Genomic DNA, 71,661 nt, shown 5'->3' with positions numbered 1-71,661 from the left:
AATGATTTTGTCACTATACATTAAAAGGAAACATAGTAACCCACAACTGTAGTTTTGTATCATTGATAAATAAAGAATTACTGAGGGGAAAAAATATTTTCTGAAAGAACGAACAAATTTTATTATATAAATAGATTGTAATTAACTCAATTAATCACAATTTAATTCTTTAGCATTTCATTCAAATTAGGGATGAGAGATGGAGAGAAGAAGTTGTATATATACCCAACGCGAATACAAGAAGAAAAAAAAATTATAGAATATTTTTGAAGTAAACTTAAATTTGAATTGTGCAACAGTATTCTATGTCGTTTACAATAAAAAATTTTGAAAAAATTACATTAAGAGTACTAAAGCCTATTGTACTCAGAGAGACGACGATGATTAATATATCTATGGTACAAATAATACGCAATCCCTCCGAAAATACATAGGAAAAAAATACCAATAAACCATGCGTAAATGTGGGATCTAGATTGAGGACCATATGGATACTTAATTAAAGAATTTGTTTCTTTTGGACAATTTCCATACACTCCTCCAGCAATTCGGTCACAATTAATCAATTGAAAGGTCTTATCCATACAGATACCCAATTGATAGAGATAATGGCCCTCTTTATTCTTTTCACACTCCAAAGCCGGAGTGAATCCTCCAAGACTACTCTTCACAGCATTTATAAACGCTTCAGCATCGTATGAGCTTCCCTGATAGACTCCCCCCTTACGTAGCAAATTTGAAATATCATATTTTGCATGAAGTTCCAAGCCTTTTAGAAAGTACAGATACTCTGTACTCATGGAAAAAATATCTGCCGCACAGGTTCCATGCTTCATGTATTCATGTTTCCAAAAACCGTATTTATCGTGAGAACCCCCATGGACGTCTATCCAGTGAGCCTCTAACTCACTTAAAATATCCTTGAGAGCTTTTGGGTCAAACTTTGTTGTGTTATTACAGTAGAGGGGTCCAATTGTCATATTTTTTGTGGGCCATACTCCGTGTATGGACCAATCTGCTCCATCTATTAATTAATAAATAATATGAATGGCCAATAATAAAATGATCTCAATTATTAATAATATGCATACTGTTCATGTTGCACGTGTGGTTTTTAGAGGAATCCTTCCACTTAACACATGCAGATTGAGGCCAAACTTGCGTAAAATAAAGGAAATCGAATTCTTTATGCTCATATGCGCCAACATAAGAGATTGAGAGCCAAAGAACCCACAATGAGATAAAAATCCTGCGTACATTGAAATTTCTATTAATCAAAGAGTTATTTATAACTTTTACAAAAATATAATTACCTTGGGATCATTTTGGTTAAGATAAGGACTGTGACTGACGTACCGCGTAGGAGAAAGAGTACAAAAGCTGACTACTAAAAACACCTCCTAGGAAATTAATTATTATATTTTTTTGATTAAGATTTGGCTGCTGCACTATGGTTATATAAGCCTAATTTATTCAGAAAATCACACAACCTTTTATTATGACGTCATTATACTGCGAATAATACTCATTTTGTCATTAGTAATCACAAAATCATTTTTATTTAAAAAATTCACCGTCTTTGCGGTTTTGAGAACAAGAAAAATCCGATTTTATGGATAATTTTTGGTCACTGAAACCAGTGAAATGGGAGAAATTATTTTTCAAAGTCCACTTTTTAATATTTTTCTTTTATTTCTTTAGTATTATAGTTAGCAGAGCCAATGAGTCCTTATACTACCTGGAGGAGCACAAGCTCCAATCACGCAACCTGTTGTGGTGATAAACATCTGTTTTTATGACAAATTCCTATTGTTTAAACTCATTTGATCTTTGTCCAATTATCAAAGAGTCATAGTTTGTCATTGTTGTAGTTTTTTAGCAACATCACGTGGTGTTTTATTTAACTCTTTCATTTTGGGTTAGCCTTTTATTTCTCCAAAAATTGTTTTTGACGCGAAAATGATGGATTCACTTTACGTTCACGGCTCAAAATCAAAGTAGATATTTTTTAAAAGGTTTTCTAAAGTAAATCTTCAAAAAATAATAGAACTAATTATTTAAACAGATAAATTTGCCATTCAAAAATAAAGTATCAACTTCAGTTTGTGTTTGTACAAGATTATGTAGTTTCAGTTTCATTCATATGATATATTTATTTAATAGATATTAATATTGTAATAATAAAATAATCAATTCATTATGGTAAACTAGTGTGTTTATGTTGGGTGTCGAACTGGAGCCGATAGGAAACTGTCTTCAGGTTTCGTAATACATCGATTTCCCAAATCTTAAATTGATAAAATAAAATAATTTTAAATAATTTATGATATAACTCTTATGAAGGAATAACCCAGCTTGGGAAGTTACCTTTGAGTGAGTAGAGTATATACACACAATTTTTAAAATTATGTTCCATATCGGAAAAATGATATATTGTTTTTGCTAGAGTTTATTGGATTCGATATTGAAGTCGAAAGACACCCATTACACATATAATCAAAAAACATTTTTGTGTTAATTGGATGATTATCAAATGACATGCTAATCACATAGAAGCTTAAATCATCCAACATTTTTAAAGTTTTAATAATGATGTCATATTGATAAGATGCTGACAACTTATCAATTTCGATGAGGACAACTACATCCTTGTATCGAGATGTTAACGAAGAAATCATCAATGTTAAAATTGTTTTACATACGCTCCCATCAACTTCCCCATAGCATTTCCTCTTGCAAACTCGAATCTTTAACTATAATTAGAAAAAAAAAAATACTAATCTTGACAAATTTACAAAATTACATCTCCTTCATATATCATCAAATGAACATATCGTTGGAAGCTGGATAATTCTTTTATTCTTGTTTTAAGTATATTTTAGTAGAATAATTTATTCCACATTCTATACTTAAAAAGCTAGTTATTCTCGTCCGATAATTACTACGACGTAGCGATAAGAATTTTCTAACACGATTATACAAGTTTGGTGATGTTCTAAACCATATGGCAGCCAAATGAAATGAGCTTATTTGTATATTTTTCTTTATTTTGAAATTAAAAAATGAACTGTTCTTTTATAAAATTCATTTTAACTATAAAATAATCAGACATTTGTTCTTCTAATTCACTCATCAATTTATCAATTCTATTAATGGCTTTGGATGGAGATGACACGCCCAAATTGTAAGCGCCAAGGAAATACATTATTTTTAGAACTGTAGATTTTTTTTTTTTTTTTTGATATCATATGATATTTCTGGTAAACCTTCATCTTTGTGACAAAATATCATTGTAAATTCTGTTTCGTTAATGAAACTGATATCTTTCGGAAGTTGCTTATTCATTGCCTTAAAAATAAGATCATCAAATGTGTTGTCTATTGTTGGTTTTAAAGTTATTTTCTGAACTACAGGAATATTTTTTTTCACATGTCATATAATTTTTTGTAGTTCTCTTCTTTTAATGGATTTTTTTTGGGAGAAATTGAAGGGTAGGGGTCAGGCTTAAGTATTTGTGTTTTCTGTCATTTAGGAGTATAAAAATAATATCTTTCGTTAAAATGTAATGAGCAAACTACAGAATTAGACGTAAGTATATATGAGGATTCGTGACGGATCATGTTGATCCATTTATGCTTACAAATTAAAGATTTTGGTAATCGATGTAGTCCGACGCCAGAAGGTAGTGCCCTATCGGCTCCAGTTCGACACCCAACATAAACACACTTTTTTACCATAATGAATTGATTATTTTATTATTACAATATTAATATCTATAGATTAATATAATATCATTTGACTGAAACTGATACTACATAATCAGATATACAACAGGTTGCGTGATTGGAGCTTGTGCTCCTCCAGATAGTATAAGAACTCATTGGAACAGACCCATCAACAACTACAAAAATACTTGTTTACCACAATTTATAGTTTTTTTGTAATATAACACATCATAATTATTGTTATAGGTCAGTCCTTATTTATTAGGTCCAGTCCAGTCTTAGAAAAGGTCCTATCAGTCCGTAAGACCGTCGGTCATTCAAACTATCAGTACTAGAACTGATTATCAAAAGAAAGCTCAAGTACCGTCATCTAGGACGAATTGGATATGATAAATCTAAATTGTATCTACCCCCATACCCCCCACAACTATAAGTTTTAGGACTGAACTGGACCGGGTGGAGACTAAACTGGACAGACTGCAGTCCTAAATAAAAATCGACACATGAAATAAAAAAAAACGCAATATGAGGGAAATATTATATACTATATGGTCAGAATAATTCCAAACACTGCGCTATGCAAAATCCACGGTGTATGAAACCGTAATATGCAGGGATATCCAGTATTTACCAAGTCTCTATGTAGGGATAGTAATGAGTAATCCTCATTACTTACCCGACTATAGATATTTTTATATATTTCCCTACGTACTCGAGCCATCCTGAGTTTTTGTAGTGTCTACGCACTCAACCCGCTTGACCCCTTAATATAAATGTACTCTTGTATTTACTTGATTATGTGTATTAACTTACTTTCATCTTATTTTACATATGCACTTTCAGTGTGTGAATCTCCAAGAGGATGTTGCCAGTCCTTGTGTCTATTATGTAGAATATATTAACTCTTTTGTTAAATCTCAATCAAGCCTTATTCTTTCTTCCCGACGTTCTTATCTTCCTGGCCCCTGGCCTGGCGACGAGTTTTTAAAGTACACCACAGTTTTAATACAATCTGGAGGAGCACCAGTTTTAATCATGCAACCTGTAATTGATGAAAAACTCATGTCGGTAAACTCGTAGGAACTTTATACAGCTATAATATTTGTGGTTGTTGTATATTTTAATCAACTTTTTCATTTTGAGCTAATATTTGAAATCCTTCAAAAATAGTTATTCAGTAAAAAATGATGGAATGTTTACAGATAAAAATTAAAGTAGATATTTTATGTTTTAGTGTTTTCTAAAGTAAATGTTCAAAAAATTATTGAATTAATTCATTATTTGAATGAAAACTAAATACATAATAATATTGTATAAACACAAATTCAAATTTTATACTATATTTCTAAATGGTCCATTCATCAGTTTTAATAATTAATTTAATAGTTCAGGAACTTTACTTTAGATAACCCTAAAACAATATTTACCTTGATTTATATATTTTATGATCATATTTAGTATTATTAAGGTAGGTATTGAATGTATTTTTATAATATTCAGGGATTTTTTTATTCAAAAAAAGAACCGTAAAAAGTTATATTTAGTTATATTATAGTTAAACTCAATAATAAATTAAAAATGTTCTCATAATCAGAGATGTATAAAATAATATGTCCTAGACAGTGGAAGCAGCCTTTTCTAATTGGCAAACTGTACAGAGTTTTTTATTTTCGAAAGAAGTATGTATATAGTAATAACTATATCTGGTTCTCATGAAAGACTGAAAGTAACTAAATAAGTTTACTAGGGAGTGATATCTTATAAGTCAAAGTCCTTATTGGACTGAGATTTTAATCGAGGATCAACATCGGAGTAATTATTGCCAATGTCCTTGTTTAGATCCTCCTCCCCTCCTCCCATGTCACAGTTGAAATTAATTTATAGGTTATCTAACGGACTTTAAGAGTCATTTAAGCTAATTTAATGAAATGTCATGACAGCTTAGCTCCTCTTCTTCTAAACATCCTTCGAATTTCTTAGGGTTACCATGTTGATTTTCGGTTCCTTTTTTTTAGATGCAAAAATATAGATAATTTCCATCACTACCTATAATCAAATTGTGCTAAGTAATTGCATCATTAGTGTAGCTGAAAATAAGATCTCCCAGTATCCTAAAAAAAGAAACCAAAAATTAAGGTGGTCACTCTGATAATTTGAAGAATGTTTAGGAAAAGAGCAGCATAGCTGTCATGACGTTCCATTAAATTAGCTACGAGAAGGAAGGAAATAAACACTAATCCTCACCCCGTATCTAGGAAGGATATAGGTAGGAGTTACTCTACCTATCGATCCTCAATTCTACTCCGAGTCATACAAGGACTTACACTTTTGGCTCTGCAACAAATCCTTAGTCTTTCACGCACTAATGATTAACTTATATTTATTGCTTTCTCTTCAAGAATAATGATAACAGCTTTGAAAAATAAAAAGTTTTTCAGATAGCAACTATCAACATAAAAAAACTGATCCCTCTTTCATTATCAGATTTTTTTCATCTCTGATCATTTCATATTTATTTTTCTTTAGCTGTTGTGTAAAAATTGTACATTGAATAAGCAAATTATGCAAGTTGCAATGCAAAAATAAGAGTAATGTTTTTAGATGAAAGATTTGCAGTACTTGGGATGAGGTTAATGAAATAATGGAATATTTTTTAGATGATCGATATATTAATGGTGTTTTTAATAAAAATTAATAAAATATAAGTACTCTGTGGCACATTATAAAGTTCAAATGCCCACAGTTATATTAGTCATAAATACATAATAATTAATCCCCATGTAATTTTAATAAATCTAAAAGAAAAGTTGGTATCGATTTATAATTGGTAATGAAAATGACTAATATTGTTATTAAATAATGTATATATTAGACCAACAAATTTCAACTTATACAAAATAAATATGAAACTATGACAGAGTTGATTATTTAATTAATTGTTATGATATAATTAGCCTTTAGTCTTCAAACGGAGTTACCTAACTACCACAAAAATACTCTATGTATTTTGTTGTCATCCGTCGATTCCCTCCTTCGACATGGATATTTCCTATGTTACGTTGGATATCTCCAGAGATGTTCAAAAAGCTATTATAAAAAGAACCTGCATTTTTGCAGTTGGCACCTTACTCCAAGAGAGAGCCTTATTTACCAAAGCTGTCATCATTATTTTTTATTCTTATTTTTATACTATCATAAACTCAATGGAGTCCCAAAGTAAATTAGTGTTGTCAAAGATTAAGGAATAGCTTTTGGAAAAGGATATCGTACCTTAGTCGAGACTACAGGTAGATCCATACATTACTTAGTTTTCCATGGACTCGGAGCATGAGGAATTGTACTCGGAACCAGAAACCCCAGGGCTCTGATTTGATTTGAACACTAAATAGGTGGATTCAAATACAGGTCTGAGAATGGGTTCTTTACTCTTTTCTTGAGGTATATTTAGAATGAGTAGTTAAATTTTTCTATGGAATATGAAGAGGATCTAGATGAAGATGCAAAATAATTAATGGGAATTATAATTTATATATAAAAGTTATGTAATAAAATTGAATGTTATTTAATGTTAGAAAATTAAATATAGGTCATTGTTATATCTATTTGTTCTTGTTAGATTCATAATATTTTGTTTAAAACGTGTTATAATTCATCATAACAAAAGTAAGTAATATTGGAATTGTAGGTACAAAAGTTTTAAAATGAACACATCGAGAAAAAAATTATACTATCCATATAATATACGCATTATATTTTATACAAATAGAAATATTTTTTATTATCTTATCTTACATAAAGAAACACTACAACCTATAAAATTAATTTTATTTTTAAATTCCGCATCACTTCTATTTAACTTTTAGTCAAACTTCGGAAATTGTCATCACAATTATACATTTGAGCAGTTTGTGTTGTCTGTTTTTTGTTTTTTTTTCCGTCTTGATGATGACGAAGAAATTTTTCTTTGACGTTCTACATAAGATTGAATGCAATTCACAGAAATTTGTTATTAAGAGGCTAATATGATTTCAATGTTTAGAGGACATGGTAATTATATAAAGTAATATAAAATATTCATATTGTCAACTCTTCTCATACCTTTATTAAAAGCAATGCCATTTTACGATACAAATGATCCAGGACTGGATCATTTTCTTCAAATTTGAACATTTGGTAAGTCATTCAATATTGACAAAAACTGAGTAAGATAATTGATTAATATTGTAACCATTCTTTGCTATACAACATTGTTTGGGAAGTTGTGATAATGGTAGGAAAGATGGTTCTAGGCAAGGTATATCTATTGTATATTGTATATGTAATTTTTCCTCGAGGAGATTTTGTCGCATGACATCTTCGTCGCTTTTTATGTTTTTCTATTATCGGTTCAAACTTTACTGTTGTATCTCGATCAGATTGATTATATAGCTAGGAGATGAAGAAAAGAGGAATAATGATAAAGAAGTTATCTGTAATCTTGTACTGTTTACATATTTAATATTATTATACGAAGATAGAATAAGGAACCACGGATCTGGGATGCTGAGTCGATTTCGAAAGGACTCATTAACTGGTGGCGCGTTAATTAATCATAGTCGTGGCCTTAGTTGAGGCTAGAAGAAATGGAAAAAATTCCATCGATAGAAACATAGGAATATTTATTGATGAATCATAGCTCTTGTTCGAAGATGATGGGTGGCCTCTTATTTCTATTTACTTTTACTATCAACGAGATTTAATATCTCACAAAGGTGCATCTCTTTTCTTGGATTCATCTCACTTGGCCTTATTCTGTAATATATTTTATTAATATTAGTTATTACGATATGATTACTGATTCTTTCATTCATTGTAGACTGCGGCTCGATTTCCCTCTCAAGCTGGAAATCACCAAATAATCTTATTAGGACAAACTATTAAGACTATTCCTATCCCAGATGGTCTGTAAAATCATCATGTTGGACTATGTCTTAATCCGTGATCTCCTGTTTATATTTCCTAAATTTACTCTATCACTCTCAAGAAGCTTTTTTCCCATATTGGAACTATGTCTCTCTCGATCATACTCAATCAAAAGGGTTATCTTGTCAACTTTGTTTGGATAATTCTTTATTAGAAAAGACACCACCCCTGAAGGATGTTTTCTTTACTCTAACATTGTGGAGTACGACTTTTAATCTCTTAATACTTACTTTATTACTTTTTATTTGACGTGATTTTGCATTTGTTAGTTATGTGTCACTTATTTATACATGGTTTATAGATCAGCTCTGGAGGAGCCGATAGTTTGTCTTATATATTTTTTAATTCTCAAGTCATTAGTTATAACTCATATAAAATAAATATTTTAATAAGATGGTTTTATAGCCTTCATTTTCTGAAATAACTATTAATATCTATATTTGTTTAATGATTAAAATAATAAGCCACATATCGTGCATTGACTCTTGTAGAAGAATACTTTATTCCCCACTGTTTAGGGATAGCATAAATAATATATAAGAGCAGATAATGTGTATTTCTACAAAAGTTACTTTTTTCAAAAAGTCTATTTGACTTTATTGTATTTAAAAAAAATAAAAAAATATTTGAGTTACTAATTTCACCTAGAAAGTACATACAAAGACCATAATGAAATTTATATTTCTTAATACTTTTTGTTTAAACTTTCAGTTCATTTAGTAAACTCTACTTAATCTAAAAAAAAAAAAAAATTAAGGAACATTTGTAAAATTAAATAATTTTACCAATGTTCCATATTTTTTTTCCATATACATTAAGCATCTTACATCTTTCTCTAGGAGCCTCCGGGCCGCGAACGCACACACTTAAAGTTTAAGAGAATAACTCCCGAGCGTGATGTCCATAAGCTATGATGATTCTATTCCATTTTGAGTTATGTCGACTTTTTGTAGTTCAAAATCATATGTTACAAGTGTTACCTATGTGTGACATAAGTAGAAGTCTAAGCCTAAAGTTTATGAGGCTAAAGTAGAACTGATGTCTTGAGCCTCCAATTCCTCAATAGATGGATTTTTGGTGGATGTTTTCTGCTATAATGGGTACAATTATCAAAGAGCAAGGTAATGTAACGTGGATAATGAAATCAAAATATAAAAACGGTCACTATTTCAGTAACTTCTTAGATATAATTCCTACAAATGTTTAATTTGTTCGCCAAAAATAAAACCTTGGAAATTAATAACCAAGTAAATTTGTCAAAGAAAAGAGCCTTTTAAAAAATATATACCCCAAAATTAATAGCTTTAATCAAATTAAAAGTGAATATTTAATTAGGTCCATAGTTACATATACGAAATAAATATATTAAAATAATATGGTAAAATAAAAAATATAATAATTTAAGTATTTTTTTTAAAGGGGTCAGTAATCTGAGATACACATGATAACTACAATTTTTTGTATGTAACGTGATTATTATTCTTTAATTGAATAGGTCTGTAAAATTATAAAATGTGATGTTTTTTTAATAATATTAAACAACACATAATCCTTAAATGGAAGAAACAATTATTATTTAGTTAATAATTTATCTTACATTCCTTTAGTTAATCATCCATCAATATCACTCTTAGGTCAAGAAGTAATTCATGGATTGATTACGTGACTTCTCAGTTTTATGGTAGTAGGCTGTTTTGGTTCTTTGTTGTATAGAACTCGATTATTTTTAATAATGAATAAAAAAAGGGGGGAATAGTAAGCTTACTAAATTGAGGGAGGAGGGTAAATCTTTATGTGTTGAAGATGTTTGTTTTGTACTTTTTTTGGAGATAATTAATATTATATTGAATATTTTGTTAAATTATAATTAAACTTGAAATTGGCCGATTTTCTTTTTACCTCTTATTTTTTCACTCCCCCCAGTATTAAATTTTAATTGTGCATTGAGGTATCTTATTCGTATCATTATCCTTGTCTTGGTGAAGAGATTCAAAACAGCCTCGTCATACTTGCCTCCAAAGGAGTCTTCCAAAAACTTGACAAAAACGTTCGATTACTTTTGGATGACGATCTAATAAGAGGTAAATGGAATTCCTTGAACTTCTGGTCGAAAACTTCACAGTTTTAAAAAAAATAATCAAATGGCACCATCTGTCCTCCTCTAGACAAATGATATATCCATGGTGTCAGTTCATGATCATTCAAATATATGTCAATTGTCTTCTTCCCCAAATCCGGATATAAAAGTTTCATCTTGTGTACAATAAAACCCGATACATAACTGAGCCCCTGAAAGTTGAGATCCCATTTTTTGAACTGATCTAGTCGATGGTTTATTGCAAAATCCACATTAACTTTATGAGGGATATCAAACGTAAATTCAAATTCTGAACAGCTTTCTTCACCAATTGTGATATCTAAGATGTCTCCAGTGATTTAGTTTGTTACGGATTCTTTTTCCTCTTCATCCTCAACTCTATAAATGTCATATTCTTTTTCAATCTGAGCAGCCAGATTGCTCACCAAAGTTTCACAATTTTTTCCAATTTCCAGAATTATCATCCTTTTCATTGCTCCAACGGCTCCAGGGTAATCATCATCACCACAAGCACTTCTCAAACGGGTCAAAAAAAAAAATCAAGGCAATCTTGATTAGTTCTGGATATCAAAATGAAAGAAAGAGGACCATTAGAAATCAAATCATGGTACAAGACTTGAGTTAATTTGATTGAAACTCGCATAGCGCTGTCATGGCCATTCAATCTTATTTCCCCTTCCAATTACCTTAAATGTATCCAAAAACAATTCCATTTTCTCCAAGGCAATCAATTAATCTTCAAAATTGATACCCAGTGCACATCTGAGCTTGACCTTGTCATAAACTTGCCTGCTATTAACTACATCAAACCAATTGTTGATTATTTCTACTGCGTTTTCCTTGGCTCTTGCTTCTTTACTTTGGCTATGAATGGTGAAAGCTTTGGCTACTGTATTACTCAAAACTTGTGCAGCCAATCTTACTTGTTGTCTCGCTCCTCCTTCGCAGTAAAAGTGAAGTGGTTTAAGCTTAAAAACAATTTTAAATTATCCGGAATCTTTCATCAATAATCCCTCAAAATCAGTCTTAACAAGAGGGACTAATGTTCCATCCTCTGTAGGAACCATAAACCTTTTGTCTAGTAAATGAATCCTACAGAGTTTGAGAAGATGAGGAGAATCAGGAAAAATGTAGACAACTCTGCGGGAATCAAATGGATTGGTGAAGAAAAAGTTTCCTTTGTCAATCCCAAGTTCAGAACGAAGCGTGTGGTTCCCAAGATCACAAACAATTGGTCTTATTTCAAAACTATTGCTCTCCATTTTGATTATGATATCATTAAGCAGCTTCTTGGTCATAGTGGTATCAAAATGGAACCAGATCGGCTGTTTCCATTTCTCAACTAATCCTCTCATCATAACAACTTGAACTTAAGAGTGAGGCCCATAAATCTTTTGCATCTTCATGTCAATATCATATTTTTTCTTGCTTTGACATTCATCAAAGCATAGTACAGAGAACTTGTATTTGAAATATGTTGGTCTTGATCATTTCTTGAAAGACTTTGAAGCTATCATCTTGAAATCCTGGATTCATTTTAAAATGTTGAAGCTATCTCTCTTGAGTTCGAATGCTTGGCATTTGTATGATTTAGATATATATTTAAATATTCAAAAGCCCGTCTACTCATTGATCTTATTATTAAGGCAGGGGCAATATCTTCTTTTGAGTAATGAACCCATTTTTGATTAGGGAATAAAACTCTCTTAGCCTGAGCTGGAGTATATTTATCATGAAGAGTCCTTACAATTTTGGAGTGTTTCTTTTCCTTCGCTTTAAGCAGCTCGAGTTTTTTTGTGAGAATGTTTACCTTGACTTTTTGTTTACATAAATCTTCTTTCGTTTTCTTTAATTCTGCTTTGAGATTATCAGTATTTTCCAGAAAAAGGGAATGTTCTGTCTGTATCCCAATATCCTTATTCTTTTGCTCCGGTTCCTTTATCAATAAATTGGTTACTATTTGTTTGTTCTGCCTCCTCATTTCCCTCCTGGAACGAGGGGAAACAAAATCTACTTGTTCTTCACCTTGATTACCGACACTGCTGGGAGTTTGAGAGGATGTTGATTCATGCAAATTTTTCGGGAACTTTTTATCACATTGATCCTCAGGGTTAGGAACAGTGGAAGTAGCAGACTTGGTACTGCATCTGTTTTTAGCCTCTTTCTGGGAGTCAAAATAAGAAGCTCATGTTCCAGGTCCTCTTGCAGCTTCCATCATTAAAGTACATACTACACACTTGTGTATTTTCTGCTTTAAATGTATCTTTCCTCTTGCAAAGATTCCTTCAAATCCTCTGTCGAACCATGTTCTTTGTAAAATTGTGGTATATGACACAATCAGGACTTTTGCAACCAAAGATTGCACATATTTTATGACGATTATTTTTTTATGGGGTGGGACTCTCCGTTGGTTACCTTCTCTCCATGTAGATTCAAGTCCATTATTATTTAGATCCAAAGGATGTTTTATATTTATATTGGAAAGTAATTTATTTAATTCTCAGTCAAGTAAAGTAGGAAGTATCCCTGAGTTTATTTTGATTTTTATCCCGTTCGTGACGTCATCTGGCTGGTTAGCTTGTTTTTTCTCTTAGCTAAAAAGACTAAAAAGGAAAGAGGAGACAAAAAACTAAGTATTTGTGAATTAATACTAAGTGAATTATGTTCAGGATTCACGTAACCTCAATAAAAAAAAATATAGAATATAAATACCCTTCCTAGATGATAAGTGTTATTTTTTTGTTTTGCAATAACTTTTATAATTTTTTAGAGTATAATTATGATTGAGATGCTATGAAGTAGGGTTTTAAGTAATATTTTAGGTTTCTAGTGAAATATAAAGAAAAATAAATAACCTTGTCCGAAACGTTGACTTCTATTAAACTACACTATATGAATCTTAGTCAAAACACGTGACAAGAATGAACTGTGCGAAAGAAGTTCAAAGCGCATATACGCAATTTTAGACGAATTAGAACTAGAAATAAGAAAATGAGCTCTTTCCCTTCTAGTCTAGATCTTTACTCTGATGTCTTAGCTATTTATGCTGTCAGCTACAGATTTGGGATCAATGAAATTGAAATTATTATCATTTGCAGTTGTACGTTTTGATTGAAAGCTGTGAAATAAAAGTTTTAGAAATGACAGACGGAGCCTCCGAAGCGGACATCGAAGTTATAGAAGAGGTTGAAGCTTTAGAGGCTACCCTCTTGGAGGGAATTCGAATCCGAAGGGGTATTGAAGGTTCTGAGCGGCCAACGGATTTGGAGCTGGTCATGACTCCTCTCACTGCCAGTGATGAAGAGAGAGCTTTTGTGTCCCTCACTTTGAAACTCAGCATTCCCTTAGGTAAAGCCTCATTCTTCTGGAATTCATATCTAAAATAATGTACTTGATTTTGCTTGAATTTGGTTCAGGTTACCCAAGGGAGCGCCCCAGTATAGTCATAGCCCATCCTCGTGGTCTCGGCGAATCTGGAATCTCTTCTCTTGAAAAAGGCTTGGCTAAAAAATGTAGGGACAATCTGGGGGATCCCATTTTGTATCAACTAGTGGAATATACGCAAGAATTCCTCACCGAGTCCAATGTCCCTGCATGTTCCTGCGCCGTCTGTCTTTGTGACTTAAAAAAAGAGGACTCCTTTATCAAAACCCCCTGCTATCACTATTTCCATTCCCTTTGCTATGGCTCCTACATTCAAAATGAAATATCCAATAGAAAAGCTGAGGAGGAGGAAAAGCAGGAACAAACGACACGGGATCTACGTTGTCCAGTTTGTCGTGAAATCCTTGTTCAAGATGTGTTAAACTACGATTTCTCTCATTTCCTTAAAAGTCCTCCCCCCGTGGTTCAAGTACCCGAGTCATTTACTTTAACAGAAGATCTTAAGGAACTACAAAATTCTATGAAAAATTTGTTTGAAAAACAAAAGTTGAATGGAGCCATTATTGATATTGAAGCGGAAAATAGTATGACTGTGCTATCCATTGGGGAAAACACGGAGCGTAATGAACTACCTCTACCCTCGCCGTCTACTCATTCCTTGCCTCAAGTATCGAATGGAAATAACAATAACATCAATAAAGTCAAATTCAAATCAAAAAGGACTCCTAATGTTGTTCCTAGTACTTCCTCTTCTTCGGATGTATCTCGAAGTGAGAACCCCCGACGACTTGCTAGGTATAAAAAGTATCATAGTCATAATATAAGTAGACATCAAATGCATAAAAACATGAAGGCTTCCAAGTCTGGGAATGATACTCCTGAACCTGGTAATTTATGACAGGAGATGAATCATACTCTATTGGTTTTTATTTTCAGTTCTAGTTTATTATTTTAAACAAATATATACTTATCTGAGTTTCCTTCTGTTCTTATTAATTGAATTAATTATTTATAAATGTGATTTCTTTCTCCCTCCCCCATAATTAAATGTATTAAATATCGTTTCTCAAACTATGATGTCATTTTATTTTGTTTTATTTATCATAATAATATCCAGTAATTTTGCACAAATAATGTTCAACATTGGATTTCATTTTCAAGAAGAAAATCAATACTCTTCAATTTATTTAATTTTTTTTTTTTTCTTCCTCCTGTATCAGTTTTAACACATTGTATTCCATATCTACCAGTATTTAATAGTATAATTAATTCTTTATATATGTAGACAAATTTAGAACTCATTAGAATGATTTTCCCTATTAATAAAAAAAGTTCTTACATCACATCTTTGCCTTTATTGTACCTTGGAACCTCTTGAAAAAGGAACTTTGGGAAAAGGCCCAAAATCAGTTGGTAGCAGTTTGACACTTCCTCCCAAATATGAACTGTTTGATGTACAATGCCCCTCTATTCAATCAATTTGTAAAAACACAAAGAGAAAGTCGGGATTTCCGTCGAAAAATTTAGATTACTCCGTCGATGTACTTTTAAATCTATAAAAAATATTGGCGTCACTGACATTAAGAGAAAAAGCTGCACGAAATAAAGTTAATTATTGCCTTCAACCTTTTTTTTTAAATTGTTTAACATACCTAGACGTAAGTAGTGTGAAATATAAATGAAAACCCCAATGCTTTTCAGTGGATTCTCTGCCATAACTTGGCGAGGGTATGCTACGAAATCTTCATCAAGAAAAAAAAATTGTGTTTTTTATGGCAGCTAGACGTCTTTTCAATGATATGTTTGCCTGGCACTAGAAATGGTCAACTTTAAAAGAGCCATTCTTATTCCAAATACATCTATGTTAGTTTGTGCTGTAAAAACTCCGCATTTTTATGTCTACTACTCAAGGGTTTCACAACAAAGTATGGTTTAATTAGATGAAAAATATGCTTAATCTGTATTCAAGTCATTGGAAGTAATTTACTTAACTCTAATAGGGCTGTTAAACTCTTAATTTTTGTGAATATATAATAATTCCTACATGGATTTCTCTGAATACATGTTATCATCAACTAACCTGAAATATTTCAAAACGAATATAGCTAAAAGCTTTTAAAATAACAGATACATTTTGACTAAATCCTTTTACTGAATTGTTATTGTTCTTTCCATGCTTTATTTGAAAATTCTAGAATATATTCATAAATATTTTAATAAAAGCATTAGCGAAATGAGCTTAATGTTTAGGCAATCCAAGGTTTATTTTTCTTTGTTAATATTATAGATTAAGGCATTTCAATTAAATACTAGGATGTCTTCCCAGAAGTTTTTTCTCGTCAATGACATATCACAAGCCCAATTCTTCTATAATTATGATTAATTTGTTAAAGATATTTCTCTTGGACCAGTTAATGTTGGCTGAAAAGAAATTAATAATGTATTTAATATCTTAAAATCATCATAAAAAGGGATGAAATTTTTTTGCAAGTCCTCGTACACATACTATATCTTCACCAATATTGAATTTAGAGGATTCAAATTTTATTATCATCATTTATCTAGTCATTAAATTGTAATTTTTTAAATTATTTATGCCTGTTATAAATACAAAACTTTTAAAATGCATTTACCAGAATATCTTAAAATTACTGCTAAACTGTGCTATCTCGTTCGGATTTTATAATAAAAGCTACATTACTAGAATATATAACTATTTTATTAAACTTCTCTCTTCAAGAATAAAATAATAATAAGAGCAAAACTCGTAAATTGGTACTTGGAGTAAAGTCGAATAACGAGTATTCAAGCAAGTAACGATTATAGCTCGTATTTCTTCGCGTGCATTCTTTAGAAACTAAAAAATACTCATGCAGCAAAATTCAACTCGCGGCACACCACTAAAATAAACGATATAATATATGATTTAATCGGCAAAGGAGTTCCTTAGATCGCTGTCTAACCTCAGCCAAAGTCAAATTCATTTTTTTAAAGTTTCATATAAAGGATTCCCCTTTTTTCTTTTTCTTGTTTAACATGAGTTAAACTAAAGGCCTGAGAGATTTAATCCATTTTGTGCTGTGCTCCCTGTCTATTATACTTCCTTCTTCCCCTTTCTTCCTGGATTAGTAGTGGTCGTGTGTGGAAAACTGCCCTTGGGAAAATTGCACATGGAAGATTGTTCTGGAGGGAAATTGTACGTATTTATTCTAACTTCATGATGAATAATAACACATTATTAATTACAAAATTAAAGAAAAAACAATTATTGATATGGCTATTGAAATACAAATAATATTATTTGTATGTACCGTAGCATCTATAAGAAAAAAATAGTTAAATGGCGTAAAAACATAAAAAATGTAGTTTTCAATTTGCAAACCGAGTGATTAAACTATTTTTTAGTATTAGAGGGGTTCCTTGGATGTATTGGATGAATTGGCGGTAGTTTTTAAGGATCCAGGGGTACTCCCAAGTAACCCGTAAAACCTGAAAAGCTTGGAATTATTTTTTTTGGTATTAGAGGGGTTCCTTGGATGTATTGCCTGTAGTTTTTATCGATCCCACACTACATTCGGACCAATGCGATGGTGGAGGGTATTAAACCATATTTTAAGAGGCCGTAAGCTATTTATTCCCCCGCCCTCCTTACCAATCCTCTCGATCCATTTCTTCGAATATTGGATTGAATTTTATAAATTGCACGGAAATTGTATTGCAATAATATTACTCATACTCGACGGTACTCCCCTGGGGGATGGAAGAAACAAATATAGTTCTATATTTGTCATTAATAATATTAAGCGAATTTATAATGTGTTATCATGAAGTTTGAACAAAATACTGGCAATTTTCTACCGGGCAATTTTCGTAAATGGCAATTTTCTCCAGGATAGTTTTCCTAGTACCAGTATTGGTATATGATTATGAATTATGATATACAGTTATGGAAATCCGGATTACTTTATAGCTGGCACGTTTTTGGAATTGGTAATCTAAAGAATGAATTTTCTTTTCCTTAGTAGTTGTCATTATCATTTAATTCCTGACTAGTGAACATCCTTTCCTAAATCAACTCAATTATATTAAAAACCTGATTGAACATTTGTGTAGGCTTGTTGATCGGAGTTGATCATCGATCAATTGCGGTATAGCGATATTATATCGCTGATCGTAGTATCACAATCTGTCCTGATCTTTATATCGCAACCAAAATATCAAAAAAATTGCGATCCGATCAATTTGTACAAAATCACATATTACGTAATAGTGCTGTGGTTCTCGAGATCGGTCTTTGTCTTGAAAATGCTTTCGAGACTGTTTTTTGTTTTTTTTAATATATAGTTTTGGTTTCGTTTCGATCTCGACACATCAAAGTCTTCGTCTTGATATTGTGTCTAATACACTCGGTCTTGGTCTCGAACTAAAAATAGGAAGCGTTAAAAGTGTACAGAGATTTCGCACTATCAGACCCCGAAAGATTCAATTAGGAGGTGGCCAAAGGAAAGTTCGAGGGGCATTACAGTCCAAAGAAGAAGGTAATATTTTATTCCTATATGTTCTGTTCTGTAGAAAATGGAGATGCAAAAACTTGGGAGAAATTTTATTCGTAGATTAGGTGAATGTCTGCAAATTGCAATTTTGTCTCTCAGCGGGAAAGACACTTGAGAGACAAATTAGTATTCGCAATGCGGGACTCTCAAGAAGACTTGAAGCAGACACTAATATCTAGAGCAGAACTTCCCTTAGATCTATTCCTAAAGGATATGCGACTATATGAGAAAACAGAAAAACTAAGGTCAATGAGGCACGTGTCCAAAGACATGGACAATCTAAAAAGGGATAAGTCAAAAAGTTACGGAGAGAAAAGGAAGCTTGTAGATAGTTTGAAGCAAGTTAACAGCACTAAAAAAAGAAAGAATACCCAGCTCAAAAATACAAGGCAAAGTATCGAAAGTGTGGACAAGTGGGACACTATGAAAGGATGAGCTGGAATAACAAGTATAAACGCAAAAGAGTAGTAGAGTCTGTGTATGAAACAGCAGATATTCAAGAGATAAACACTTCTCCGTAGTATTTCTCGATGCCATTCAGGAGGAAGGGTGTGGCACAGAATAGTACATTACTATATTGGCCAATGGGATACCTGTGAAACCAAGTCATAAAAGGAGGTTATTTTCCAAAGTTGAATGAAGTTATGGGATTCCATCATATTCGTTTAGATGAAAAGAGTAGTGTCCTCACTATATTCATTAATCCCATAGTGAGATATAAATTCAATCCTCTCCCGTTTGCAATTTCTAGAGGACCAGTGGTCTTCCAGTCAAAAAATTGCAAGTTATTAGATCCTGTCGAAGGTGTACATGAACATATCGTAGACATTTTGATCACTCGGATTGATTAGGAGTCCCACGATGTTAGGCTAAAGAAGGTACAAGATATCTTAAATAGAAATATACTCCAGCTGATTGAGGATAAGTGTATCAGAGGAGTTACTGAAGAGAAATTATTGGGCTACGTTATATCAGCAGATGGAATCAAGGTAGTTCCTGGAAGAATAAGAGCAGTTCAAGATGCAAGAGCACCGACAAAAGTTGAGATCATACTAGAGAAATGTTATTCAAATTGCAAAATTTGTTCCTAATATAACGGAATTGCCGACACCACTTCGCACTTTATTTAAAAAGAAAGAAGTTCATTATGTATACAGTATAGGTAGAGCTGGACATCGAGCAAGTGGGAGGAAAATGCGAGAAAGAGACATAAAGTACTATTGATTAAAGTTATGATTTTGGAGGATAGAATATCATGTGATTCTGCTATAGAAATACGAATCTGATTTTAGCGTTCCGTTCCAATGGTACTTACAAAAAATTCAAGAAATCAAGGTTTATATATTTTTTTACTTTTTAAATATAATTTAAAGGTCTGATAAAGCAAAGACGAACATTTGAGAGACTTATTTTGAGACAAGGGACACTTTTTGAATGCTCTTATTGAACATGAAAGTTTCTAGTTTAATCTACGTTAACTCAAACATAGGAAATTGACCAGTTCAATAATTCTGAATCATAGGGCCAAGGCTCATCCTTTTGACGTGAATGTAAGCAAATGGGCAACTAAAAATGATGAATTCTGCTCTCCTGTGTTGCAAGGGCTGCAGTATAGTCCTCCAAAAATTGGAGGTTGGATACTAATGAATTATCCAATCTATACAAACTTATACTCTAGGTATAATTTATAACTCAACCAAAATTCTTTCTTAAATAGATATATATTTGACATTACATCCAACATTGGAAAATTAATAAGCATGTACATGGCAATACAATATAAATTGGAGTCAAGTTAAATGACTTAGAAAAGATGGACGAGTACCTATTGAAATAATTTAGATTCTAACATATCCGTCCAAGTTTTCTAACAATATCAGACATTTAAATACACACATTTGTATTTGTATCCTATTTGTTATGAATTCCGGAAGTTCCTAGATTTTTGAGTTTTAATTAAGAGCATGTTAAGTAAAAGTGAATTAAAAGTAGAATCTTGTATCAAAATGACCAATTCATCTTCAGATCCTATCAACACTCCTAAACATTTAAAAATATTCATTCATATTTATTCGAACCCATTAAGATTTCTTCCTCTCCTATTAGATCATATATGAGACAAAAAAGAGCATTTCTTGAGCCAAATCACATTCATGAAAATTATAGCATTCGAATGAGTAACCACAAATTTTCTAGTACAAGGGGGAACGTATTGGGTTGTGAACCCCCAACACAACGGTGCACCTAATATAACTTTGTTGTCGAGTCGCTATTAAAAAGGTATCTCACTTTCCAGATAAGAATCCCCGAAATGAAGGTCCAAGGAAAAAAACACTTCAGAAAATAAACTAAATTAAAAAATAAATAAAAATGGAGCACACTTTCTTCACTCACAATATGGAGATGGGGACATCCCTATAAAAAATTATTTTAATTGAATTTGATTATTAAGAGACATCTCTAAAGAGAGCAGACCGAAGAAAATTTTTCAGAAGCACACCCTCCATTCCATTCGGAAAAAAGTGATCTAAAGATTCGACTGCCTCTTAACAACAGACAATATTTAAAAATTGAACATTTTTTTTTTTTTTTTCATTTTTTTTTCAACAAGGTATAATATTTAATCTTTCTTACTAGTTATTTTAGAATACATAAGTACATATTATTAGAAAGGATATTTAAGAAGATTTATGTGTAAGAAGATCAAATTTATATACATATATGATTTAGTATGATGTAACTATGGGCCATGGCATACATAGGTATATACTAGACTTATGAACCGAACACAAAATTGATAGACGTTGCATTCAATGAACAAAACGGATTTTTTTTGTTTTAAAGCTACAAGTTAAACGCTAAAAATCAGATTGCTAATGTTAACCAACGTATTTCTAGGAAATGCATGAACCCTCCTTATATGGATGTATGTAAATGAGAGCGAAGAAAAGATTTTTTTAATTCCTGGCGAAGAATCATGATTAAATTTCGATCGATTGTAGTATTTACTCAAGGTTCATTGCCTATTAATCTTGGTATTTACTAATTATTTTGTTTTTTCTTCTATGTTTTTATATTATAGTTGCCTTATAATGATATGGTTCGAACTTGTGAGTAAATCATACTTATTCGAACATTAAACCGATGAAGCCGTTCTAATTTCTCTACGTAATTTTTGTTTTCTTGAAGGAGAAGAAATCATAAGAAAATTATGGAATTTATTGAAGAAGGAGATATTTTGTCAAAAGGTCATCAAAAAAGAAAAAAGAAGGGAGCCATTGTTGTAAAAATTGAATGCAGTATAATTATAATAAAAAAGGAAGAATAAATGCGCTGCATAAGCACTTCAGTTAGCCCACCCTAACGAAGGATTAAACACTCTCCATTATTTTTGTAGATACAAAATAAAAGTTTTGATAGTATAAATCAAATTTTTGGATAAATTGCAATTTAAGTTAAACACATTTTATTGAGGAGAAAGTTTTTTTTGTGTGTCCTAATATACAAGGCGCTACTCCTGTTTTTTCTGAGGTTAAAAATGGATGTGTAAAAGCTTTAGAGGATGAATTTCTTCATCTATACCCTCCATTCCATAGAAGATTAGATTTTTTCCAATATTCCCAAAGATTTGGACAATCATGGGCCGATTTTGTTGCAAACTTGAAACAAAAAGGAGCACAGGCTATCTGAGATTAATGTTGATGATCTCCACGTTTTTCGTTACGTTAATGGAACTACAGACAACGAACTAAGAAAAAAATTGCTAAGTTTAGAAAATCCCACAAGAGAAGAAGTGAAGCACACAGGTCATGTATACGAGGCAGCTACATCATGTCAAGTGGCAAAGAATCCTATATCTCATACATCAAATAAGATGAAAAGTAACTTCTTCAAAAAGGATAAAAATGTAAGAAAGGTATGTAAGCGATGTGGAAGAACTATTCATATCAAAGATTGCCCGCGTAGAGAATCAATTACATGTTTCAAATGTGGAAAACCAGGGCATTTGTCTTCCTTTTGTCTTACTAAGACAAATCCAAATTCAAAATTAAATACAAAATCCAATAGTCGATATACCTCAAGAGTGAACAGTCCAGAACATTATTCATCATTAAAAATTTATATTAATCAGATCAAAGGATCGATGTCTTTGAAGAGGATGGAATTGAAAGTTCAATCTAGTCTCAAAGGATGCTTGAAACATTTCAAGATTATGGCATTACCGGACACAGGGACGAGCAACAGTATAATTTCCTATGATTATATAAGAGGAAATGGATTTGCTTACACTACCACAAATCAACAGTTGTTCAATGCAAGTAATTATCCTATGAAATGTGAAAAATTGAGTTGGATCACTCTCAACATATAAAAGTGCATAAAACTTTGACCAATAAACATACATCAACAAAGGCACTTATCGATAAATTAATTAAAGATAATATTATTGAACGAGTTTCTAACCCGACTGAATGGATTTTTCGTCAACAAAGAAGGAGGCAAGGGAGTCCGATTAGTAGTTGATTACACACGTCTGAACAAATATGTCAAACGTCCAATACATCCATTTCCAACAAGTGAAGATATAATGCGGAGTATCAAGCCTGATTCGATTTTTTTTTCTAAAATGGATTGTGTTCATGGCTATTTCCAAATCCCCTTAAAGGAGGAGAGCAAGAATCTCACTACGTTTCTTTTACCAGATGGTAAATTTCTATTTACACGCACACCTATGGGCTTAAATGCCAGTTCGGATGAATGGTGTTCTCGTTATGATCCTATAATTGAAAAGGTATGTGATGCTAAGAAGATAGTTGACGATATCCTTATTCAAGCACCTGATGAAGAAACCCTATTTGAAGGGACACGTCAAACTTTAATAGAATTTAGAAAGAAAAATGTAAAGATTTATATAAAAAAATTTGTTTATGGACCATGTGTTAACTTTGCTGGTTATTCTGTTTCTGGTGAAGGTGTAAAACCAAATGAAGACAAGCTCGAGGCTATACGTAAATTTCCAATACCAAAAAATATATCAAGTTTGACACTTCGTACCGGATTTGGCCCACATGACTACTAATTTAAGATCATTGCTGAAGAAAAATTGTAAATTTTTATGGCTAGAAGACCACACAGAGTCTTTTGAACAAGTAAACAAAACCTTGCTTAGTTCAAGGCTAATTGCCCTTTATTTTAATCCCGAGTTGTCTACTCTATTGTTAACAGATGCTTCACGTTTTAATGGAATAGGATTTGCTCTAGTACAAGGAGATAACAACAACTGCTTAAAACTAATTCAATGTGGATCAAGAAGCTCAGCTTCAATGGAATTCAGATATTCTACAGTGGAACTTGAGTGTTTGGCGGTGCAATGGGCAGTTGCTCGTCGAAAGTATACTTATAAGGTTCACCTAAATTTCTTATTCTTTGTGATCATCGTCCACTTGTTGGTTGGTTCAAAAAAGCAAATAAACGCCTACAACTTTTCAGGGAGAAATTAACTGATTACAACTTCGAATTGGAATGGGTCTCAGGTAAATCTCATGAGATAGCGGACGCTTTTTCAAGAGCTCCTGTATTTGACCCACCTGAGGAGTCGGATGAGGAATTTGAGGATAATATAGGGGTATATAACAAAATTTGTACATATCCTAGTGTGCAACAATTGATCGACGCAGTAGTAAACGACAGTGAATATCAAATGATATTACAGGCATTCAAGTCAGGAACAGAAATGAAGAAATTTCCAATCAACCATCCGGCAAAACAACTATCGTCAATCTGGGATCAATTATCTATATTTAATGATGATGAATACACACTCCTCATTTATGACAACAATCGTATTATTGTTCCTTCGGCCGAGCGGGAAAGAATCTTACAATTACTTCATATACCTCATGCAGGCATTGTGAAAACAAGGAAGACGGTGCAAAAACTTTACTTTTGGCCAAATATCAACAATGATATCAAAAACATTCCTGCCAGAAGTTTTTACCAAGTAAGCCAGATGAACCAATCATTAATTCAGAGGCCGAATATGCAATGTCATATGTGGCTTCCGATCTCTTTGAGTATAGGGGTGTTCACTATCTTCTAATGGTTGATAGATTCAGTGGTTTTCCTTTTATAGCCAAATTAAATTCCTAGTCTAGAGATGCTGTTACAAAAATTCTATTGTCATAGTTTCATTGGTTTGGATTCCCAAAATATATTCGTACTGATGGAGGACCACAGTATAGAAATGAATTTGATAAATTCTGGGAAAAATATATTATTATCCATGAAATAAGTTCACCGCATAATCCTCAAAGTAATGGTTTAGCAGAGCAAGCAGTCAAGTCATTTAAGTCAATCATCAAGAAGACAACGTGGTTATTTGCCAACACTACCTTATCCTTATGAAAAAATCTATTCAAATGATGTTTATGAGAAACGAAAGAAAACAATAACTACCGAGAATTGAAACGGTTATCTACCAGAGTTCAAGATTGGGAACATTGTATTTGTACAAAAACCTATTTCCAAAACTTGGTACACTGAAGCCGTAATCAAAGACATCCGAGATTATGGTAGATCATATATATTGATTAAGAACAATCGTGAATTGATTGAAAATAGGAAGTTCCTAAGTCTAAACAAATCAGGGACATTGTCTGAGAATCTCAAATCTGGAACATAGAATGTTGAGGAGGAGTGACCGGAATAGAAAGAAAACTGTTAAATTTAATACTGATTTCTAAATTGTGTATATATATGTTTAAAAAAAAAAGATTTAATGTCATTTAAAATCTTATGTATATTCCCTTAAAATCTTAAGAGGGCATGAAAAGTTGCGTGCTTATTTATGTATATAAAGCTGCATTACATTTTATGCAAAGTCATTTCGTATATATTATCTTATATATAATATAATAAAAGAAGTAACTCAATAGGTGAAGAAGTGAAGAATTATATATATTACCCGCACTATTGAATAGTCTTTCACTTTCAATGGATGAAGGTGGGCATGAAAAGTATTTACAAGAAATTTAATAGCTTCTCTTTGTTTTTGTAAAATATGTGTTATATAAGTCAAACTATCAACTCACGATCCATTGAATTATTAATACTAATATGTATCAATCTCACTGAAATTGAATTGTATTCAAGAATTTTGTAATGTATTAGTGTTTTCTTCCCCCTTGTTCTCTTCTCTTATTTTCTTGTGTATATATATAAATATGTGTAAAGTAAAGTCTTTTACCTGATTTTAAGTATAAATAGTTGTGTATTTTATGTATGTATTAGAGTAGGTTTTGTAATATTAATAATATAAATGTTCCTGTAAATAAGTATTGTCTTATATTCCTCCACGCCTTTCCTTCTCATTTCTCTCGGTCATCCTGGATTCCTTGGTATAAATAATTGTGTCTCCTCAACCTCGTCAAGACACAACAAATTTGATACATAAAATATAATTTGTCTTCTAAAATTTTGAGGGGTATGTTTTGTATCTGTATTGATTTGAAAAAGCACCTGTCTTCAATAATTGACGGTTGTTTCTTACTCAGATTCGTTAAAGCCAGATTATGATGCTAGATTTTCAAATTTTGAACTTGCGTATAAGCTTATGTCAATTTACTACATAAAACATACGAAAATTGTTTTTCAAATAGGAAAATTAGGTGAGAAGGCAAGAGGCAAGTAACATAAGTTATTTTGACTTTGTATATTGATCAAAAATAAAGTTTTTAATTCTATAAATCAAAAAAAAAATATGAAATACAACGAAGAAATAATAGAATATATTGTAAAATCTGCCATATATGTACATATATACTAATTGGAATCTTTTCAATACTATCAATTCTCTATTGTGGTTTTAATAAGGTCAAAAATGGATCTCACAAATAAATAACATTAAAGGCTGTGGATGAACAAATAGATTTATAAACGAATCAAGGTCTTAATTTGACGGATGTGCACTTTCCATTGAGCAAAGCAGGTCTATTCGAGGTTTAATTTTGGATACAACCACTCGAAAATAATACAGAAAGGCCTTACCAAATAAATAAGCTGAGCTAAATGATATAAGTAAATCTAAAGTTGATTTAGCCCACAGTGAGTACAGAATCAAAATTTATTTTTAGTGTTTGGTCACATGAAATTTCTATATGCGTATCTTCCAATGGCTAGCCATGGTGGTAAAAGAGGCGTATCTAGTTATGTTTTTTGGAGCACTATCTTCTTGGAAATATACTTTTTAAGATTATCCAGAATAGTCTGATAAAAAATGTACATTCATCATTATTTAAGCTTAATGCCAGAATTTAAAGTATACACTTATTTTCTGGAAATCATATAGTGATCCCTCCGTTGTGTTCTACTACCGCCACTTCGGGACCCATTGTTCTATACTAAGATCATCACCTCCTTGTATTGGTTGAACATTTGGAAATAATAATATTTTTTTTTTCTTTGCTTAATAATGTATACAAATAAGTGTGAATAAGTATTGGTGGAATCGGCATTATTGATCCGATTCTGATACTTCAAAAAGCCAATTCTGATGCATCAGTAAACCCTTAAATATATGGGGAGGCTGGGGTAAGTTGATCAAGGGGGATAAGTGATCAAGTGGTCTTTCCTCACTTCCTTTCAATATCTTTATTTGTCTCACTTCAGGCAGTTGTCTATGCATGATTGTATCTATTGGTCTCCCTCTTTCTTTTTATACATGATTCAAAAGAGACTGAAACTATCAGTTTTTCGTATATGCAGGTCATGATTAATGGAATCACATTTATTATTTTATTTTTGATAGGTATAGAGCAGTGTTAATTTTGCCAGTTATTTTCAGTTTTATCTCGTCTTCGTCTCATCTTCGTCAGCCAATAGTCTTAGTCATCATTTCGTCAGCTTTGGTCTTCGTCAGAGTTTCGTCTGCAGCATAATATTGTCTTCGTCAGACATCGTCACTGTTTCGTCATAGTTATATTTTATTTCGTCGTTGTCTCGCCTTCGTCATTGCTTCGTCTTCGTCAAAGTTTTGTATTTTGACATAATTTTATTAGAGATATTATACCAGCCACGAGTACCAAAAGAGCCATGAGTAATTGACGAGTTACGAGTAAAAATCGCCTTTTACACTGACGAGCCAGGTTTTTCTTATATAATTCTTGGTACTTCTATAATGACGAGTTTTACTCGTGACCCATCACTAATAACTAAGTATTTATGACGTCATCCATTTGCAAAAATGTATCAAATTTCGATATATAGTTAACTAAATACAAACAAGAGTTCATAATTTATACGGCACGCCCGTTGGTACTATTCAAAAATTGTATTTATGACTATTTTTGACCCATTTTAAAAGATAAGCGTATTTCTAACTTTATATCAAACACATGTTCTTATAAAATGAGGTAACTCTTTTTTTATAAGACCTGAGTGGGTTAGAACTACTTTTAGCAAGATAAGGGTACCACCAAATTCTCATCTTTATCAGAGTTTTTCTTTGTCACGAAAAAAAGGTTTCGTTAGAGAAATGATTTCGTCTCGTCAGGCTTGACGAAGTTAACACTGGTGTATTATCTATTTGTCACAAAATATAAAAATCAACTTCTTTTAGTAACATTAAAATTAAATATGCTTTAAGAAGCAAATTAATAAAAGCTATATTCATACAGAGTTTTTTTCAAATTTTTTAGATAGGCACAAGGCAGGGCTTAGTGGTATAAATAGGTAAACAAACACCTCAACCCACTTCCAAATGTCCATGAAATGGATGAATGATTCATATATGATATAATTACTAATCGGAATATAATTTACTTTGTATGAAATGTGAACGTTTGAAAAGATAAATTTGTATATGCCTCAAATTGTAATCACTATTATAAAACTTCTGATTGGGTAAAAATAATTGGCATATATTTTTTTCCCCCTATATGAACTATTTATATATCGAATGGCAATAAAAAAATTGAATAAATCTTGTAATACCTTTCTTTGGCAAATAAGTAAGGAATTGTCCATGTATTCTGTCGGCTTGCCTTGAGTCAGAGTTTTTTTGAAGTTGACTCAAATTGTACGTGGATTTTCAAATTGAAACTCCAAGCTCGATTAAGTGTTGTCCAATTATTTCACAAGATATTGACAATATAATAAAGCCATCTTTCGGTTCAAACTCCAATAGGGTTAATTGACTTTTAAATGAAAGTCGTTTTCTTTTTTTCCATAATTTGGAAATCATTTAAATTTTGTACTCTACACAAAAGTTATTAGTCATAACAAAGAACAATCTATAAAATTAATGTTTTTATATCATATAATGCTTTGGAATTCAAAGACTTAAATAGTAGAAATCCCTCATCCTGCTCCCATATAACAAATATTAGTAAAATCTTATCACATCACGAAAAAATTATTATTTTAATTCGTCTACTCGTCTAAAATATCAAATTGTTAAAAGCTATTATTAAAGAATTAACTTATTAATTCTTCTATGAAATCTGAAATCCTCTTTGAACTTACTTCAACTAATTAATCATTATCTTGGATATTGATAAATCAATAACATTCGAAATTAATACTATGGATAATACTACTTATGTACACTCTAGAGTAGAGAGAACCATCTTAAACCAACCCAAACCCCAAACGGATCACTAGATGAACTTAGGTATTTGTAAGAAGACCCTGATTTCTTTTTGTCCGGTCGGAATCTAAAGGGATCCTACCGTTCAAAGCTTCCCACCATTGATAAACACAGGACAAAGGGGGAGTCGGTGTTCTTTTTTTTGGTGGAGTCGGAAAATTTGTACCGACCCCCACTACAAAAATTACTACCTTTGATGTAAATAAAACTCATTTATAATAAGGCTTGTATTAAGTGTTCGTAATTATTTTAAATTCTAAATGATTATAAATTATAGGTATTAAGTACTATTAATGTATTAAACGCGAAAGTTTACTAATTTATAAGTTTACTTTACAAATTTCAAACGTGCTGCATAGTCTATAAAATCAAAATTACCAAACGTCCATTAAGTCTAAATTATTATGCTGGGTAGAGTATAGCCATTAGCTATGCAAGTTCATTTCTTAGTCTTGTGAATAGTCAATGTTATCAGAGTAAAGAGTAACGTTGCTGTGAGAGGTTGTTTGTATTGTCATTCCTCAGTTACAAATGAATAAATTATTTTTTAGAATTTATGAATGTATTAGCAATAGATAGATTTTAATAAATTTCATCTTGTTAAATATTTTATATTCAAAATATTTTCTTTACACCTCGCATAATCATTTTGTCATTTAACTAATAACTACTATCAACTATAAATTAAATCTATATTTATAATCTCAAATGAATCAATAGTACTTATATAGGCTATTAAAAAATTGTATGTTGGAGTCAGAGTTGGTGGCAATTAAAATACTGTAGTAGGACATTTTCTGTGCCTACTCCGCATCTCTAATTAAAACTCATTCAAAAATGATCAAAATCGGCTGAAAAAAACCCACCTTAAACTGGGTATAAAAAGGAAAAACAATTTCATTACATCTTTTGATTTTTAGTTTAAAAAGATGTTCATTTATTTTATTAATTTATGCATTCCATGCACGGTAGCAAATATAGTAATAAACATTGGGAGCATTATTTATTTATTCTTTCTTTTTCTCTCTTGTTATTTTGTAGGGGGAAAAAAAGGAAACTAAGTATTAATGGACATTTGGCATATATAAATTGTATTTCTGAACAGAACGTGAAATTTACCAGCGTTCTGCAGAACGCAGGTTCATTGAACAGAACGTTTTTTTTTTTTTAAATGTTGAACGCTAAAAATGGGGTTTTAACGTTCCATTCCACTAATTCTCACGGGATTTACTCTTAAAATTGAAATCCCTCCTACGAACGTAGACCAGTGTTTAGACTAAAAAAAAATGTGTCTTTCAAGGATATATTCAGAAGTTCCTATTGTTATCAAAATTAAAGGTTGCCGCGAATCCAACAAATATATAATCCAAACTTCTTTTTTTTCGTGGAAAACACCAGATTTGTGTAGACATATGGGCAAAAACATATTTTCTAATCCAAAAAATGGGACGGGTTGTAAAAAATAAATACCTCTGCTTCATCACTAATATTTGTACATGTATCATCAAATTACTCCACAGATACCTGATTATCTGATACAATTTAATTTAACAGGTATGGATTAGAGTAAGTAATCATTTGAAATGTTGAGTCGTTGATAAATAATCTTAAGTGATTTAAATAGCATTATTAAATTTTTTTAAATCAGGTTTTTAGTCGTTAAAATATTCTCCGACTTCACATCTTTGAAAGCAAGACTATGTCTGGTCCATTAATATTGTTATTCCATGATAGTAGTTGAACGCTAAACTGGAAGGAATTCATTATAGTGGTGTTAAAAATGTTAGTTGCTGGAGTTTGGCTAGGATCAAATGCGTATAAATCGTAACATATGAAATTAGGCAGTGTTAAAATCTTATTTATCATTCAACCTTAGAACAAGAGGCATGATTCCTCTTTCCTAAAATCTTACTTGATCCAAAGTATATTTTATTCAAAGATAATTTATTCATTCAATTGATAAAATTCTAACGACTAGGATTTGTTTGAATAGTTTCAAATTAGTTCCAAGCTATAACTATTCCTAAAATAATAATTTACTATCAGGTGTATTATTTTATGTATTTCACTATGTTTTTATAAGGGAGTATATCTAACCTACCAACTCAGCCTTACATACATTTAGCTTGTAACCTTAAATTTATCTAAACGTTAAACACTATAATAAAAAAATAAAAAAAATAAAAAATCAACAGAACACTTATCATGTCGTTGATTTTTACTGCTGAATAAAAAAAAATAAAGTTATCGATTAGTTGGCATCTGCCCATGAATTGAAAGTCGATCAACCATGGGAATATTAGGGTCCATCTTCGGCTTAGAAAAAGAAGGAAGACTTTCCAAACCTAATTGACGAATTAGATATCATGTATGAGATCTAAAAACAAATTTTCTTTCAAACATTTGCTAAATCCTAAAAAATAAAATAGTGATCACCCTATTGTAAAATATATTACATTATTATGCTTTATCAATTAATTATTTATCAATTATGTACATAGCATTATGCTCGACTTTCTATCTATAATAGGCATTATGGATTTGTAATGCATATTTTAACTTATTCAATAATGAAATTGCTTTGGATTTAAGTATCACAAATATAAATAATTGAAATGGCTATGTTTATTTATTCACTCATACTGGATCGCAATGAACTACGGCTTTGATTCAGAATTTGATATTGATAAATAAATAAGAACTGAAGATTCTGATTCAAGTTGTAATTGCAGGGGCATCTGCAAGAGTATATTTATCTCTTTTTTTTTGCTAGGGGGGAATTTTTTCCCCTGATACATAATTTCAGTGTACTAATCTTTTTTTTTTTTTGGAAAAAAATCCAGATTTTTACAACATTTTGGCATAAAAAATTTTCATCCTTAAGAAAAATATTTATAGTAAATGCAAAAATTAATTGATGTGGGCTAAAGCCCCCCCCCCTCCCTGGCCAACACCTCTGAAGTCTAATGAAACTGCGACTTCAAATACATCTCAGACCCGGAGTGAAGAGGCTCTTGACTCGACTGTAACTCCAGATCGTAAATAATGATTTGTGAACAGCTCTGCACAGGGAAAAAATATATTTTCTAATCATTCATGACCCACTAAAAGTATCTATTCCAAACATTAACTTATTTTTATTTGAATATTGCATATTCATTTAAATTATAAATAATCTCGCGGGGGTTTTTTTCCATTATGATTTCACAAAACCAACTTTTTGAATTAACAATCAAAAGGTTATAAAAACATACAAATACGGAAAATAGTTGAATTTGGATTAACTTTGCGTAACAAAGGAGTTATTAATTTTATCATTGGAGAAGTTCTACATAAATATTTTTAGCTTCGCAGCTATTGATTTAACACAATTATTTATTATCAATCATATTCAAGAAAAAATATCTTAACTGTTGTACATACAAGTTTTAATGATATACCTATAATATGTATATGTAATACAAAGGGGTTTCAAAAAGTATGACGACTTTTCGAATTTTTTGGGCAAGGTACATTTGGTATGCTCAATTTTTTTTATATGTTATTACACTCGCCCTGAACATATATTTACTGTTTCAGCAATATAATATGTTGAGTTTGTTTGTGAGAGACATATTGTTTAGAAGTATCCTGTATATTTGGGGATTTTTTGCCATTGAAAAACATGGATCAAAGAATATACATCAAATTTTGTGTAAAAAATGAAATTAAGCGCTCCAAAATATTGCAAGGGGCATACGGTGAAACTGTTCTGAGTAATAAAAAAAAATTATGAGGGGTACAAACTCTTCCAAGATGGTCGAGAACATGCCAATGGCAAGCATCGTTCTGGACACCCAAGCAGGTCAACAACAGACGTTGCAGTAGTGAAGAAAGTTCTTTTAGAAAAGGGTCAAATCATTATCAGAGAAGTTGTTGAGGATATTGACATATCGGTTGGCTCGTGCCTAATTTTTTTTTATCGTTTTGGGAATGAGAAAAGTGTCAGCGAAGTTTGTTCAGAAACTGATTAATTTTGACAATAAGAATTGTCGCATCTTTTGCCAAAAAACTACACCACAATCATGCTTCAACCGCCATATTGACTGGATTTGGCCAAATGTGACTATTTCTTGTTCCTAAAACTGAAGAAGACAGATATTTTCAACGATTGAGAAAGATTTAAAGACTGCATCGCTGGAAGAGCTCAAGGCTATACCAAAAAGGATTCGATGATTGGAAAAAGCGTTGGCACAAGTGTATTGTATCTGAAGGGGACAACATCAATATTGATAAATAAGTAAGTATTTTTTTCCCAAAAAAAATACAAGTTCCCCTTACTTTTTGAACACACCTCGTATATCTACGACAGAGATACTCATCAACTATGAGTGAAGGTCCAATTCCATAAGTTCCAATCTATTGTAGGTATTTCCTACTCCTCTTACGATTTCTAACTACTACACACAGAATTCGGATTCGGACAGTGCGCCGTCAATTGCTAGCCTTGATCTAGAATAATCGCCCCTTACATATAAAAATAATATGTAATTACAGAAAAGAAACCAAATGAATCATGGGATTGCATTATCTACATTTTAACTTTATATATAGTTGGGGGTTTGTCATAAAATTTATAGAAATATATACTAAAATATTTTATTGATCACATAATTTTAATATGGATTTGTAAAATATATCATTTTAATAAATAGCAATGTGCCATATTTAATGTAAAAATAATTTTGACAGAAAACAATTAATAATAAAATGAAATTCAATATGAATGAGTTAAAATCCGAAGGTAAGAGGCGTTTCAAAAATCCAACATCACTCCCTCAAGCTTATGCGAGATATAAAGCCCCATAGCTATGTACTCCAACAAGAGTCGAAGAATTAATTCTGCTTTTAATAGTTTGCCATTTCCCATGGAAGTAGTTTCGAATTGATTTCCATCTTTTAAAGATCTTGGATTTATTAGGCATACTTGAGCAATTGTTTTCATCATCTCCAAAGGAAGTAATGTTTGTAATAAAAAAAAGAAATTAAGCTTTTAATTTATGTTGGGCACATCGTTGCTCATCGGCGAGGAGGTTGATGCAGAACTTTTTAAATATTGAGCAATCAGGTTAATATAAAACATGATTGTTACAAAAGTAAGAGCCAACATCACATCTGCTCTTCGTAAACGAATCATTTGTCATGGAAATAGAGAAGTAGTACAAATACTGTAAATTAATCAAATTTATCTTTGCATATCTCGAATCAACTCTTGAACGTCATGAAGCCTCCCAACATGAGCTGAAGAGGAATCAGCTGAGTACTGGAGTTGAGCTAGGGTGACTTGCATTCTCTTTATATCATCCTCAGTGTTCGCAATTGATGTTTCATGTGAAGCAAAGTTCCTGGAGGTTTGTGTTAACATATCATTGGACTTGGATCCCCTTTGAATTTGTCGCACAATTGATGACACACTGATCACATTGGATTGAATGCGCTCAGATAGCCTGGCTTTTGAATCTTTAAATAAGTTTTTAGCGGAAGTAGACGACGCTGAAGCCATAAAATGCGATTTATATCTAATGTCCTCTTTCAACAGCAGTAACTTCTACGTACGTAGGACTATAAAGAGAAAATAATCTCTAGTTCCATTGGAGAGAAACTGTAGAAAGGCAATGTGGATATAAAGATAAGAAGAAAGTAAGACAGAAGTGAATAGTAGGCGTGATGGTTCCCTATACAAAAAAACAGACCGTTATGAGAAGCTCTACACAACACAAAATATCCGAACTACACAAACAAATACAATTAAATAATATATGATGTATTTATCTATCACAAAAACTAATTCTATAACTATAAAAATATGTATGATGCATTTTATCAAGCCTCTTCCTTTTCACTTTCATTTCCTCCAAGTAGAGTCTCTAGTTCATTAAGTCTTTTTTGAGCTTTAAGTTCATGACGATTTCTCCACGCCATTCTATAACTACTTGGATGTTGAGGTAAAAGACCAGCCATTCCTATAAAGAGAAATGAATACATTACATGTCAGTAATTATATAATCAATGTACTTATGTAATAAAATCACAGAGATAAAATATATAGAGTGATGATACCGAGCAATAGCAAGGAAAATTCTTTGACGTCGCGACAGCAGACGAGAAAAAAATAATATGGTTGGTCAAAACAATCGAAAACATAGTATTTCTCGGAAAAAGCTCCAACAATTTTATCAAATTAAAGGCATAAATTTCCATTTGACATCACATCAACACAAACATAATTATAACACGCGTATATTATTTGAATTATAATATAATATTATAACACACTAGAATGTAACCGTATTATATATATTTTATTTGGAATTATTCTATTAATACATATAAAGACAAACTCGCTAATCCTCTACATAATTAACCTTTTAAATTCGTATTTAATATATTATGTACGTTCTCTTTTTTTCGTTCTTTGGATTTTTAATTTTTTGGGTGCATTTTCGAAGCTACGACGCATACCTTAAAAAAAACTTTGATGCACGGGGAATCGATCTTGTTTTATTAAAAAAAAAACTTATTAGCAAAAAGACAAACTTGCCCTCCAGAGCCCAGGAATCTGGTCCGATCAGAATGAAACATAGCTGTAGGTACGTAAATCAGAATTCTGAACAACTTATATTTTATGTCTAAATTCCTTATTTGTCTCCGAAAAAGGGAAGTCGAATTAAAAAAAAGAGAAGAGGATTAACGGTTTTGAGTGTGTATCTTCATGATGGTTGAAGGAGGAACATATTTCTAGTTATTATGTTGGTTATCGACAAGTTTTATTAAATTCTGAGGTTATTTAAAGTATTAATAAAATAATTCGAAATAAAATGCATACATAATATTGGTACGTCCTAGTATATATATTGTCAAAATTCATTCGATAAAATCAACTAATTTCACTTAGAAGATACATACAAAAACCTTAATTAAATTTTCCTTTCTGAATATTTTTTATAGAACAATATGTTAGTAATAATCCTGTACTACTCTTTAAATTTATAAAAAATTTATTTTTCTTTGAATTATCAAGGACTTATTAAAGTTCAAACTTCTTCTTTTTGAGCGAATAAAAAAATGGAAAATTAAACATAAAATATCGATTTTCTCAAAAATGACATGCTAAATATTTTTTAAACTTTCAAAATCGATAAATATATAGACATAATGGAATATTTAACAGTTTTTAAAAGTTTTGGGAACGATTTTGACAAAAAAAAATCATGTTTCTACAAGCGTGTAATCCCACGTTCAACATGCGACTTGTGTAGCTATCATTGTACCTCCAGAGGGGCAACTTTTGAAAAATATCAGGTGCAGGAAAAATAATTAGGCCTTCAATTTATTAATGATAATGTCTTTGATTCATCTCCTGAATTAAATCATATATTCACAATAATTAAATCTATTTAAAAATTTATGCAGACATAAAATCATAGCATTTGGGAAAACGTGAAAGCAAAAGGATTCCAGGGACCAAAAATTGGAGCATTTCACAAATTTTGTTCAATTTAAATAGTAATAATTAATGATTAATGAATTGAACAATCTCCCAAATTCTTCATTAATAATTTGAAAGGTTAAATTATATTTAAAAATTGGAATAAATTGGAATAAATTTTGTAAAATTATCTCTAAGGAAAGCTATGTGTCATTCTGATCAGACCAGATTCCTGAGCTATAGAGGAAAAGGTTGCTTTTTCGCTACTAATTTTTTTCTTTTTTTCCAATTATTGAACTAATTGAAAAATGGAGAATGTATATTACGTATGAATAAAAAAAAAAGGAATTAAGTCAATGAGTAAAGTATAGGAAGTAAATCACAAGGTCAAACATTTTATATTTAACAAAATCAGTATTTTCACATGGTCAATAATAATATGTTGGATTTTCAAGAGTTTCATAAGGGTTTGCAGGTTTGATCATATTTACATCAAATGGACAGAAAACAAGGAAAATTGATTAACCAGGAGGTTTTATAATAGAAATTTACTAATTTTATAATCATATTTATAGTAGATCGTTTTAATTTAGAATTTGAAGCCAAACAAGCTAAATGGAAATAAAATCTTTTTAATTGGCTATCTTTAAAATACTGTGTTCGTGCTATTAATGTTATATGATGTAATGCATGTCCTTTAAGACATAAATTAATTAAGTTGCATAAATAGAATGTAAATATAAATCTATTCAACGTATTTATGTATGTACGAGTATATAGTTACAGGGGCGTCCACAGAGGGTGAGCAGGAGGGGCTATAGCCCCCTCCCTCAAATAAGGAAATCTTCAAATTTGTTTTGTAAAAAATTTAATTTTGTAAATTTTGGTCAAAAAATGAAATCATTTTGAATTTTCCTAAGTAAAAAGCAAAAAATACATAAGACTTTTATTACATTGAATTCGATCTGATAATGTTTTTTGTTTTTTTTTAAATTCAAAGTTATCTTTTCTTCGAAATGAAATAAACAATTTTTTTTATTCGTATAAAAATTCTTTTTTTTAATTTCTTTATTGACTTTGAATCAATAAAAATAAAGAATCATAATATTATTACAATTACACTCAACTTGAAAGAAGCACTATTAAAAGTCAATAACATCTCCATAAAGGTGATTTGTCCATCTATCAAGACAAATAATCTAGTCAAAAGGCCTGAGTCTCAAAAGATCACAATGTGTTGTAGAAGTCCTCCAATACTATCCACTTCAGTCCTACAAACTTATGAAGTTCTGTCTTTGATGACGTCCCTAAAGTGTACTTCCTCTTTTTTAATCAGTCTTATTGACGTCTTAAATTGCATCATAATTGGAGGAGACGCCATCTTGGGGCTCAAAGTTGATATTTGCAATAAATATTGATTTAACTATATCAAATGCCTTTAAGAGTTGAAAAAAGACACAACACCTGTATTCAATACTATTTTATCTCAATATTTGAATATAATCAAAATAACGTGTACGGAAAATCCTTCAAAATTTATGTATAATTTTTTTTGGGTCGATTACGGACGAGAAAAGTTGGATAATTAGATAAAAATATCTTATTCTTTCCATTGTAATAGCTAATTTATATCTACAACATAATTCGAAATGAATCTATAAAAAGCGGGAGTAATGAAAATAACGTAGTCCAATAAAAGCATAGAGGAAAACGTTCTAAAAAATGTATTATATAAATAAAAAAAGATCATCAAAGAATTTTTTTTCATAAAAAAAAAGTTATCAAATTTTAAATAATTCAAAACCTTTCCTGAAAAATCTTAAATTTGTTATCATATAAGTTATAGTAAAATCTTGCACACTATCCCAAAAATAATATACAGCACGTATAGAGGTATAGAGTATAGAGCTCAGAAGTATGTTTAATTCTTATTATTCGAATAAATAATATCCCACCTCTACAGGTCAACAGATAGAATTAAACTGAGGAAACGCCCTCTTAGAAGAAATACACGAAGAAAGTACTTACTATTACGGGATGAACATGGAAAAATTAATAATTTAGAAATGACATAATATAACAACAATAATTCCATACATGGCGTATATACAGGGTCTTTCAGGTAAATCCAGACTATCTTTAACTACATACTGAATATTAATGAAAGTATTTACCTCAGTTATTACAATTTTAAAGTGAGAGCTTGAGCCTTAACTTTAAGTAAGTTGCGCAAATTTTAATTCAAAATAAGTATTTACGATGTCGGAGACCCGGAGATACACCATCCTCGAATTTGCTTGCACGATACATATCCCAGCGTACATCAAGAAGATGCTCAGACATCCAAAAATCACAGTCTAAGACCTCTACAACCACTGGAAGGAGGAGGTGGCATATAAGAGAAAAGCCCACAAGTCCCGGAGTGATAAGACTAAATGAAGGCCACCCGAGCTGCCCACGGAAGAAAAGTGCTAAATGATTTGAAGTTCTATGGTAACTTAATCATATTTTATTCGGATGAGAAACAATAAAGAACGACTGATGGTAGGCCACAGAGAGAGATAATGTCCCCCATGTCTTTAAAACCAAGTTTCCGGCCAGCATCTTGACCATTGGTGTCATTGGGATCAACAGCAGTATCATGCTGCCAAAAGAGAGGGTGGGTGCCAACAGTTACTGTGAAATTATGTATGACCAAATGATACCTAGGATGAAAGCTGAGGCCAATCGAGTCGAGTTCCTGTTTCAACACGGTGCGCCGAAGTGGATTATGAAATATGTACGCGTATATCATATAAAAAAATATCATTCAGTTTCTCTTTATATCAATAAAAAAGATTAAAAATATCGTAGCTCTTATTTCCCTTTTTACTATATAAGCTGTGTGCCCATTTACTATTCAGGTCCGTGGTACTAAGTCAAAACTAGAATAATGTAGTTACTCATTTGATCTGTTTTCATGATCCTAAGCAAATCAAAGTCGAGAGGGGAAATATTGCACTTCCTTAATGATCACTTTTTCTATCTGTGAAAGAAAAGGGGTTTGCTAGTCCATTTGCAGTCCAATGATGGTTCGGAGTCTAGTTTGGAGCACTTTGATATCGACTGTGTGGACGAATGTTCAGCGAAATGTAAGATCTACGCGAAAAATGTTTCACGTTGGGGGGAAAATCGATCCACTACTCCATTAAGGGATCATCTCTAGTCGAAGCATAAAATTGAATTCTTGAATTCAACAAGGAAAAGATAGGTATGATGATAATTATCAACGACATTGTTTTAGATTTTGACGGATTTGGTATTTTGTAACCTTCTTTGTATTGTAATTTTCTTACAGATTCGTCAATCCAGCTCGCATCAACGCAATCCTTCGCCTTATTTCTTTCCTCAACTAGCGGCATGGGATCATCTAAATCCATCTCCTTAAAGGAGGCTTTTGCAAAGGCAAATCCTTACAACACATCATACCCAAAACAAATTAACTTTGTACGGCTCACTGGTGAAATGATTAGCACGTCCAAATTGCCTTATAACTTCGTCGACAAAGAAGGATTTAAAAGACTTCTCCAAGTCAAAATCCCGGTTTCCTCGACTTCGACATAACGAGTGTCCAGTAGGTGTGTTTTAAATCTTCTTATTTTATATGTTAGTCATATTTCAGCTATATATATGTACAAATCTTATTATGTACTAATTTAAAAAAAAAATCTTGAATCAGGCTCACCACCCCCATGGGGAAAAACTTCCGCATATCAATCATCCCTTTTCTGATGACCAAAGTTAAAACCAAAATGAAAAATATGATATCACTTGCCCAAGAAAAAAACACAATCTTCTCATTTACCACTAATATATGTTCAAACCTTGGCAATTACTCATGCACACTATGTGGAAGAGTTTTCGCCGAATAATGATATGCTGAGTGTTTCGACATTTAACAAATCTCACAATTCCAAAAGTATTTTGATATAAATATTTGAGTGTCTCAATTTCTGGGGGTTTCTAAGCAAAAACGTATTCCTGATACTTCATGACAATGCTGCCAATATGAAAGCGGCGTTTAAAAGTTCATGGCAGGGTTGGGCAAGTTAATGCAACTTAACTTAATATAGATAAGTTAAGTTACTTAACTAGTAAATTAATTAAACAGCGTTATTTTAACTTCAACATAACTAGTCAATTTTTAATTTATTAAAATTAACTTTTAACTTAACTTATTAATTTTTTAAACTACATATATGATCTTAATTGAAATTTATCTTGATTAAGTTAATTAGTCAAAGTTATATTTATTTTATTATTCTAACTTGAAATATTAAAAAACTGTCTTAAAGTAACCATTAGTTCTCCGATGATATAGTTAGACACTGTGTCGACACTATTTGTTTTATTAAACTTTTCAACTAGTTCATTCCACAGCAAATCGATAAAAATAATATTTTCTTAGTGTCGTAGAAAATATCATTTTTATATCATCTCCGATATTTTTACAATTTTACATATAGTTTAAAATTAGATAGAAACTCAAAAATCTAAAATTTTAGCTGTCTTTGACTTCCATTTTAGTAGTAACTTGAATCTGTATTTTTTTTTTTTTTTTTGATCGTTCAATTGGAAGTGGAGAAAATTTCAGCCAAAGAGGCCGACAGAATAATTTTTATTTATAAAGCCTTGATAAATCTCTCAATCCCCTAACTTAAATAGTTATTTTTTTAATATCGAAATTAATTTTAACTTCACCAAGTTTGGGTGAGTTAATTTAACTTAAATTACTCTAAAGTTAATTAATTTAAGCTTAACTAGTTAAAAAAACAAAAAACTTGAAATCAGATTTAACTTAACTAGTTAATTTTCATAGAAATCGAAATTAACTTTAATTTAACTAGTTATAAAAAAATCAAGTAATAATTAACTTAAACTTAACTAGTTAAAAAGATAATTTAACCTGCCCATCACTGGTTCAGGGCTGGGTAGTTTTGGTTGTCTGGCTCATACTTTTCAAGTACAAAATGTCAAAATTGAATAAATATATAAATAAGTATGTTGTTTTAAACAAATAAACGACAAAAAAAAAAAAAAATTAATGGACTTTATTAAAGATTGATCAATTTAGTTATCACAAATTATCATTGATAACTATGTCATCAAATCATTTTCAATTACTTTAAATACTATATTAGAAGTTGTACAATGTATTTTTTTTTCTGATCAGCTTGTTGTCAAAGACGGAATCCTAGGCCTTACAACCATTCAGAACCATTTATCGAGCTGCCGACGTTTAGTTGGCCATTTCAAGCATTCATCTTTAGCAACATCGAAGCTGCACGAAATTCAAGGAAGACTGAATATGCCCAAGTACATGATCTTGCAAGATGTCACAACTCGATGAGACTCTGCCCTTAATATGATGGAACAACTGCAGGAACAGAAGCAAGCATTGATCACATATGAGAATGAGTCAACTTTGATTTCACTCTCTCCCTATCAATGGAGATTAATGTCCAGGGTGATAAACGTCTTGGCTATTTTCAAAGAAGCCACTCTTTTAATTAACGATTCGACATCTATGATATCCGAGGTTTTGCCAACCATCAAAGCACTCAAGAAATATATTCAGTCGCTATGCGAAACCGATGGGAGTCCAGACTCTTAAGCAAAACGTAACTGGCTCCATCAACAAACGATTTGAAGAACACGTCGTACATGAGAAACTCCTCCTTTCTACTCCTGCAGATCTAAGGTAAGGAGTGAAATGCTGAATGTCGGCCTTTATGATTCTTCAATACTAGTACAACTAAATCTACCACTTACATGTGTTGGTGGTTTAGATCAAAGCCGTACAAGAAGAGTCAGGTCAAAAGGGTGAAGAGAATGAGTTTTCTAAGTCATGTGATTAAGTAATACTGTAATCAGGTTCAAAGCTCAATGTTTCCCAGAGAATTAAAGTCGAGAGAAGGATAAGGATCTTCTTTGTCATCGTATCAAAAATATCATGGAAGAGAAGGCCCTTGCAGCTTCCCATCACAAAGTTGATTCTAAGCACACAACAACAGATAGAGAAGGCATTCCGAAAAATAAGAAGAAAAAAATTTGGGGCACACTTTCTGATTCGGAAGAGAATCATATTTTGCATACCATCGTATCTGAAACAAGGGTTGATGAAACCCTTGCCCTGTATTGGGAGGCACCACTATGCTGCAAAGATTTGTGTCCCCTTTCGTACTACTAGGAAAATAGCAAAGTTTACCCTGAAGTTCTTAAAGTTGCTAAAATAGTATCTGGTTGTCCCTCTAGGTCATTTGACTCTGAGAGATTATTTTCCACTGCAGGGCACGTAATAAATGTTAGGCACATTCGACCAAATTTTTCTTTCTAAGAATCTCCCATTCTTCAACTACAACTATTAAGGACTATTAATAAGGAACTTTTTATAGATTACTTGTGTTATGGGACTTTTTTATTTTAATTTTTTTTTCTGTAATGCCTACTTATTGAAATTTATTCAAATATATTATATATTCATTCAAGAACTAAAAAATAATTTTCAATTGTTAGCAAAATATATACTTAAATTCAATTAACATCATTTATCGTTATATTGGGTCATATATTGCAGGCTGTATTTATGTAATGTCACCTTTGACTTCGGCCGAAGGTAAGTCTGAACTTCGACCTTCCTTCGGCCTATCTCTAGAAGAAAGTCTACTCCGCGTACGTGGGCAAGGCCTGCAAATTCTTTAGGCCTCATATCGAGCGAATGATCGGCGAAAATGGCTAACACATTCAATCATTTTTTCCTCTTGTAATATTAGAACTTATAATAAAATTTCAAACCTCTACTTGCATCCCTTATTGATCAGGATGCAGTTAAAGGTAGTCCGGACTTACCTAATCGACCCTGTATATAAACAACCAAAAACAAAAACAATTTGTAGATATGACAGTAAAGAAATCCCTCCCTTAATTCACACTCTAAAGGATACAATTGATTCAAGGGTCGATTATGTTTCCGACCATTACAAACAACCAGAACAGATCTAATTCTTCCATACCGTGATTGAGTTAGTTCTGTAAACCAACATAGATGCCAGCTAAGTCGTAATGTATTTTCCTTTTCGATGAAAACTAGATTTCCGACTTTCACTAAGTTGTCTACAGGACAGCAACATTTTTTCCGATTTGAAAGTTCCTTTAAATATTCAGTCTTCCAACGATTGAAAAAATGTTTTTGGAGTGTCTGTAGATATTTGAGACATAAGAACTTGATTGGTATGTTGGCATTGGTTGATCTCAAACAAAGTAGTAGTATTTAACTGCCTGACGATGATGATCATATCAGGGGAAATAGGATCCAACTCTTCTGGATTTGCTGTGATCCTTGCCAGAGGGCGGGGATTGATTTGAACTTCAACTTTAATCAAAAAGGTGACAAATTTAGTTTCTTTTATAATAGTTTTTCCAACTACTCGTCTAAATGCATTTTTGATCGACCGGTTTAGTCTCTCAAAAAAGGACCCCTTCCAAGGAGCTTTCTCAACAATGAACTTATATTTCACCTCAGGGTTTGAGCTGGAAACCAATTCCATGTCTAACTTCTTCTAGATCTCTTTTAACTGAATAGATGTACTTTTAAATTTATTTAAATCATCACTTATAATAATTCTTGGCATGCCTATTCAATTTATCATTCCTGTGATAGCCATTAAGAATGATGTAAAAGTAATATTTTTAACTAGTTCAAGCTGAACTGCTCTTAATATATCACATGTAAAAAGACATTGATGAAGTTTTCCTTTTTACCAGAATCATCTCTGATATAAACTGTACCCAGAAAATCTAATCCTATAACCGAAAATGGTTCAATTCCAGGATTGTTTCATTCTTCAGGAAGTACTGACATCATTTGTTGTTGAGGGTTTACAGTGAACCGTTTACATACTGATTCATCTCATAAAAACTTCTTCTATCAATTCTTATATTTTTTTTTCTAATGAAAAGAAAAATGTTCCAAGCTTTCTTAGGTTAAAACTAATTAATAAATTCTTTATTAATTAGAAGGGTAATTTTTGGCCCAAAATGTCGAAGCTAGTTCGGAGGTCATTTTAAGTTATTAAATGAAAGGGTATATTGCGATTTTTTCTTGAATTTTGGCAATGCAAATATAGTTTACACCCGCTAAAACATTATTAGTGTAAATTTTTCGTAATATCTTTTAGAAAAAGTGATCATGTATATAATGTAAAAGAAGTATATATCTATGTCGTTTTATGTGTCACAAAACTTCTTATCGATCAGCTGTTCGAGCAACTTAATACGTGGGGGGGGAAAGAAGATTGGAGTACTCCTTCTTGTGTAACGTAATAGTGTATTTTTGTGCTACCGAAGTAATGCTAAAGAAGAAAAATGTAAAATAGGGAGGGAATAAAAAAAAAGAATAGGGTTGTTAAGAACAAAGGAGTGAGAAGTCACAGATACGGATATATGAGTCTATTTTGCAAACACTCATTGACCAGTGGTGCCTTACTCATAGTTATGATCTTAGTTGATGCTTCAAGAAATGTAAGAAACTCTATCGATAGAATGAAATGAATATTGCAAAAGTAAAGATCGAACGTATATAATAAAAATATAAAAAGGCAGCAAAATCTCCAAGAGGCGAAAATGTCTGCGGCAAAATTACCTAGGTAGAAGCATATTTACTAGTCCTGTTAATGGTGAGTCAGCCATAGTCACTCCAATATCGTGAATCACGGCATTATAAGCTCTTCTTATTCTTAAATCGTTTTAAGTTTACTGAATGTGACTTAGGCTAATTTTCGAGCGGAAATACTGGAAAGTTACCGAGACAGCGGAAAAAGGTTTTTCCACACCCTTAAGAGGCGTCAAGGTACAATTGTAACCTCGTATTTTTTAAGCGGAATAGCGTCTGAAGTTATTCATGAAATGAAAAATAAATCGCGAAAAAAGCATATATTATAAAATATTCGAAGTAAATTTAGACAGTTTTACAATTCATACAGCTTTTGTTTCTGAATGTTCGTCACAAACAGGCTAAACATAAGTAACGCAGTTTTTTCGGGTCTTACGGCGATTTTGATTCCGATCACGGGAAATATAACAACTGCCAAGAAAGTGTTAGCTCCACGAGTTCCATGGAGTACTTTTGGCTAATATACTGGCCTTTCTGGAGGCATGATAGTCTACTCCCCTAAGACCATTTCTACTGCAAATAGAAGATAATGGTTTCACATAACGATCCGATTACTAGAATCAGATTTCATTGCAAGCATGCATTACTATTTTGCAAGATCATTCATAAACTTTCTCCTTTGTACTTTTTTCATTAGCCTTGGTTGTTTTCCATGTAGATAATAAACGACGCTAATGCAGTTATCATGTTATAGAAATTGCCAAAGACAAGCGCATTGTTCATGGTTTTACAGCGTACTCGCTCAGCATTTTGTCAATCGTGTCTACAATTGCTTTGGTTTTGTTATAAAACATACATAGCTGGCTTGCTTGATTGTAGGGCCTCAACTTCTCTAGTCTTATACATAGATTGCAGAAGCACAACTGACATGTTGATCTTAAGTTGTTATTAAAAAAAAAGTTGCCTCAACATTGTGGGCAAAATTGGTCAAGAAAAATGCCTTTTCCTTTCTTGATTGCATATTACTTGGCAGGAATCTTTTTTTTCTTTTCTGACTGTTCTAACTAAAGGCATAACCCAGATGTTCAATACATCAAATAAAAAATAAATTGTCGGTGGTTCCAGAGCCTTTATACATATATTCTGATCCAAAACTGTATTTCCCTCAATAGTCACCTGTTTGGGGCCATCTATTGATTTTCCAGTATAGAGTTTACCGTGTAGAGGTTAAGCGTTGGATGCATCATAATCCCAGAAAATCTTAATATCATCCCAAGCCGGTTTAGATGGTATATACTGAGTGAAACTTTTACACCCTCTAAATGTAAATAACTGTTCTTCAATACATTCATGTGGTTTGTAGAATCTCTCCAAATTTTTATTTAGAAGTTGCCAAAGATATCTTATTGGTGCAGCTTTATTCGTTAGAGCACACCCTACACATATGGTTTCGTTGTCAAATCTAATCATTCTGAGCATCATCTTGAAGCGGTCACGGGACATAGTTGCACGTATAAGAGGTTGAGCATCTATTTTCCACATATCTTCAAGATTCTCTTTATAATTTCGATGATCACCATCAGGAATAAGAATGCAAAAAAATGTATTGAGCTCAACATTAGTAAATGGCTCGAATAGTATTAGTGTTGGGCGTTCAGAAGCATTGGGATATCTTAGTATCAGGCAATTTTTAAAAACTCCACAAATTATTCTACCTTTTCTATTTGTTTCTCTAAATATAATGTAACTCATCTCTGGACTGATAACAGACATGAATAACTCTTTTCTGTAAAAAAATTGGTGTTAGCTACATGCCCACCTCTTTGTCGAAGAATGTTACGCAATCTTGTTTGCACCTTAGGCACTGGATTTTTAAGCCATTCAGTTTCATGTTTCAGGATCTAAGTTGAACTTTGATTTTGAGATATAGCAGTACCAAGTTCAAGGCTTTCCTCCAAATCATATTTTTCTTCATGTTCTATCGAACATCAAAGGGAGCAAAAAATATAATGAAAAATTGAAAAAATAACAATTATTTCAATCAAAATATATATGGGTACAATTTTACCCATGCCGTCTGTTAAGGGTGTAAAATTATGCAGTCTGACTAAGTTTAAATTGATCCGCGGACATCCCTGATATAAGGTAGAGTTTCGTTGGACAGTGCTTCAAAATCAACTTCCAAATATGAATGTAATATCATAAATATATTCCTTAGAATAATTCCTTAGTCCTTTAAAACCTTCTGATTTAAATAAGTTGTAAATAAGAAAAACAAAATGTTTTTATACACATTCTACACCCTTGAGGAAGTTTACATAGCTATGAAATATTATATTAAATTTTTTAAGATTCTCTCAGTATAAATTAATGCTGTAGCGTCATTATGAATATATTCCTTGTATACGCTTTGTTCAACAATGATTTCTAATTCTAATATTAATTAATAAATCTATCTATATTAATAAAGTAAAGTTTGTCAGTTTGTTTGATTTTCTGAAGAACACTCATTTTTAGGAACAAGCGGGAGTAGCTATGGGCTATGGCTCAGTGAGTCATATTAATAAAAGACTTAAGGGTTGTAAATCCTAAGCATATTTTAGTGTATAAGTTTTTTGTTTTGGCAACCTGAACATTTTTTTTTTTCGAACTGTAAACATTATTATTTTATTGTTGAGGAGAGAACACATAGATATTGAGTAGCAACGTATGAATGTGATCATGAACAATGGGGAGTACCACTCAGGATTTGTTGGGGATTTATCATCTATATTAATAAAGCAAATTTTGTCTGTTTGCCGACGTCAAATAACTCCTAGTAATGTCGAATATTGCCGCTAGTATAGTTCTAAGTCAATTTCAACAAAGCTCAATTAAGTAAATTAAGATGATAATTACACATAAAAAGACAATAAGAACTGCTAGTTGCTACTCTTTGAAAAAACATCAATAGTAAATAGAATAAATATAAAATTACCTAAAAGCATGGCAACGGGGGTTGAGAGAAGAACACCATGGGCAATGTAGTGATTAAGACGCTCAATGTTGAGACTCACGAGTTTTTCACCATTTTCATTAGCAAAAGGGTCCAGTGTCCCAACCTGCTCGATCGTTTCCCAACGCTTCCTCACGGGAAATGAGGTTTTAGTTACAATGAGATGGAAAAAGGGTCTGTTTTTACAGCCCCAACGACTGAGACGAATCTGAAAACGCCGTATACCGAGTGCCTCTCGATCTAAGGTCACAGGAATCATGGAATACTGAAAATAACGTGGGACTCGCATCCTTTGGACTCTTAGCTGTAATATGTAAACTAATAAGTATAACTCAATATTGTGAATTATTGTATCAACTACTAATATCTGGAGTGGCACAAGGCTCAATCACTCAACCTCATGCAGGGGAAGTTTATTTTTTTAGGGTTAAAAATCAAATTAAATGGTACAACTTAATTAAGTTTGTACAATCTGACAACACTGTTAATTTATCAGAATCAGATAATCTAAATGATTTCACGTGATACAAATAATATATTTTCTACAAAAACAACGTTTTTGAACTGAAATAAAAGTTTTTTTGATTTGTTTAAAAAAAAACTGAAGTAGGGTAAATGTTTCAACCTTGGAGTGCTACAGATATTCCCATTAAAAATTTTCTACAATTTAATTTTAAAAAAAATTACAAAAAGTGAAGTTTAGATTGAACATTTTCCGTTAAAGTAAGGAATCATCTTTTATGTCAAAGGATATACAATATATATATATAACGTAAATCTTTAAAATAGAATTAAGGAAGAGATATGATCGAAGGGATGAAGGATAATTCATTTACTTATAATATTATGATTGTATTATAAAGTATTGTGTGTGTGACATTTTCATTTCTTTACTGAGTATTATTAATTAATTTTGCTTTATATATTAACAGTATAATTAATTGTGTTAGTAAAAAATACATTCTGTGAATACATTATGAAAAGGTAATTAATAATTAACTTTTCCCATTCATCTCTAGTCCTATTCTATTAATAGCTAGTCTACTGGTCTCACATTAGCTCATTTTGCTCACCAAATTAAATGTCATGCTTCCTGTAAGCTTAGTTCTTAACTTATTATTTTGCTATTTTCTTCTGATATATTTAACTTTTTTGTGGAATAATCATTGAAATATTTGAATAGAAAATTAATTTTTGCAAAGTATATCCTAGAAAGTATTTTTGTTAGGATATCCCCCACCATTTTGTTAAGCAGTCTTGGATTAATATTATTTTACACATAAACAAGACAAATCATTTTTGGAACCCTTAATGAAATTTTCTGAAATTCTAGTTTGAGTAATAATACTTAATAAAATAATTTTAGATATTAAATCATTGACAAAATGGAGTTGTAGGCTAAAGCAATAAAAAATAATCAATTTCTGACATATGTATGAAATAAATCATTGTAACCTTATTATTTAGTTTTGTAAATGTATTTTTGGTTTATTATTTATTCAAAGAGTATAACAAAATAGTGCAATAAGTAAATTTCATAATTTAAAATAAAATGACAAAATTGCGTTGAAAAAATCTGCCACTTCAAAAAACAACAACTACAAGCTTATTTTATAGTATTTATTGATAAAATAAAAACGAATATCTTTATTAGGATATAGAGCAGCTATCTATTCAATGTAGCCGCCGTCTGCGGCTAAAATCCGCTCAATGCGTCTACGAAACTGAGAACAGGCATTTTGGATTTGCACTGCTTATATCTCACTGAATTTATCCTTGATGCAGGTGATGAGAGACTGCTTGGTGTTATGAGAGGAGCGGTTGGTCATGTTCTCTACGTAGGACCAGACAAAGTAGTCCAACGGGTTCAAATCCGGTGATGACGGAGGCCAAGAGGAGAAGGGTACGAACGCAAAAGCATTGCTTTTCAGCCATTCTTGCGTCCGCTTAGCTTTGTGGGCCGGAGCCGAGTCCTGCTGCCACATCCATCCACGGCATGTCGCTGACAACAGACTTGATTCACGGCCACACAACGTTCACTATTTGATATTTAATGATAAAAAATAAACTTCCCCTACATGAGGTTAAGTGATTGAGCCTTGGTTCACTCCAGATATTAATAAAAATCATTGATTGTATGTAAGAGAATTGAGAGGTATTGTATTTATTATTTATACTTGAGATTCCGAATAAATAACAAGAGATCACAGCTGACTCCCGACGTCACTATTTCATTAACAATATTTAGTCCATCAATACAAAAGCAAGTTAAAATGATAATTCTCAAAATTGAGGGAAGACTACAATTGTATTCTTATAAACACATTGGTTTGCAAATTGTATGTAAATTAGCCGAAATTGACTATTATAATAAAAGAATGAGCAACAGATATACTTTATTTGAAACACCATATCGGGCTTTTAGTTTTTTATCAAATAAGGCTTACAAACTATAGCTAAAGTGATTGAATATCTTAACTACTCATACACAGCCCATAATGGACTCAAATAAGTTAATAAAATAATGAGATTTTCTTTATTTTTGTGTTGATTTACATAAAAAATAGGTATTTTTAGTTAATAATTTAGAATACATAGTATTAAGTTGATGCATATATATTAGTCATCGATGGACACGAGTACGGATTGATCCAAGTATTGATGCCAACACTTGTATTGATAAATAGAACGTTACTAGAGTGTAAATCTGAATAGTTGTGACGGAACCTACCTTTTTATAAGCGTGAGGAAAAATAATACATAACAGATGAACACAATAATAATTTTATTCAATATAAATTTTGAGCATACAAATATACATTTCAATGATCAGTTAAATAATAATGTATTCTAATATAATATTTGTCTGACCTAATAACACAATGAGTTTATTTTACACTTGCTCGAAAGAATGATTAAAATACATTTCAAACTGAGCTTATAAACTCATGAAGGGTCATCACCTTTCCCCAACCAACTTCAGAATCCATAGAGATGAATTGTTGTATATTGTTCTTAGATTCAGGAGTTGATATTAGAGACTGAGGAGGGGGTGGTCTACGCCAGACTCCATTCTCATTTATCATATGACTCCTATCAGAAGCAAAAGTTTTGAGGTAGACTTCAGCAGGAATAACACGGAATTTTTGCTGAAATATGGGATCCAACTCCTATAATAATTACACGTTAAAAGTCGAAAGTAAAATAAAGGGAAAAGGAGTAAGGTTTGAAATTTACCCATTCAGGATGAAAAGTCATTTCAACATATTTATCAAAATTAACTTTAAAACCGATGGATGAGTCGAAGTCATAAATAATTCGAGAGTCCCCATCAAGGGCGATGACATGGTATTCCCATAGAACTGCTCCTTCATTTCTAAGAGGATCGCTCAACCTTTGATTCCAAAGTGGGGCTGCTTTACGATCATTGGAGATAAAGATTGCTTTTAAGTTTCCACCGGATTGTATAAGTTTTTCACACAATCGCCAAATGTTCTCCTCACAGTAATAGGCCGTATAATTGTAGCCATTTGATTTGATATCACTAGAGGTATACATATGTATATGAATATAAAAGTAAATACAGGATGAAAGGTAAAATCGCTATGTCTCTGAGAAATGGATTTGAAGAAATATATGCGATTTGGAAGAAAAAAATATTATTTAAGGTTTCTTTTTTAGTGCATTTTTTACGAGAATTATTAAAATATATAGCTTTCGGCTCGACTTTAAATAGGGGGCGTACATGTACACATTTAAAAAGGACAATTATATGTAAATTAAGTAGGACACAAATTTTTTCTTTTCGAATGTGTACTCAAATACATGTTTTTTGTTTTGTTTCCCTAAATAAATGATATAAATTACAAAGACGAGGTATTCATATATGTATAAATATATATAAAAGGTTTTGCTCTTAAGAGATAGGCATCAAAAAGTGCAAAAATTTGGGTTCTAGGACTAAGAGGCAAAGGAAAAAAAAGAAGAAGAAAGATTCGTTTTTACAATTTAATCCGTGCTTTCGTCGTGCAAGAGAACATATTCCCTGCTGCTAAAACCAAATTTAACCATATCTTTTTCTTTGAGTTCATAGTATCGTTTTGGATCTATCCTTTGGTTATTGAGGTAAGTTCCATTGGAGGACTCCAGGTCGATGATGTAGGGAATGATTTCTCCTCCTTTGAAGCGAAACTGAAAGACAGCGTGTTGCTTGGAGCAGGAGGGGTGATCGATGGGGATATCCGCAATTTTGCGGTCTCTGCCCATGAGGAATGCAGATTGTCTGTGGAGATGCAGAATCGGCAAAGTTTCCTCACCTAATGAAATAAGAGACAGACAGAAAGAATGAGTACATTAGGCATGGAATGTCTTTTGAGGCGAACTCACCCTTGAACACGTAGAATCGCCAGTGTATTTTAGGTTTCCTCGCATCTTCGGGTTCGCTGTATTTGATGATCACGCCATTGAAGATGTTTGTCTCCTCCAGCAATTTCCCAGTGCACTCGAAATTCGGCTTTTGCCTCTCCAGATTCTCCTCCGTGTCCATTTCATTCTTGCCCCTCTTCTTCTCCGTCCCATAACTCCTTTCCCTTCGCCCTTCGTCCCTTTCCTTCCGATTCGGATTACTATGTTTCCGGGGTCGCTGTGGAGATCGAGAACGTCTCCTTTCTCTACATTCACCAGAAGATCCCATTTTGGATTTGTGTCTCAGAGTCAAGGATTCAGATATTGGATACTATGTTGTCTTGGAAGCAAAACTCAAATATTTCACGTACAACTGGATTTCCTCTCGTCTCTTCACTTTTCTAATGCCTTGGAAACTTAATCTAAAAATTAATAAGTAATATTCAAAGGGACACCTGAAGCTAAAGAAACACAACTCATGGAGAAACAGACACACAAACACACACAGACACTGCATTAAGTGAGAGTCTACCTTAGGACTTATGACGTCATACCTCAGAAACCCCTGGAGTCAGTACAGCCTCGGACAGCCAACTCTTCTGTCTATTCTACGCAGCTAGTTGCTAGCTATAGAAAGTAAAACTTGAGAAAGTATCACTAAAACTCATCATTGTTAATTAATGAATAATGACTCAAAGTAATGAGGTAGAATGAGCTCTTTAATTATTCAATCAATCTTATTTCCCATAATTGGTGCTATGACGTATAGGAATGACTCAACTAATTTCATTGAAATGGTCGATGCAAGGTTAATAGAAATTAATCTCGGGTAGATGGAACGATGCTGAGTTTGTAGCTCCTTTTCACATAATTATGTCTACTATCGTAGTATATAATATGAGTATTCTACTCATCCTCTAACTACTGGACTAAGAAAAAAAATAGTGATATGCCTAATACTGACATAAGAACGCTAATACCATCATTACTTACTTAGATATCTGCTGGTGTTAGAAGATTTGATATGGAGGTTATAGTTTCAGTAACGTTTTGAGTTTGTTCTTAATGGGTTTTAAATAAATTCCCTTGGTGGGTGTCGGCATTTTCACTGAGGAGGAGAGGATGAATACGCGGGTTATTTGATAGAACTTTGTAGAATTAAAATAATTTAATTAGAAGAATAACGTTAGCAGACCCATGAAGCAACAAAATTAGCAATAGATGCACTCCCAAGAAAATTAGCGTTTAGCAGACTAACGAAGAATTAGCGGGTGTCCGCCTCTCAATATGGGCGATGACATTAAAATATGAACATGAGTTCATGTCGGGACCCAAAATCTCTATCCTCATAGTTAAATAGTAGTTGAATACAAAATACATATTTACAAGTTGTAACTATATAACCCAAGACTCAATAAATTGGATTTTGAGAGTTATCCACTGTTATCCATATATTTCGTGTAACATGATGTAACAAAAACATAGTTTTTAAATCAATATCACTTAAAAGTGTCCAAAATGGTTTAGATTTTTTCAATCTAATGTAGGAGCTCATATGTTCTATAACAACATCTAGTCACTATCGGACTCATCATCCCCATCCTCTTCTTCATCATCAAAGTCATCCTCTTCCGCTCCATCAGAGTCCAAATCTTCTAAATTAAGGTCTTCAATCTCGTCTTCATCCTCTTCAGAAGAATCTTCCTCGACCTTGGAGGTCCCATTCAGAAGAGTAGATTTATTTGAAACGATATCGCTTGCCAACTGTTTCTTAGCAGGAGGCTCAGCAACACTTCCTTCACTACTTTCAGATTCTCCTCTTTTCCGTTTATGATTCTCTTTCAGCTTGAATCTATCATTATCATCCTGTAAAAAAACGCAGAAATAAATTAAGTGATAATGAAAGCATTTTTAATTAGTAAATTAATTCCTACCACATCATCATCATCATCTCCTGCAAGAATATCCCCTTTGAAATCATCTTCATTGGATGTTTTTTCTTTTTTCTTTTTATTAACCTTTGGAATATAATCATATGCGTCTTCCTTCGTTTCAATACTTTTGACTTCAGCTTTGAGTGTTTCCTGATATTTGACTTTTTTCCAATTATTGAAAAATTTCACCAAGGGTGGACCATCAATCTTTGTTTTCATTTCCCATGCCCGTATTTCCTCAGGACTTCCTATTCCAAAAGTAACCCGTTTTCTACGATTCTGAATCCAATTTGAATTATCCGTTATTTTCTCTAACAACTGTTTCATTTTTTTCGTGTAATTAATAGCTTTACAGTTCTTTATGAACATTTTCAAAGAGTATATTGCAGGAGTAGTCAATTCTGGAAAGCTTATCTTATGTGAATGATTGCTAAAAAGTTCCACCATGCCAGCATACACTTGATCAATTGCAGCGTCCTTGAAACCATTTTCCATCAATTGGGTTTTAGAAACCCTTAATATACAACTAAAATCTAATGGTTTCATACTAAGCTTCTTTGTCTTCGTACTAAAGTTATAATTGTGCAGAATATCTGTATAATACGACAAAACTGGGATGAATTTTTCTGTTTCTTTACTCAAATTTAAGAGCATTTTGCAAAGATGGAATCTGTAATGAAAAAGGGTTCGAAAAGTGAGGATTTTTTTATTTTGTTTATGAGGATTAATTACCGTAATGGATAGTATTTAGAGATATAAATTAAGTTTATAGATCCACTTATTACTTGAACCAAGGGATGAACTAATGACTCAAAAACTGTTTTCGAATTACTGCTTACAGCTGTTCCAAATAATGTGGCCCATAAGTGCAACGAATGTATAAATTGCCAATTATAGACACTTTTATAGATATCTTTTTTCTGAAGTGTGAGTGCATTTCTGAGATGAATAGCCAATTGTCGAATGTACACAAAAGCGTGCTGATATGATACTTCTTGATTTAAATTCATAAGTTCTGCAAGAGAACGCCTCATAAAAGCTATTCCAGGCCTTGTGGAAGGTGACACAAATTTACAGTTCTTAACGTAAGCCATGTACATGGATTTAAGAACAATTTCAAAAAATGTTTCACCCTCTTCTGTTTTCATAGATCTTTGAACAAGCCGAAGAATATTCATAAATGCCAAAACACGGAGTGTTTCTTCATCTGCAGAACTCCATACTTTGATAAGTTCTTTTATAAGAAATTTGCATGATTTGGGAATAAGGAGATAGAAGGGGACCATGGAATGAACATGTTTTAACAGAACTGTAACAACAGCAGGATCTGACACAGAGCTCAAAAGCTTCACAAGATCCGTTGTGTATGACTTGAGAGTCTTGTTAATTTTGCTCCATTTGGGACTTTCCTTGAAATTTTTCGTTCTTTTAAGGAATTTAACAATGGCAGGTTCAAAATAGGATACACAAGTTCTTACAATAGCGTTAAATAAAGCACCTTCCATCATGACACCTTCGTCAATGGTCTTGAGAGCATCTTTAAATGCATTTGCTACAGAATTAATTATATCCAATGATACCTCTTTGGATGTCAACTCCTCCGCCCATGCGTCTAAAATATCAATCGTGTATTTTTTAGGCTTTTTTCTTGGAGCATCTTCATCATCTTCATCGCTATCCATCTCAAAGTCACTCTCATCTGATGCAATTTCTAAGGTATTGGGTTCAGGCTTATGGAGAGGATATTTATTCTCTTTCTCTTGGTCGTCTTCTGCCCCACTTTCCTCATCACTATCGAAGTTGAGGATCTCATTATCATTTTGTTGTTTAAGGAACTTGTAAAATGCTGGATCCTTGGACTGAAGGGAGGACAAATACCGCTTGGCAGAAGCGTCGTCCTCATCCACGTCTTCATCATCTTCAGAATTCGACTCCTGGAGACAAATATTAATAATGACACCTTTTAAGATATTGATTATAAAAATCTACCTTTTCACCAATACTCTCATTGGGATCAACTTCATCTTCGTCGTCACTCCACGTTTCAAGGAATTGGTCCAGAGACTTAGACTCTTCAGCCTCTTCCTGAGGCTCTTCCACGACTTTTGGCACCTTTTTCTTCTTTCTTTCCTCCACTGGTTTCTCCTTAATAGTCTTTGTTACGGATTTCTTCTTCTTTTTGGCATTCAGAGCCATTTTGGGCTTATTTTTGAGGGACACGTGGGTCATTTTAGTACTACTAATGTTCAGAATATTAATAACCCAACACAATAACAATCTCAAATGTGAGATTTAAAAACGTGCTGTTTTGTTTGTAGTTTTTTATGACGTGAAAATAACAATGACTCAAGGGTACCAGCCTTTTTTAGGATAGTCAACACATTTTATATATAGTCATAGTCTGTTCTTATTGACGTTTGGTTTAATAATCAATTAGTTATACTATCTGGAGGAGCACAAGCTCCAATCACGCAACCTGTTATGGTGATAAACATCAGTTTTTATGATATATTCCTCTTGTTAAACTCATTTGATCTTTGTCCAATTATCAAAGAGTAATAGTTTGTCGTTGTTGTAGTTTTTTAACAACCTCACGTGGTGTTTTATTTAACTCTTCCATTTTGGGTTAGCATTTTAATTCTCCAAAAATTGTTTTTGAGGCGAAAATGATGGATTCACTTCACGTTCACTGCTCAAAATCAAAGTAGATATTTTTTTAAAGGTTTTCTAAAGTTAATTGTCAAAAAATAATTGAACTAATTATTTAAACGGATAAATTTGCCTTTCAAAAATAAAGTATGTAGTCCGACAACTGAAGGAAGTTTCCTATCGGCTCCAGTTCGACACCCTACATAAACACACTTTTTTACCATAATGAATGAATTATTTTATTATTACAAGATTAATATCTATTAAATGAAAATAATATCATTTGAATTAAACTGGTACAACATAACCTTGTACAAACACGAACTGAAGTTGATACTTTATCTTTGACAAGCAAATTTATCCGTTTAAATAATTAGTTCAATTATTTTTTGACAATTTACTGGGTTAGGCTATCATATAACAACTCTGTCCATGCTATTTTATTTAAAGAATTGGAGTCCCGAGTGGACTTCATTCTTTTACATACATCCAAACCCATTGAGGATCTTCCAAGTCGTAAGGAAGCATATTGAACTTAGTGAAGAGCTCCTCAAGAGGATAAGTCTCCCATAATGGATTGCAGCGAGGAACGAAAAAGACTGTTTGATTTCACTCCAACCCATTACTTATCAGGCATAAGGGAAGTCAAATGGAACGCTTGTTCTGTATTAACTTCTTATCTTTGTCATCATCAATTCAATTGAAGACCCAATTATCGTCAGTCCATATTTATTGTAATTACTAATTTGTACTTACTGTCATTTGTTCAGGATAGCTATCAATTATCATGAGCCTTCTTCATCAAATAACGAATGTGCGGAATTGAATCTAACGATAGATAGTGTTTCTTCATCACTTCCGTAATTAAAGAAAAAGTCATTGTAATGAAGTGGAATATAATTACATATAGTGATCATAAAGGATTAATTTTCAACAATCCTTCAGTTTCATTCCACTCTTAACATATAGTAATCGTTTTTCAGTGTAAAGAAGTGTTAAAATGTAATTTTTAAATAATCAAATATTTGAAGGGATTGATAAATTTGGGGAACTGTTCCATTAATATAGCAAAAAAGCAGACTATCTCCTTTTATTATAAGATGAGTATCAGACGCCAAAGAACTAAAATCGATTTAAAAAAAATATCTAATAGGGAAGTTATTTTATTTATTTAAAATAAGTTACTTTTGCTTTTAGTTTACGATTCGTTTCATTTTGGAATCTTTTATTATATATATATAATATATATTTGTGCCCCAAAAAGACTTAGGAACGTTTGTATTAGCTTCAAATTTACTGTTTTTTACGTTTAACCGAACTTGAAGCAGTAGTTCTCGGAGTTGGACTGTTTTTGAATAATATGGCTACATCACCCTCAAATATAGATGGAACTGCATCTTTCTTTAAGGTACCGCGAGAAAGAATAGCTGGTAACTTTCTATGGGGGTTTAAATCTGTTCTTTCAGATTTATAGTCTTCTTGCACAAGATACTTCGAGTCTTAAAGTATCTTGTTCTTGCCTAAAATGTTAGAGGCACAATCTTGAATTTTTATTCGGTTCCTAATCTTTCCTATAAGTATATTAATAGAAACTTTGTATATTGATACATTTGTTCAAAGTTAACCTAAAATATTATTGAAAGAGAAATAAGTACATAGTAATTGCTAAGACATCATATAATTAAATGGTACCTCGGTATAGACCTGAATCAACTATGAAGAAGAGTTTCATTTTTTATAGGAAGCCTATGAAAAAAAAGTCCTTTGGAATGCTAGAGTAATCTGATATCCACATTGGGACACAAAAAGTAACATTCATTGTTATCAATTAATTATAAATACTTTTATTTAATTCCGCTCCAATATTAATTAGATACACAATGACAATTTATATTTCCTTTCAGTGCCAATTCTTCTTTTCTACATTTAGCTAGTTAATAGTAATATTCTTCCTTCTCAACAGTAGCCAGCAAATATTGGTAAGTCCCCTTTTTTATATGTCCTAGTTAAATCTAACAAAATGTAATTTGCACCCTCCACAAAATAGGAACAAGTCATTCAAACTTCCCGAATTCATGCTTAAATTATTTATTTTAAACGTTGCATATTTATTAAGAACAGTAGGTATTAAAAATAGTTAAATTAGCGAGAAAATGAAAGATATTGATGAATAAGGAACTCTCTTTTTTGAAAAGAAGTGACAGACAATTAAGGAATAACAAAATAGTAAATCTATTTGTTAGGACATCTAGCTCAATAAGGTTTAGAAGAATAGTGATAATATAAATATATAGGTGATACGACTCTTATCAAACCAAGAAATTAATTTTTCAAAAATAAGAAACACTTATCAATTTTTATTTCTTCTAAGGACAGCTCTAAGCTGAAGTCCAATATCAAAAAATAACTTAACAAATAACAAAAATAATTTCATAAGAACTATTTAACCTAAACATATTATAAATTATAAAATGAAAACAAAGGAGTAATAATAATTAATTGATATAACTTATTACGTTAACAAACGCAAAATAAAACAGTTGATAGTGAGTTTAGTAAAATGACAACTCATATTTTTTTTTCATTCGATCCTATGATGCATCATTCCGTTTTGAAGTTCTTGTACATGAATCTCTTGTTGTTCTTCAAAATCATCAGCAACTTTAAGGACCAACTTTCCCTTCGCTCCCTTTGAATGAATGATATCATAGTGAACGTTCTGAACTTGATCCATTAAGTACACTTTGTTAATGACTGGATTAACCCATCCAGACTCAATTCCTGCAACAATGGCTGCCCCAATTTCTCGCCATTCTGACGGAGAAGATATTCCAAGACTAACTCCTTTAACTGATGCTTCAAGAAGCATGAGATATCGAGGATTGATCTCAACAGATCCACGACAGCCAACTACCATAATTCGAGCACCTTCTTTGAGCATTTGAAGATCATGCCCGAGGTTAATATTGGCCAAATGCTCGATGATGACATCGAAACCATCACCTCCAATATGGTGTATCATCTTTTTTTCATAAGACTTGTGATTATGGTTGAAGACATGATGAGCTCCACAGGCGGATACGACATCCATTCCATCTTTTGTTCCAGCTGTACCCACAACAACAACCCCCAGAGCTCGAGCAATTTGTACAGCTGCAGTTCCTACAGCACCAGAAGCACCGTGTATCAAAACTTTTTCTCCGGGACGAGCTTTAGCTCCCATAATAAGAGCTTTGTATGCCGTAAAATATGGAACACCTATGAGTAATATAATAATTAATCATGTTACTAATAAGAAAAAAATAATCATTTTGAACCTAAAGCGGCACCCTGAGCCAGTGATAATCTCTGATGAAGTTTGAATACATAAACAGACTCCGTTATTATAAACTCTGCATAAGAACCAGAATTTCTTCCTGTAACGAAAACCCTTTCACCCACACATAAATCGGAATCTTCATGGGGTATATTAGGGCCAAGGGCTTCAATATAGCCAGCAGCATCAGATCCGGGAGTATAAGGAAGTTCGGGGAGCTTGGAGTATTGGCCTTCTCGAATATATGTCTCAACTGGATTTACTCCAGAATATATAACTCTAACAAGAACTTCTCCTGAATTTAAAGGAGGAAGAACAACTCCGTTCTCCACACTAAGAACTTCAGGGCTCCCAAAATGATGCACTCTCACGGCTCTCATTTCTCAATTCTACTAACAAGAGTTTCATATAAATTATTTTTTTTCTTTATTCATGAAGACGTACTTCAAGATTATTTCTACTTAATTCCTCTTTCTTTTATTAAACCCTTGACAAGTTTTTATTAACACAACCTGATACCAGGAAGTAGGATTGGTAATATTTAAAACTGAAGATAAAGTAAGCTTTTGTAATGTATAAATAAAATAAGTATATTCCGAGTGACATTTCAATTTTCCAGATTCTAATATGAAGTGACTTTATTTTAAAAATAAGATATTGTCATGTAGATTTATCCCAAAAATAATAAACCACCATCTTAATAACTAATTTGGTTAAGTTTTTTAAATGAAAGTAATGCTTTTCTCATTTGAATTTAAAAAATTATCAACGTAAACAATCAAAAAATTCCGACTCTCATTCTTAGAGGCTAAAAAAACGTTGAAATTTGAAGACCACCCAAAAATATTTTTTTATTTACCCAAGCGTCATCATTAACGATTAGCTTTGTATCTACTCTCTACCTCGACTGTCGAAAGGGAAAGTAAACATTTAAAATGTTGGTAGCAAGCCTTCTGTATTTTCGTTGTTGCCAACTGTTTATTATTATTAAGGGAATAGTTATTAACAATAATGCCTAAATAAGGCATAAAAATGGAGCTGAAAATGCAGGAAAAACCCCCGAAAATAGAAATAAAAAAGCAGAAAATGACAAAAGTGTAAATAAATCTAGTAAAAAAGGGTTTATTTCATTTTTTTATTCTTATTCCAGCAAGTCCTTATTCCATTAAATAAGCATCTGATCCCTCAGATGGTCCTCTGTTAGCCTGTTCCTCTTATTGGTGAGAAGGTCTTGAAAATGCATAAGGATCTTTCACAGTCCACAGATGTCATGGGGGCGCTGTTGAAGCTCGCTATGATGTCGGAATTCTCCTTCACGCCACCCACATTCTCAACAGAGATCACTAAATCAATATTACTCATATTCTCAAATACTGGGGGTTTCTTGAGAATCTCTTCCAGCTTGTGGTCTGTAAGGAGCTGCAGCACCTTATCGTAGTCCAAGTCATTTCCAAGGAGCTACAACAGAGAAGAATTGATGCACTGATACATGTTGGTGGTGCCCAGTTTAACCATGTTAATCAAATAATAGAGAAGAATAAGTATAAAATACTCAAAACTGTGTGAATGACGAAGAGTAACTCTGATGATTTGTTGGAGAGTTATAAGTGTAGCTCCTTGTTGGACTCAGAGTAGAATTGAGGATTAACATCGACGTAATTATTACTAGATACGGAGTGGGGTGTGTGTTTATTTCCTTCATGTCATAGCTCCTCGCAGCTAATTAAATTAAACCTCATGTCGGCTAAATGCTCTTCTTTGTAACATTCTTCAAATTGTCATGACTACCACATTAATATTTGGTTTCTTGTTTTTTAACATATTCAGCGTTTCATATTATTTGAATCTCTACTCATAGTTCATCGGGAGGGGTGTCACACACCTTCGTTGCATTGCCCCTGTGTACGTAAGTAGTTATATTTTTGAATTAAATAATTCTAATTTGATAACTACTTGTGTGATCTATAATTAAATGCTCCCAATAAATTGTTTTTTTGTATGAGGCAATTATTTTTGCATGATGTTTCTAACATTGCATGTTCAATAAACATAGATTTGGTACTCTTAATAAATAACTAAAAAAAATGTTATATATAATATAGGAAATTATTTCGTCGGTAACATCAAAATGAAAAATGTTGTACTTATATATTTGCTGGCACAAAGATTCCTTTCTACTAGATTATATTTAAAAAGTTTATTTTGCTTTTGCTCTACTCCATTGTTTTTGTAAAGAAAATACTAACTTTTTAACTATAATATATCATGATATAGTTAATAATTCTTCTTCTAAAAGAAGTACATTATATAAATTAGTTCAAGAAATTTACCTGTGTATCATCATAACATTTTATGTTATTTCATAATAGTCACTAATGGTAGTAAGATAGCAACTAATGAGTTTTCATAGAAAAATGACACAACCATTAGCTTTAAATTATTACATACTTTCAAAGGCTTACCCGCCATTGCTCGGCCCAAGGAGGGAGGGAGAAATATCATTGATAGTGGTCAATGTTTAAGGACTCAAGGGAAAGAGTGGACACTCATGAGAAACAGAGCCTGTTTTTTTCCTTCTCTTTAATGATTGGCTTAAAATTGTCAGCTGCTATAAGGTTTATTTTAAAGCTCTTGAAGGCAATTTATTTACTACTTTATGGGTATAATTCAATTATTTATCATAATTAGCAAATACTTACTATTTGGAATATCTTTTTCATAATGGTAAAATGTAGTTCAGTGTATTGAAATAATAGATCAACTTCGAGTAAAAATTCTAATTCTATAAACTTAAATTATATTATTAGGGAATAATACTTTTAAATATTAATTAAATCAAGACACAATTTCATGCGTACTTGCACTTTTACTAGCCAGAAGATTGTTCCTCATTCCTCCTTTTACTGTTCGTCTCTTTCGAGAAAGTTTTACGTACATCTTAACACGAACTTGAAAATATTTTCAGACAATTTTTGCCTTGATATTATGAAAATCGGGTAGGGCGTTGTTTCTTCTTCAATTAGATCTTGCAGGATTTTGGTTACACATATGTCTTAAGACATTAATTTTTTGAGTTTTAATAAGGTTCTTGGCTGTAATGAATATATTTTTGAATACTTTCTTAGTACAATGGCATAAAGATTGTCCTTTATAATCTTTTAGATCAAGGAGTTTGAATACTCCTTAAAAATAAAATACGTTTAATTAAACAGGGGAACACTCATTTTGTACAAATGAATTCAAGCAAAAAAATGAACTTATCTTTGAGCGTACAATCGAAAACTGATCACAGTTTTTCTCTCAGTCATCGGAATTTTGAAATATCTGGGATTATGTTAATTCTGGACTATTATTGTTCAGAGTCCTTTTTTACCCTTAAAAGTAGGATTAATAAAACTTATGTAAATGTGTTTCTTTATGATAAAAAAAGGTTTTAATTGATTCTGTATCCTGTTCTGAATTTAATTTCTATTTTTAGGCTGAAAAATGATGAAAATACTTTTCTTTCTTTTTTCTTTTATAACTTATTCAAAATATATAGTGACGAGGAATATTATAGAAAAATATTAAAAGTACTATTTAAAAAAGATATATTTAAAAAATATACATCTCCAAGGATTTTTGTTCCATATTGTTGTGATCCCATTTTTTATGGGGGTCTACTACCAAATAGTCAACATAATATTTTTTTCTAATTTCAATGCCAATTTTATGGCGTATTGCCTCATAAAAGGAAGATCGAGGCAATCAAAGGAAGATACTGTTAACTTGATCATCAATCTCAAGAGATGTTCGAATTTGGGTTCTGAATTCCACGAGGGACAACAAGAGGAAAATCATCCGAGGAGAACTACTAAACCTCATAAAGAAGTAGAATGGACTCCTTTCTTGGGAATGAGATACCAGGATTGAAACAATAAAGATATATTCTCGATGAGTATAGAATTTTAATATTTCAAAATGAGATCACTTAAAATATACAAAATTGAACAAAGATCCTAGGAGATACATATTTTTTTAATATATAGATTCTGTCTCCAAAGATAAATTCGATTATTGTCTTCAATTAATTTGTAAATCCCCCCACCTAATGGTTCCCCTGGTTTTCAAAAAGCCCAGGTCGTTACCTTTAATGATTCCCGCAACTTTTCATAAAAAAAAAAAAAAAAAAAAAAAAAAAAAAAAAAAAGGCCCGAAATAATTTGGCACTTAGCCAATTAAGTAAAACATACCAACTGTCATTCATTTCTTAAGAACTCCCAGAAATCATTCTAATATTATTTCTCCAGATTTTTTACAATGATTTACTTAATATCTATTTCATGACATTAAAATCAAATCCTACATATTCAATACTGTATTATAATATTGCTTAGTAATATTATATTAAAAGCGTAGCTATACATTTGTATTTCTATATGAGAGCCAAAATTTATTCATAGAAATAATAAAATGGCTTATATGCATATATATACGACGAGGGATCAACAAAAAATTGTATTCCTGTCCTTCTGGAAACAGGGTATAAGTATAAAACAACTTTTGTCTTCGTTTCTTTATCAAAAATAATAACTTATGAAATAGTATCTTGTGAGAGGAGTGAATCGACACCTGATAAGAAATACATTGGGTATTTTTGTGTTAGCGAGGTAACGCCGTGAGGTATGTAGACACATTTGATATTACAGGCCTATCAACTCTTTTTTCCTTTATTTTTTCATATCTCAGTGCTGTAAACAGACAGTTTGTTAAAAGTAGAGCCTGATTGGAGTGATACTTTTTATTTTCTCTCCAACTCCTGCATATCCATTTATAATAGTGCATATAAATCATATCAGCTATACATCCACAAAGAGCTACAAAATATTAAAAATATTTACTCACCCACTAATCCATCGCTTTAGTGTCGTACACAGCGCGGAGACTCTATTTGCCGCATAAAATGCGTACTATGCACCACTGGTTTGATATACATAAACATAGAACTCAATATCACTGATTAGTATTATAAACAAGTCCGGTTTTTAAGGAATACTGGGAGAGATGTTGTCTTTAATGACTTGGGGAACTGTTACACTCAGTATCAGGGTATTAATTTATATGACTCAATATTTTTGCACCGTGTTTTATCGTCTTCACAACGAATTAACCCCCCCCATTTGGATTCAAGGCCCCTCTGTTCTAATCAATGTGCAAGTTACAAGTTTGTTTTGATTATATAACTAACTTTGATTAAAGAAAGAAGAGTGAATAAGAAGTAAGAAACAGTTTTTAGGGGCTTGACTTTTCATGTTACAAAAATTTCACCTCATCCTAAATTATATTATACAATAATAGTTAGTTTGTCTAGAATCACACAATCCGGTTTGTGTGTTTACAACTTTGTATATAGGATATTAATTTATGTAAACGCCTCCATTAGGCAGCTAAATCTTAAATAGTATATTTTGCTTCCTTGATATGTGTATGCCTTAGGAATAGAATAACTGAGTCATGTTCAAATTTTATAGGGGACATAGAGTCTGGGGTGAGAGTTGTAGATTGTATGTATATTACATAATAATTATGATTATCATCTCCATATAATCTTTGGACTCCTTATTATGTAACACTTAATTATTCCTAAGAATATGGATTCTATTAAGAAAACATTATTATATATTTTTCAAACTGCATAATATATAATTGAGTGACTTAATTCCTCTAATAATACATAATTTTGATACTGAGCTATATTTTGGAACTTAAATCATTCGTAAAATATCAAGAATGAGAGTGTTGTGGAAAGAAATTTCGTTACTCAGCAGGATGGGTCCCAGCTCACACTGCAAATGAAGTGCAAGTATGTTTCAAAGACAATTACGAGCACTTTAGGCCTCCCTCTTCATCTGATCCTAACTCCTTTAACTTTTTCACCTAGGATCTTGTTACTTTTATTGAATCACGCAACCTTTTTTAGAACACCCAGGAAAAGGGATACAAATCAGTCGGTAGTTGGTCATTTGAGAATGAGCGTTGTTTTTTATGGTTGTTTGTAAACAAAGGGACAGAGTCTTGCAGCAAAATAATAGAACCCCCTGAATGATGACATATTTTTTAAATGTTCCTTTAATTGGTTAGATGGAGTTGCACTGATTAAGCATAAGGAATCACTATAGTATTACATTTACTCCATCTAACCTAGAAATCTTTTGGTGAAATCCATATACATAAAATATATTTATTCCTCTAGGAATCACCTGTTCGCTAACTTACACAAATTAAGTTCAAGTGAATAACTTCTCCTGAGTGCGACGTCATGAGCTACGGCGATTACATGATATTTCTTAATATAAAATATAGCACGGCGTTACCTCACTAACACAAAAATATACATTATATTTTGTTTTTAGCTGTCGATGTTTCTACTTCTTTTTCATAATCAGTGTTATGAGCCAGGGAGCACTTTATAAATGGAGAGTGCACTTCTTTTCAGAAAATACATAAACAATCATCTTTAGTATATGTACGTATAATCTTTTATCAAATCAAATGCCACGTAGATATACTAAGGATGATTGTTTATGTCAACTTATGTATTTTCTGAACGGAAATGACTCTCTATGAATCAGAGCGTTGATTGATTGAATTAAAACTAATTTTTGTAAAGCTGTGAACACTTCTCAACAGTTAATGAATAATAATACCATAGTTGGGAAGATTGGGCTAAGTACTAACAACCGATTCTTGGCCTTTTTTAATATTTATTTTTGTATAAAAGGTTGCATGACACAATTAAAGTAAAAACAGATAGGTGCATATTACTGGCATAGATTGAGCATTGAAACTTCTTCTCAGTATGCGCCATTTTTTTAAACAAATAGTTAAACAAGTACAGACCTTTCGAATAATGTATAATCTTTATTTTGCTCTTGCCTTATTCTTCCTAAATATAGAATTACAATTTAATAATTTTGAATATTGTAACAGCTTGAAGGGACAAATTCTAATTTATCCAATCAATTTTTACAATTATGATAAGGAGAAAAGAAGCAGAAATATCTACAACTGAGAGCAAACTACACTACAATTTTTTTTGTTAGCGAGCTAACGCTGGGGTATTGTATAGTCGAGGGTAATGCAGTTTTCAGGCTTAGAAAGGACTCCCTGTTGGTAGGTGTAGAGGCCGCTTGGGCAAATGTTCCGGAAAACGTTGGGTGTACTAGATGCACATCTGTGGTGAGGTGTGTCCACCAAGTTGTTTAGCACAAAGACATTGTTATGTTTTGGTACAAAATTAAATCTGTAAAAAAGGATTAATACATATTAATACTTTGATGGTACTCTAATTGTAGACCACCTTGTATAACTTTCCAAATTTCCTGAGGCTATTAATATGTACGTAAAGATGTATACAAAATTGATACATATTTTCCTCATGTAATGATTTGGGTATTGAGTGGTTAACTGAAACCTTATTTAATCTCATCAATGTCAGTGATTTTTTTTTGTGATGATGATATCAAGTTGTTAGGGCTCCTGGAAACTGGAGAAAGAGGAAATTAAATTCTTTGAGAGGAATAAAGGATGGCAGAAAGTTTACTGCTCAATTTCAAAATGCTACGCTGCTGGAATAATTAAGTTTTTATTGCATGCAAGATTGTGGTAAACTTTTTAATGACACTCTACATGCCTTCGTGGATTGACCTCCTGGAGGGTATTTTAAAGTCCTTTATAAAGCTAAAAATAAAAGGCTTAGTATATACTAATACTAACCTTGCCAAAAGTACGTTTTTTTCGGATTTCCAAAAGGAACAGAGGAGTCTCATCGGAAACTAAGACTTTAGATTTTGCTTTACTAAACTCTAAAGCCTTGATAGAAAACAATATTGCAAATAATGGTGTGTTACATCCTCTGAATCTGAGAGCAATTATTATTGCTGCAGCAGCAAGATATGCTGCACTTATCATTAAAGTTCCGTCTCTGGGAAATAATTCGTGGATTTTGGTTGGAGAAGAAATTAAGTACCTTTTGTCAACTTAAAGACACCATTTAAAGGTTTTAAAAATGATTTTAAGACAATCTGAAATTTAAATTTGAGGCTGATTTTTAGTATTTAAATCAAATATCTTAGTTTCTTTGTTATGAATGCCGTGTTTTTCTCAACTACGATAGTTATCCGTTTTATATACGTACTTTTTGTAAATTTTAGTAACATTGCGATGTATTTTTACCCCAAAGCTTTAATTTTTAACTAAAATGTTTATTTAATATGTATTTTTTACTTAACTACCTCGATATTTAAGTGTAAGAGCGAAAAAAGAAGCCAAGAATAACAACAGATTGCTAGTAGTTTTTATATTGAGTCTCTAAACAGTATATTGTACAATATAAATAGGATTAGTTGAGTTCTACATAATTTGTATAAACAACTTGATGATATATTCTCCAAAAACATACAATTATACTACATTTTCACCACTCTTGAAAGGGATAATCGCAAAGAAAATAAGGGTAACTATCAGGGTTGTTGATTTTTCTGATTTATTTGATTAAAATCCGATTTTTTTTATTTTTTTTTATTAAAATTTTTTTTTATGAAGAAAATCTTAATAGTAGTAATACAAAATATAATTGTTAATTAATGGATTCTACTAGTGTTAGTCATACATTCACAATACTAGATACCAGAACTGCAGAGTATGGATTGAACTCGCTTGGAGTTAGGGGTTTAGCCTGGACTTGAAGTGGGACTCGCTAGTTGTTGGGTAACTCGTGAGTCCAAGTCCGGAGAACAGCTTATAAATGCCGTTCCATTAAATTAGCTGCATGTAGCCATAAACATAAGGAAATAAAAACATACCCCACTCCCTATATAGCAAGAACACAGATGTTCGATCCTCAATTCTACTCTGAGTCCAACAAGGACTTAAACTCACAAGTTCACAACAAATCCTTAGAGTGACTCCTCGTCATGGAAGGCACACATCTCTTGGTTACAATTTGTACTAAGATTTTCCCTCCTTAAGTTTGAAACAATAATACTAACAGATTTAGTTAATAAAAACAAAATTGCTCGCACTCTAAAAATACTAAGGACTTCCGACGCTAAGTATATGGTTGTATAAAATATGTTTGGTAATTATGTAAAAATAAAAGAAACCAAAATGTAATCGGTCATCCCGACAATTTAAGAATGTAGACAGAAGAACTGCATGGCTGTCATTATGTTTTATTAGTTTAGCTGCGAGCAGCTTTAAGAGTAAGGAATAAAAGCAAAGCCCACTCCATATGTAGCAATGATATGGGCAGGAATTACTACGTTTTTGATTTTCAATTCTAGTGTGAGTCCAAGAGGGACTGATACTTATAACTCACAAACAAATTTTCAGCTTTACTCACACTAAATACTTAGATGTCCCCCCTCCCTCAAGTTTGAAAGAATAATGATGAGAAATTAAGCGAATGATAAAAAGACTGGTTAGGTTGCCAACAACAAGAATATTCCTACTCTAAAAAATGCTTAGGATTTACAACCCTAATTATAAACCAGGCAACACTGGAGTGATACTAAAATATAGGAGTATTTGTAAATAAAAATGATCGACGATATATTTGCTGACAGATATCACTATTTTATAATAGAGCTGTTAATTGTAAGCATTTACAGTATGTAAAAAATGAAGAAATTGAAAAGGAAGTAACTGTCATGACGTATCATTAAATTAGCTGTGAGATGAAATAAATAAATACAAGTCCCAATCTGTATTAAGCAAGGACATAGGCTGTTCTCAATTCTCATTTTTACTTTAATCTCAATAAGGACTTACACTTATATCTCACCAACAAATCCTCAGCGTTACAGTCGTGGTTACACTTAATACTTATGTAAATGTTCTCACCTCAAGTTAGAAAGAATAATGGTAACAGATATAGAAAATAAAAAAAAACACTGTTCAAGTTGCCAACAACAATGAAACTCGCACCCTAATAAAGGATTAGGACCGTAAGCAACGAGAGGGGAGGGATATGTATATCGTCCTACTGATTATTATATTTAGGCCTCACAATAATAAAAAAAACATGATAAAGGAAGTGAAGCTTTTTATTTAATAAAACATCAGCCATTTTAATTTCTAATATATCAATCGATGTTATCATTACATTTTGAGCTATTAAAATGACTTATTTACTATCTATTTTTGAGAACATTGTAATTATATAAAGTTCCACAGAATACTAAACGAAAATCGAAAGCAATAACATTATTGCATTATCTTCACCACAAGTACGGAAAATCCTTCATTTCATTTTTTGATAAATTGTAGAATTTACTTAGACAAGTTACAATTTGTACACAAAATAATATATATTAAGCTTAGGGATGAGAAAATTGTCGAAATCTTCATGATAATAGATTAAATACCAACTATATGCTAGTAACCTGGAAGATATTAGTGTTTTTCTGATTATTTCTCCCTATTTTGAAAACTCAAACGTATTTGCGTGCAGGAGGCTCTATAGGGGCTGTTGAACGTCCGGCACGACTTGTCTACAGATACCAGGTGCTAGTATTGTGACAAAACTCAAAATATGATATTAAACTATAATTAGGACAGATAACATTCTGAAATGTGAAAAATTCCAGATCCAACCAAAGTTTATATCCCAAGAAAATAATCCCACGGAGTCATTTGAATTTTTCGTGCGGAAATTCGACTTCCTCTTATTAATTAAAATTTGAAATGCTGTCGAGTTTCCTGGATAGCTATTCTTGTACTTCAAACAGTCCCTATTGTCTATAATTTATATAGTGATTTCTGTCAGCAGATATGTCACAACCACGAGCATTTAGACAATTATCACATATTTAATTATGCATATTGTATTTTTACTCA

General features: G+C 32.0%; 8 protein-coding genes and 2 long non-coding RNA genes across 12 annotated transcripts in view; 3 read left to right on the top strand and 7 right to left on the bottom strand.

The window, feature by feature from the left end:
• Positions 1-9,648, bottom strand: part of LOC121128951 (uncharacterized) — a 9,891-nt gene extending 243 nt beyond the window's left edge. Inside the window, exons 1-5 of one of the 3 annotated variants that reach the window (XM_040724572.2) lie at positions 9,515-9,648; positions 4,539-4,767; positions 1,314-1,400; positions 1,092-1,267; positions 1-1,024 (exon numbers count right to left, since the gene is read on the bottom strand). The exon at positions 1-1,024 is cut by the window's left edge and continues 243 nt beyond it. In XM_040724572.2, coding sequence (XP_040580506.1) covers positions 351-1,024; positions 1,092-1,267; positions 1,314-1,324 — 861 coding nt within the window. In that variant the 5' untranslated portion in view covers positions 1,325-1,400; positions 4,539-4,767; positions 9,515-9,648 and the 3' untranslated portion in view covers positions 1-350. Of the gene's footprint in view, positions 1,025-1,091; positions 1,268-1,313; positions 1,483-4,538; positions 4,768-9,514 lie in introns of those variants that run through there. The other 2 variants (XM_040724573.2, XM_040724571.2) reach the window with 2 other exon arrangements.
• Positions 9,649-13,766: 4,118 nt separating this feature from the next.
• LOC121129048 (E3 ubiquitin-protein ligase RNF25) lies at positions 13,767-15,512 on the top strand. Its single transcript, XM_040724715.2, has 2 exons — positions 13,767-14,133; positions 14,202-15,512. The coding sequence occupies exons 1-2, from the start codon at positions 13,926-13,928 to the stop codon at positions 15,065-15,067; spliced, it is 1,074 nt and encodes a 357-aa protein (XP_040580649.1). The 5' UTR covers positions 13,767-13,925; the 3' UTR covers positions 15,068-15,512.
• An 18,477-nt stretch (positions 15,513-33,989) lies between these two features.
• On the bottom strand, positions 33,990-48,839 carry mRpS16 (mitochondrial ribosomal protein S16). The gene is made up of 2 exons (XM_040724419.2): positions 48,463-48,839; positions 33,990-35,369 (listed from the first exon to the last, which is right to left on the bottom strand). The coding sequence occupies exons 1-2, from the start codon at positions 48,767-48,769 to the stop codon at positions 35,230-35,232; spliced, it is 447 nt and encodes a 148-aa protein (XP_040580353.1). The 5' UTR covers positions 48,770-48,839; the 3' UTR covers positions 33,990-35,229.
• On the bottom strand, positions 34,592-34,909 carry BORCS7 (BLOC-1 related complex subunit 7). Its single transcript, XM_040724428.1, has one exon. The coding sequence runs from the start codon at positions 34,907-34,909 to the stop codon at positions 34,592-34,594; it is 318 nt and encodes a 105-aa protein (XP_040580362.1).
• Positions 35,286-35,687, top strand: LOC139907267 (uncharacterized). Its single transcript, XR_011783737.1, has 2 exons — positions 35,286-35,396; positions 35,456-35,687. It is a non-coding gene; the product is annotated as an uncharacterized lncRNA (long non-coding RNA).
• A 2,409-nt stretch (positions 48,840-51,248) lies between the features above and the next one.
• LOC121128815 (protein N-terminal glutamine amidohydrolase) lies at positions 51,249-52,256 on the bottom strand. Its single transcript, XM_040724418.2, has 2 exons — positions 51,718-52,256; positions 51,249-51,650 (listed from the first exon to the last, which is right to left on the bottom strand). Exons 1-2 carry the CDS (start codon positions 52,036-52,038, stop codon positions 51,408-51,410), a joined length of 564 nt encoding a protein of 187 aa, XP_040580352.1. The 5' UTR covers positions 52,039-52,256; the 3' UTR covers positions 51,249-51,407.
• An 89-nt stretch (positions 52,257-52,345) lies between these two features.
• Positions 52,346-53,364, bottom strand: LOC121128814 (smad nuclear-interacting protein 1-like). The gene is made up of 2 exons (XM_040724416.2): positions 52,867-53,364; positions 52,346-52,796 (listed from the first exon to the last, which is right to left on the bottom strand). The coding sequence occupies exons 1-2, from the start codon at positions 53,171-53,173 to the stop codon at positions 52,489-52,491; spliced, it is 615 nt and encodes a 204-aa protein (XP_040580350.1). The 5' UTR covers positions 53,174-53,364; the 3' UTR covers positions 52,346-52,488.
• Positions 53,365-54,317: 953 nt separating this feature from the next.
• On the bottom strand, positions 54,318-57,262 carry LOC121128987 (nucleolar complex protein 2). The gene is made up of 4 exons (XM_040724617.2): positions 56,808-57,262; positions 55,551-56,752; positions 54,819-55,488; positions 54,318-54,750 (listed from the first exon to the last, which is right to left on the bottom strand). The coding sequence occupies exons 1-4, from the start codon at positions 57,045-57,047 to the stop codon at positions 54,457-54,459; spliced, it is 2,406 nt and encodes an 801-aa protein (XP_040580551.1). The 5' UTR covers positions 57,048-57,262; the 3' UTR covers positions 54,318-54,456.
• Positions 57,263-57,829: 567 nt separating this feature from the next.
• Positions 57,830-58,509, top strand: LOC121128986 (uncharacterized). The gene is made up of 2 exons (XR_005868322.2): positions 57,830-58,184; positions 58,238-58,509. It is a non-coding gene; the product is annotated as an uncharacterized lncRNA (long non-coding RNA).
• A 1,295-nt stretch (positions 58,510-59,804) lies between these two features.
• On the bottom strand, positions 59,805-61,692 carry LOC121129467 (quinone oxidoreductase). The gene is made up of 2 exons (XM_040725193.2): positions 60,785-61,692; positions 59,805-60,725 (listed from the first exon to the last, which is right to left on the bottom strand). The coding sequence occupies exons 1-2, from the start codon at positions 61,161-61,163 to the stop codon at positions 60,049-60,051; spliced, it is 1,056 nt and encodes a 351-aa protein (XP_040581127.1). The 5' UTR covers positions 61,164-61,692; the 3' UTR covers positions 59,805-60,048.
• Between the last annotated feature and the right edge of the window lie 9,969 nt (positions 61,693-71,661).

This window comes from Lepeophtheirus salmonis, chromosome 14, assembly GCF_016086655.4.
Source record: "Lepeophtheirus salmonis chromosome 14, UVic_Lsal_1.4, whole genome shotgun sequence".
Lineage (NCBI taxonomy): Eukaryota > Metazoa > Arthropoda > Copepoda > Siphonostomatoida > Caligidae > Lepeophtheirus > Lepeophtheirus salmonis.
This window is presented reverse-complemented; position numbering and strand designations above follow the sequence as displayed.

What these genes read in the sequence shown, in the direction of transcription:
- LOC121129048 (XM_040724715.2), top strand. Translation starts at nt 13,926, where the DNA reads ATGACAGACGGAGCCTCCGAAGCGGACATCGAAGTTATAGAAGAGGTT. An exon ending in GAAACTCAGCATTCCCTTAG is followed by an intron (nt 14,134 to 14,201) that starts GTAAAGCCTCAT and finishes AATTTGGTTCAG; the next exon opens with GTTACCCAAGGGAGCGCCCC.
- BORCS7 (XM_040724428.1), bottom strand. Translation starts at nt 34,909, where the DNA reads ATGGCTTCAGCGTCGTCTACTTCCGCTAAAAACTTATTTAAAGATTCA.
- mRpS16 (XM_040724419.2), bottom strand. Translation starts at nt 48,769, where the DNA reads ATGCGAGTCCCACGTTATTTTCAGTATTCCATGATTCCTGTGACCTTA. An exon ending in CCCCGTTGCCATGCTTTTAG is followed by an intron (nt 35,370 to 48,462) that starts GTAATTTTATAT and finishes TTCTCTTTATAG; the next exon opens with GAATGGCTGGTCTTTTACCT.
- LOC121128815 (XM_040724418.2), bottom strand. Translation starts at nt 52,038, where the DNA reads ATGTATACCTCTAGTGATATCAAATCAAATGGCTACAATTATACGGCC. An exon ending in TGACTTTTCATCCTGAATGG is followed by an intron (nt 51,651 to 51,717) that starts GTAAATTTCAAA and finishes TAATTATTATAG; the next exon opens with GAGTTGGATCCCATATTTCA.
- LOC121128814 (XM_040724416.2), bottom strand. Translation starts at nt 53,173, where the DNA reads ATGGGATCTTCTGGTGAATGTAGAGAAAGGAGACGTTCTCGATCTCCA. An exon ending in GCGATTCTACGTGTTCAAGG is followed by an intron (nt 52,797 to 52,866) that starts GTGAGTTCGCCT and finishes TTATTTCATTAG; the next exon opens with GTGAGGAAACTTTGCCGATT.
- LOC121128987 (XM_040724617.2), bottom strand. Translation starts at nt 57,047, where the DNA reads ATGACCCACGTGTCCCTCAAAAATAAGCCCAAAATGGCTCTGAATGCC. An exon ending in TCTAAATACTATCCATTACG is followed by an intron (nt 55,489 to 55,550) that starts GTAATTAATCCT and finishes TTTTCATTACAG; the next exon opens with ATTCCATCTTTGCAAAATGC. An exon ending in GAGATGATGATGATGATGTG is followed by an intron (nt 54,751 to 54,818) that starts GTAGGAATTAAT and finishes GTTTTTTTACAG; the next exon opens with GATGATAATGATAGATTCAA.
- LOC121129467 (XM_040725193.2), bottom strand. Translation starts at nt 61,163, where the DNA reads ATGAGAGCCGTGAGAGTGCATCATTTTGGGAGCCCTGAAGTTCTTAGT. An exon ending in GGCTCAGGGTGCCGCTTTAG is followed by an intron (nt 60,726 to 60,784) that starts GTTCAAAATGAT and finishes TATTACTCATAG; the next exon opens with GTGTTCCATATTTTACGGCA.